The sequence below is a fragment of the Akebia trifoliata genome, chromosome 13 (genome assembly GCF_017979445.1).
Source record: "Akebia trifoliata isolate Shusen 1 chromosome 13, ASM1797944v1, whole genome shotgun sequence".
In the NCBI taxonomy this organism is placed as follows: Eukaryota; Viridiplantae; Streptophyta; class Magnoliopsida; order Ranunculales; family Lardizabalaceae; genus Akebia; species Akebia trifoliata.
In genome coordinates this window covers 25,138,540-25,210,628 of record NC_141387.1, presented here as the reverse complement: position 1 = coordinate 25,210,628, position 72,089 = coordinate 25,138,540, and the positions used below count along the sequence as shown (strand labels likewise).

Genomic DNA, 72,089 nt, shown 5'->3' with positions numbered 1-72,089 from the left:
GTTCTAGGATGTTTTAGAATCGATTTTTAATAAGGAATTCAATGGAAATATTAATTTGTGTCATTTATGATATTTTGTGTGTGAAATGGTCATGAACTTTATGAGGGGCATTTTCGTAATTTTGTTAAATTTTGTGAAAATTGGCGAAATGATTTATTTGGTTTTGATTTGTTATTTTATGTGTTTTAATGAGTTTTCCTAATCGTAACGTAGGTTCTAGGGTTGTTTTGATGTTAGGGGTGTTTTGGTAATTTGGTCAATTTTTAGTGATTTTTATCATGAAACTTCTTTTTGGTCTGCAAGATGATGATTTCTATGTTTCTGGGGTTGTATTTTCCTAACGTAGTGTGGTTTCTAAGGTTTTGTCAATTTGAGATACCTCATCCGGATTTCTGAAACATTTCTGGTAACGAAATAAAGTAATGGAATACACATCCATCATTGGGAATCATTGCAATCGGGTTGACGAGTTGATTAATCAGGCGAGTGCAAAAATGGGGTGTCTACAGATGCCCCTCTTTGGCAGAGGGTTGAAGCAAACTAGATAGCAAATCTATTTTGGTAGATAGTGCGATATCTGAATGCCAAAGCTAGTGACAGTTCATTTTGCAGCCTGATTTAGCAATTCGTCAAGGTGTTCGGATCCTTAAGGGTAAACTCTCCCCGAATTAAAAGATTGTCAGGTCCTTGAGCGCAAACTATCACTGATGGTGTCAGATCCTTGAATTTTAGAATTCTCCTTGACTAAAAGAACAAATGTGCAAGTGTGTGCACTGTGTGAAACTGAGTAAATTTTGAGTATAAACTGAGCATAATTGAGTAAAACTGAGCATAACTCTGAGAAAACCCTCGACGGTAACTGAGCAAAATCCAAGATAACCCTTGGCGGCATCTGAGCAAAATCCAAGATAATCCTTGGCGGCATCTGAGTATAATCCAAGATAACCCTTGGCGGATTCTGAGCAAAATCCAAGATAACCCTTGGCGGAAACTGAGAAAAATCCAAGTTAACCCTTGGAGGAAACTGAACAAAATCCAAGATAACCCTTGGCGGCAACTGAGCAAAATCCAAGATAACCCTTGGCAAAAATTGAGCAAAACCCAAGATAACCCTTGGCGGATTCTGAGCAAAATCCAAGATAACCCTTGGCGGAAATTGAGCAAAATCCAAGATAACCCTTGGCGGAAATTGAGCAAAATCCAAGATAACCCTTGGCGGAAACTGAGCAAAATCCAAGATAACCCTTGGCGGAACCTGAGCAAAATCCAAGATAACCCTTGGCAGAAACTGAGCAAAATCCAAGTTAACCCTTGGCGGAAACTGAGCAAAATCCAAGTTAACCCTTTGCGGCAACTGAGCAAAATCCAAGTTAACCCTTGGCGAAAACTGAGCAAAATCCAAGATAACCCTTGGCGGCAACTGAGCAAAATCCAAGTTAACCCTTGGCGGAAACTGAGCAAAATCCAAGTTAACCCTTGGCGGAAACTGAACAAAACTGGCAGAAGAATGAATGAATTTTGAAGAAAACTGATTAGAACGAACCGGAGAACGAAAAAATCTGGAAGATAATGAATCTGGAAGAGAAATGATTGATTCCAAGAATGATTGGATCTGAAAAAGAATCTGGAGAACGAAAGAATGCCATATCTCCTATGTGAGATCCAAAATGCTTTTATTTGAACCTCAAGAATATATCAAAAAGTTTTATGAATTTAAAACCTGAGTTTTTATTTCTCTTGAACCTCAAGAGTTTTTCGAAAAACTGTTATCAAGAGGGTAACCTTAAGTTTGGGGTTCTCATTATCTTTTAGGATTAACATTGCTCAAAAACAAATGCCCCTAGTTTGACAATGAACATGGCCTTGAAAATAATTGAACACATCATGCAAAAAAATGCCCCTAGTATAAGGGGGAAAAGTTACATTAAAAAAGAAAGAAAATGCCCCTTGTATGAAGGTTTGAAATAATTGATTACCACAAGCGCAATAAAGACTCAACTTTTAATTTTGATTAATTTTATTGAAGGTTTTGAGTCAGGCTCAAGAGTACAAAATTATTTCCTTTCGAGACTCATCATAGAATTCACCCTTATCTCCCTTGGTTCACTTGGGGAAGTAAAATTTTTCAGATCGATCGTAGACAAGATACTTGTGGCTTCTGAGTCTATGCCTGGTTTAAGCTAAGTATTGAACTTGGTTATTCGGACTTCTGATGTTTCAGCTCGGACCGCTCTCAGCTTGGGATTTTCTTCTATTTTGTCTTTGTTGCTCTAACTTTTGCCTAGATCGCCTTTTCAGGTTTTCAATCTATCAAGCTTGCTCTAACTTTTGCCTAGATCGCCTTTTCAGGTTTTCGATTTGGCTAGCTTTTTTTCTTCTTTTTTCTCAGCTCTGATTGTTGCCAAAGTTGTCCTTTCAGATTTTCAACCTTGCGAGCTTGCCTTAATTTTTGCCTAAGTCGCCCTTTTCGGGTTTTCAACTTAGCAGGCTTCATCATTTTTTTATCTTCTTTTTCTTTTCTTCCTATCTGAACTTCTGGAGTTGCTGTCTGATCATGCTTTGCTATCTTCCTTGACTTTTCGCACGGTACTTAGGAGGACTTTCATGGGTAGGCTTAGGACTGAGTATAAAAAGAAAGAAATTTTGAGGCTCAAAAACCCAAATGCCCCTTGTGTGGCATTTCCTTTTAAATTATTTTCTTTTTCCTTAAATCTTCTTCCCCATTTTGGATTTCTTTTTCTTTTGAAATTTTTTCTTGATTTTTTATTGTGTGGGGAAATAGATTTTTTTTTATTTTGATGTAGTCTGGTCTGAAGTAACTTCTCAGGTTGCCTACGTACCCCAGAATTTTGGGATCAGACCAAAACGTAGTTCGAATCTTCCCTCCCCTAGGTTAGGTGATCGGGCTGAGAAAGAAAAAGGCATAATTTTTCTTTTTGAAAAGGCTGCAAAGGGGATGAGAAAGGATATGTTGGACTGGGTAACTGGGTAATATGAGGATTGATTCGGCCAAAGATGGCCTCCTTAAATGTAGTACCGTTTGATTTGGTCAAGGTTGGTTGGTTTCGGTAATTCGATTACATCATGATCTTGAAGTCTGACAGCTTTTCCTGGTAATATTTCCTTGACAATGAACGGACCTCCCCAATTTGGTTTGAACTTCCCCCTAGGATCAAAAATAGGTGCCCTGTTCTCTTTGAGTACTAAATCCCCGACTTGTAAGTGACGGGCCTTGATTTTCTTGTCAAACGCACGGGCGACTCTTCTTTGATAAGCTTGCACGTGGTAAAATGCTCTTAGTCGTTTTTCTTCGATCAAATTCAATTCTTCATACCGTTGGCGAACCCAATCTGCTTCTGACAACTGATTTTCTAACAAAACCCTGAGAGATGGAATCTCCATTTCAATTGGCAAGACTGCTTCCATGCCATACACTAAGGAGTAGGAAGTAGCTCCAGTGGATGATCGAACTGAGATTCGATATGCCCATAATGCGAATGGCAGTCTTTCTGACCAATCTCGATGTGATTGACACATTTTCCTGAGGATAGTTTTAATATTTTTATTAGCTGCTTCAACTGCTCCGTTAGTCTGAGGGCGGTACGAAGATGATTTATGGTGTGAGATTTTGAACTTTGAACACAGGGTAATCCTTGACTTTGAATTATAACCCATCATCAGGGATCAATTCAAATGGTACCCCCATATTGACTGATAATATGTGATTTGCAACTCAATATGTAGTGAGGATAGTACTGATATATTTTATAACATCTCTATCGATATTTTCATCTCATCAAGTGAGCATCTATTCCATGTTGAACAGCACCCAAGCTTGCACCTAACATATCCTCATAGGCCCAAACGAACAAGTCTTTTGAAAATTCTGAGAAAATTCATTATCCCCTTGTGTTCCTCTAGGGATAGGATGGTTTCTATTTGAATCTCTTTAGGAATTTATTTCTGTTCCGAGGTCAATGACCTTTGCTTTCTTTAGTCCGACTCTTATCTTCTTGTTCAGGAGAAAAATATATCCTTAAAGCTAGATTATAAGTTAATTCGTCAATGCGCTCGAGGTATTCAAAAATTTTCTTTATCCAATCAAATTCAGAAGGGGCGACAGACACCTCTATAGACTTGACAAATTAACTTGACTCAGTAAAAAAAGAATAGACTCGATTTAAAGAAAATATGACATTGAAAAATTGGACTCGAGCTAACTCAAATAACTCATAAAAACTCAATACAACTACCCACAACAGGCTTGATTAGGACTGAGACATTGCTTACAACCGGTAGGATTGAAGCACTATGATCTTTAAAGAACAACTGGATGATGTTGAGAAATTTTGAGGTCATTTATGACTGTTGACTTGATATTAACGTTTACTCTAACTGACCGGATTTACAACCCTAGCTAAACGATGGACGATTGAGCTTAGATACAATGATAATCTTTAAACCTCTTTGAAGGTGAATTTAACCAATTTCAGTGTCACCCCCTTGATAACATTTTAAATGAACCCTGAGATTTTATTGAATTTTGTGCACCAATCCATAAAAAAAAATCATCCATCCAATGATTATTCAGAAGAAAAATAATTATGTTGCACTCTTAAAAATTATTGAAAATTTTTTATTTTTATTGAATAATAATTTTCACAAATCTAATTTCAATAATTTTTTATGCAAAAATAGATCTTTTGTAAATCAATTTTTTTTTGAAAAATATTTTTCTTCCTCTTCTTTTTTTAGAAAATATTTTATTTTAGAAAACTTTTTTTTTTTGGAAAACATTTCCTTTTGGAAAATCTTTCACTTCTGGAAAATACTTTCATTTTGTAAACCATTTTTCTTCTTTGAAGATGGGTTGGAATCCGAATTTAGAACATAATTTGATTTTCATTTGAATTTAAATGGCTCGACCCATCATAATTGTTGGATCGAAATGGACTGGGTCATTATTGTAAAATGATGGATTCTTTATTGGGTCGGTGCACCCATTTTAATTTCTAAAACAAAATTTTTGATCCTTGAGGACAACCATGCATTCCTGATCTCATCATTCACATACATCCATATATATATTCATCGATCCAAACGTTCCATTCAATAAACAACCCGGGAACACCCACGATAAGTTCGAGTCGTGACCTATAGGGAAGGTTTCTAGACTCTAAGCTTACTACGTGCAATGCATTTTTATTTGGCCACCCTTGCCCAAGCACACCTATATACCTTTCGATACGTGGTGACTTGGTTTGATATACCGTATAGGTGATAATCTAAAACCTCAACTCACTTCTCTGAAGCCAAAAACAGCCAGTTCGATCTCAAGTTGAGAGGTGGCGCACAATGCTGAGCAAGGGCCCACTTAAATACCTCTCGTCTAGAATAGATGTAGTCTATCCCCCTCGTACAGTAGGGTACAACGGAGCAAGATCTTGCTTAGGCACCGGTTTTGACCAAGAAGTGCAATTGATATACTTAGATTATCTTTTATACTTACGGGTACGAGTCAAGAGTTGTAGCTTTCATAAATGGTTTGGCATCCCACGAGGGGACCGACCACGTACTAGTACTACGTTGGCAATCGGGACATGTGACTATGTGGCTTACAATAGGTCAAAGGCTCAGGTCGCTCCAGCCTGGGTGCATCAATAAATCTTTCAGAATCACCTGATCAGACGGTATTAATGCCCCCAGTTTGATATACCCTAAGGTACGTGACTGGAGTTGTGGTTTTCATGAATGACGTCTCATCTCCGAGGAGACCGGGCCACGCACTAGTGCCACGTTGGCTATATGGGACGTGTAAGTGGGTAAAACAATAAACGTGCATGTGGTGTATGCAAAACAGGGTGGGGTGTGCCCGGGGTCTTTTCAAACAAATGGGGCCATAGGCTCAATCAATCCAATCATTATAACATGAGTTGCATGAATATTTAATCAAAATAAATACTATCCCAATCACATGAACACTTAATCAAGATCAAAACTATTCAAATCACATGATTAAAGATAAGCATATCAAGCATATATCCATGTTAGAAACAAGCATTTAATCCAACATTATTTCCTTATGTATTCCAATCAAGGGTTATTTCGGGTGGCCCAAAATAATTTGAAATTTCAATGTATCTTGAATCGAAAAATAGGATGATAGTTGTTGATGAGGAGTATTTTGAAATTTATTTTTTTTTTAATTGATTTTTATTTTACCAACAAACGTAACAAGACCTCTCTTTTTTTTTTTTTTTTAGAATGTTGCTGCCACGTGGAGAGGTCAAAGACCTTTAGCAAGATTTGAAATCTTACTGAGTTGGTGAGATATCTTTCCCTTTTGAATGCCATTAACTAACCAATGAGTGAGACTCACATTGTTACACCGGATTGAACAAATATTTAATCTCAAGAATGGGATTGCAAATTTGAATTTTATTTTTTTATTAAAAAAAAATGGGCTCCAATATAAGTTTGATGTGCAACAAAGTTGATAAAAAGATATACATTTTTTTTTCAAAAGTTGCAATTCGCATAGCAAAACTGACTTTGGTGTGGTGTGGGTCATGTTCCCATCTCAACAGTTTGTTGAGTTACAAACTTAATAAAAAGTATGGCAAATGTGAGCCTCAGCCATGGTTTGTTAATATACTTGATAGAGTAGAAAAGTTTTTGTAATTTAAAACTCAAGCAGACAGTAATCTCATTTTTTTTTATTATAAAAACATTGATATGTTCCTGTTAACCCCTTTTCTTTTCTTGTTTTTAACAAAACCCAAAAAACCCGATACAGTGTTGGTAAAAATTGGTGTGGCCATAGCCACTCTTAAATAATACAAAATTATTTTCTTTTCCTCTCTCCTATTTTCTGATACAGAAGCGTTAATTTAAGAAAGAGAGAGACGTAGATCGATCTGAGCTGGAAGTTGAACGCCATTACGATACTCTTATCGGCTTTTCCACTCCACTGCCATTATAAGAAAATGAATTTAACAACGTCCTATCTAGCTCGACTGCTGATGTGGTTGAGAATGAGAGCTATATTACGACCGATTCGATTTGGTTTGCTACTACACCCAAATCGGGTTCGAGTTCAAGAATTTCCCTAACATTTGAGCGAAAACTGAGTCTGAAATCAAGATTATTGGTTCGGAGTTTCGATTGGAAGGGATTCTGAAGACTCAAGGCAAATTGAAAAGATAGAAGGGAGATAGTAAGGAAGAAACCATCGCCCAACTCGAATCAGTCCGTAGTCATCCAATCCGATCGATTTAATTCTATATCAATTGAAATCGAATCGTTGATCAAAGTCATCTTTTCAAACGATCCACCCATCAGGCTCATAGCTTTCTACTCTGTTGTTCCAAGATTTTGAACTATAGATCCAAATCGAATACGCAGAGAAATTTTTTTTTTAATTTATGAAAAACTCTTTTCTTTGATGTCTCTTCTGTGTGAAAGAAATCAGAGAATGAAAAGAGGGTTTTTTTTTTGTTCTGCCCAGAAAACCAGCAGCAACATCACTCGAATTTATTACGAACAAACCCATTATTCCCCTCTCCAAAATTCCAAATTGGGTCGGTCTCTCTTCGATAATTCCCAACCGAATACATGTGATTCTTTGTTGGATTCCTTGCAAGCAAGATGAAGAGAGAGAGAGAGAGAGAGAAAAAAAACGTTCTCTGTTGTTTGCTGGTTTTTTTTCGTTTTTTAAACATGGAGAAGGAGATAAAAACAGCAAAAGCTGTTTTCTGCTAATGGCACACCACGTTTAAAAAAAAATTTTATAATTTTTTTTTCTGATTTTTTTTTCCCGAAATCCTCTCTTCATCACAAACAACATTAAAAAAGGCAATTTTTTCGTTTCTTACTGCATTACTCACAAATATGTTTTTCACAATTCACCGCTTATGCTTAGTAACGCACCAAAAATCATCCAAATTTTTTTTTTTTTTAAATAATCATAACTCTCATCACAACCACCATCATTCCATCCTCAATATATGTCAACTTGAATCTTTCATTATTTAGGGTCATCCCAAAATGACCCTAGATTGAATCATAAAAAATGATACTCCAAAATGACCTATCCAAAATCAATCCAAATAATGCCAAGAAAAAAAAATAATGCGATCAAAAAATATAAAATAAATCAAATAATGAGAATGGTTCAACAACCATTTTTTCACACTATTATCCTCTTGACATCCTGCATTATTTAGGGTCAGTCCGAATGATCATAGCTTGAACTATGAAACTGTGCTAAAATAAAGTATTCGAAATCCAAACAAATGATCCATAATTAGGCCAAAGAGAATGATAAAAAAACAAATAAACAAATAAAAAAATAACTAAAAATAAAAATAAAATAAAATAAAAAAGGTCCTACTAGCAATGTATCCCACACTTGGGTTTTTCAAGTTTGATCCTCAATGATCCCCAGTGGAGTCGCCACTGAAAGCGTCCTCGATCCGCAGGGTGTGCGGATCCGCTTTTGACCCTTAATGTTTGGGAGTCGCCACCTAGTTGTTAAGTTCTAGGAACTAAACTGACTCTATAAAAGGCAAACTAATCTACGAAAGAGAAAAAGAGTCCGGGGATCACGTTACGGGGTTGGAAGGTGTTAGGCACCAACCCCGCCCGGCCAAAGCTGGTCTCTACTAACTTCCCAAATAAATTACATTACTAAAAACCTAGATAATAATAATAAATAAATAATTATACCTTTCCGATAGCAAAGACTTTGTTCCCTCAGATCTGACAGAAATTGCTCCTTGTACTGTACTCTTTGCTTCGTTCTGTCTCCGGATTTGATTCCTGATCTCCGAGGCAAGGTATCTCTACTTTCTTGGATTTGAATTCTTCAAGTTTGTTGTGGATTTTGAAGTGTTTTTGGAAGGTTTTTATGTGTTTTTAAGGCTAAAATCGAAGAAGGGATGTTAGGTAAGGAGTTGGGACTCCAAAACTAGGGTTTATGGGGGGCTAGGAGAGCTTCTAGACCTACTTCTCTTAGGGTTTATGATTTGATACGAAAATAGGGTCTGAGCACCTCTATTTATAGATGTTTTTTAGGGGTTGATTTGGATAGAGTTAGTGTTTAATTAGAGCTTTTTTAATTAGAGTTGTGTTTTAGTTAGACTTGTTTTAGGTAGAATTGTGTTTTAATTAGAATTGTTTTAGGTAGAATTGTTTTTAAATTAGAACTCTATTAGATTGAGTTATTATTTAATTAGAACTCTATTATGACTTTTGGTCTTATTTGATTGACTTTTAATGTTTTGACTTTAGTCTTAATTGATTGACTTTTAATATCTTGACTTTAGTCTTGCTTAATTGACTTTAATTTTGACTTTAGTCTCACTTGATTGACTTTAATACCTTGACTTTAGTCTTGCTTGATTTACTTTTAATTTTGGAGACCCCTCCTCCATTATTTCTTTAATTCTTTGGACCCCCAAATGGAGGGGTCCTTAAAGAAATATCCCACGAACCCTCAACAATTTTACCTGAAAGTTCGATTGATCGATTTTTTTAGTTTTAATTTTTAAATTAATTTTATTAATATTTCACTTTAATTATTTAATGTTTTATTTATTAATTTCGAATATTTTAATTATGAAAATTGTGAAATTACCGTTTTACCCCCGGAGAGGACTTTTCACGTTTCAAGTCAGTTTTTAATGTTCTAGGATGTTTTAGAATCGATTTTTTGTAAGGAATTCAATGGAAATATTAGTTTGTTTCATTTATGATATTTTGTGTGTGAAATGGTCATGAACTTTATGAGGGGCATTTTCGTAATTTTGTTAAATTTTGTGAAAATTGGCGAAATGATTTATTTGGTTTTGATTTGTTATTTTATGTGTTTTAATGAGTTTTCCTAATCGTAACGTAGGTTCTAGGGTTGTTTTGATGTTAGGGGTGTTTTGGTAATTTGGTCAATTTTTAGTAATTTTTATCGTGAAACTTCTTTTTGATCTGCAAGATGATGATTTCTATGTTTCTGGGGTTGTATTTTCCTAACGTAGCGTGGTTTCTAAGGTTTTGTCAATTTGAGATACCTCATCCGGATTTCTGAAACATTTCTGGTAACGAAATAAAGCAATGGAATATACATCCATCATTGGGAATCATTGCAATCGGGTTGACGAGTTGATTAATCAGGCGAGTGCAAAAATGGGGTGTCTACAGTGATGTGGGTTAGATGGATTATTTAGAGAATGGTGATGGGGGTAGGTGATTAGATGAGGGAGGTGAAGGGTGGTGATGACATGTGTCATCTTTTGATGTTGAGAAGATGATTGGTTGATGTAGGTAATGGATAATGGGTTAGGGTTGTGGGTTGAATAATGAATTCGATATGGGTAGGATTTTATGGGCTTTGAGGTGTTGGGCTTGGGTTTTGGAAGTAGTTTTGGGCTTTAAGAATTGATTGGGGTTATTTTTAGGAATGATTTTGAGAGGTTAAGTTGGTCTAGATTTTAGATGATGTGGGATTGATTTTTAGGTTAGGAGTAAGGTGCGAAATTAATTTAGCAAAGGGTTGAGGGTTTGTGAGTTTTAGAGTGTTTAGGGTGTTTGCGGATTCGAAGGTGGAGCGGTGGGAGTAGAGGAGGGGTTGGCATTCCAAGTCTCACATTTTTTATTTTTTTATTTTTTTGAGATTTTTACGATCATTAATTTGATCAAAAATGCCACGTGTTGGCAAATTGGGCCTTTTTAGGCCCACTGAAAATTTTTATCAAGCATTCGGGTATTCTTAGATACAAAGGCGGAGTGGTGAGGTTTGAACAAGTGTAGGAGGGCTTAAACCCTTTTGATGGGTCCCTTAGACCATTGGGTGGTCTTAGGGGCCTCGATTTAATCAAAACTGTCATTTTTTAATGTTTTGGGCCTTAGAGGTCCGTTTGCCTAACTTGTTGGAAAATCGATATTTTGAATGGATCGGGGTAGATGGGAGCTTGCCGAATCCTTTTGGTGGACCTACTAACCTATTGAGAGGTGTTAAAGGCTTTGATTTGACAAAAATGTCAGATTTTAATGTTTCGGGCTTTCGAGGCCCGTTTGCCAATTTTATTGGAAAATTACTATTTTTGGGCCCTTTCGAGTGAGGGCCCCAAATTGGGGTGTCTACAATTAGGATATTCGATTGTGAGAAATGTGGGAGATGAGGTTTAGCAACTATTTAGAAAGAGAAAAGTTTACTAAATAGATTATTAAGAAACCACCCAAAACTTATGGATTATTAAGAAAAAAATCCCTTTGCCAAGATCGTTTGAGTAATTTTTTCATATTCTTAAGAACTTATAAAAGATCATGAGAGGGACGTATCCTATGAAAACTATTAAATTAGATTTTATGGAAAGAAACCTATAAATAGCTAATGAAGGACCATTAATTAGAAGCGGCCTACTTTTAATCAATCTCTAGAGAAGATCCATTTATCACAAACTAAAAATCAATTTTTATAAGAATAATGATTTTCTAATTAGAAAGTCTTGCCTCGGTCAATACTCAGATGATGTAGCTCAAACACAAATCATAGTTTTTTTTCTTTTTTCTCGAGATACAGAAGTAAAATTTTTAATGGGGATTGTAGTTATGTATCCCAAGGGGAAATATCTATGGTTCCATGTCTATGCCACATCAACCAAGTATTGACTGAGTGAAGGCTTTCTAGTTCGAAAATCAGCACTAAAGATGATATATCTTTATAAGTGCTTATACTTTTTTTTTAATTAAATAAATACGTATCAGTCCAACCAAATTGAGTGGTACGGTCAATTGGACAAATTATTTGGACCAATCATGGATTTTGGTCTAACTAATTGGACAATTTTTTTTTGTGTTCCAAAACAGTTTTCTAAAACATTATTTTATGAAAAATTGAGTACAAAACAATTGCCAATCTATCATTTTAAGTAATCATGAGTTAAAAACATAATTTAACTAGATAGCCTCTATTACCAAGCCAACTTTTACTAAGAGCACCATTTGACATATGAATTGGAGTGCTCTTAGCAAAAGTTAGTGTGACAATATAATTTTTCTTTAATTAATTAATGCCCGTATGTGAAACACGTGCAATAACGTGCCCTTCCCAATTAATATATATTTTTTAAAAGAATAATGCTGAAGTGACCATATGTTACGTACAAAAGTCTTTGTGACTTACAGAACCTCTATTAACAATGATGAAATTATTCAAAGCAGCCGCATCACCTAAGGACACGTGTATTCCACGTGGTTACCGTTTGTCTAATAATGACACTAACAAAGCTCAACAATCATTGATCGCACGGCTGTTATCAATGTGAAGCATAGAGTTTCCGTACGACAGTGTTCTACCTTAAACAATCCGTTATAATGAAACTGATTCTGTTTCACGTCATTGTTACTTGTCCTCTTCTCCGTAATTATAGTTTTCTCAGACTCTAAAGTACGAGATATGATTTCAAAATATCACGAGAAAATTAAAATACTTAAGCCGTTAATGGTATCTTATCTGCTTCATTATTCACTTAGATCCTATGTTCCAGGAGTTGAGTAACTTTATCCACGTGGCAGACGCAATGTTTTAAAAAACCAATGGATATCATATAAGACAGGAAGTTAGTTTGTCCAATTGGTTGGATTTGAGCGGGTCTTCGCTCAATTTGGTTGGATCCAATTATATATTTATTACAGAATTTTAGAATTACTTATACTTATTATTTAAATTATTTTTTTTTAATTTTTTTTTATTAATATAGTAATATGATATTAAATAAGGGAAGTGTTCGAAGACCCTAAAAAGAGCCAAACATTTTTCAAAATAAAGATTAGAAGCTTCGGAATTGGCTTATTTTTTGTAACGATGATCTCCATGGTGAGAAGATCATCCTCACCACATTCCGAAACTTCTAACATTAATTTACAATTTGAAGAATCGTGCACCGTCCGATTTTTGTAAATCACTTTTGATGGGATTAAAAGTTTTGAAATGGGCTGATTTTTGGTGCGGATGATCTCCTCATCATAGAGACCATCCTCACAAAAAATCAGCCCATTTCAAAACCTCTAACCCCTATATTTGAAAACTGTTTAGCACAATGTTTGGTTCTCTTTAGGACTTCCGAACGCCACTCATTAAATAAAGAGAGATTTACCGACATCCAACTGTTGCACTTTTATTACAAAAACTCCCTCTTTTATTACAAAAACTCCCTTTGGAGTGTTGACAACTCAAGGGGAACTTGACTTTATGAAGTTTGTTACCCACCAAACCTCACTTTATCAAGTTTGTTACCGAGCGATCCTTGAAGTCCGGATCCACATCATAAAATTCAAATTCATGGGATTATTTTGTGACTTAACATACTTTGGAGTAGATTCTAACTACATCAATTTGTGGCACTCAAAAATATGATCTAATGGCACACTAGATTATAAAGGAGATTTTTTTAAGAACTTTGAAAAAAAAAAAAGAGGTTAATTTTGATTTTTAATTTTAAAGTTGGGAGCTTGGTAAACATCCATTTTCAACACTTCCGACCAAGTTCAAAAAGTTTTTTTTTTCTTGAATGTTTTCTATTAAATTTGAGTTTTTCCATAAAATCTAGAAGTCTGTACTGTTTGATTATTAATTTGATAATCCATGTGTGCCCAACTACCCTTAGTAATATTTAAAATCTTACTAAGTTAGTCATGCTAGTCTAATTCTTAAAATAAGGTTCAGGTAACAAACTTGATACACTAAGAGAGTTTTTGTAATCAAATTTCAACAGTTGTAAATAAATATATGTAATGAAATTATACTCTCCTCAAAACTTTATGTATGATAAAAAAATCTAAAATGTTTTATATCTTATAATTTTTTATTTTATTTTTATGATAAGGGTGTCCAGATCTGTACGTCCAACTAGCAAGGGTGAGACAACTAACCTCTAGAAGCACCATATCTCGCTCAAATCACTTACATCCAATAATACCTTACAAAGCACGCATGCCAACTAAGTCATAATCCTTAAGAATGACCAATGAAGAGACTTGAATTGAAGACCTTATATATTTTAGAATTATTAAAAAAAAATCGATGGTTCAACGGTTATCCCAACTCAATTGTGTAAACTTGAAATCTAATTGTGAGAATTTAAACATATCACGGTGATGTATATCTCCTTAATACTCATTTAGAAAATAAATCTTGACTATTGAATTTTCTCTTCCATGATGTATTTGTTTAGGATTTGAAGTTCATTCATATTTTTTTTAATATCAAATTAAATTCTATCCCATCTAACCTCGATCAAATTATTATTAATCAGATTTGGACCCTAATATTGAGATCCAAAAATGAAATTCAATTCGATCTTAATCTAATTAGGAGTACTTGATCCATTGACAACCCTAATTCATAATCCACAAAAAGATTTATTTATCAAAAGTTATGTGATGGTTGATTTCTATCCATTTGATTTAAGCAATTTTTTTTTTTTCATATTTGATTATCTAATCCTGAAGCACATTATGGATTTTTTTTTTAATGCCACATGGCAAAGAGAAAGTGGGGTTATGTATCGTTAATAAACCGGTGGAATAAATGATAGAGTTTAGGGGTGCACATGGTTCGGATTTTGGCAAAATTGGAATCGAACCAAACATGATCGATTCTACAAATTTGGAACCGAACCAATCCAATTACCCTATAGAACCGAATCAATCCAAACCAACCTTGGTTCGGATCGAATCTCGGTTCTCATACTTATTATTTTTAGTAGTAAAATTAAAATTGCTAAAACTTAAAACTAAACAAAATAAATATTAAACAAAACATCACGCATAAACAATGTATCAACATAATTATTATTTGAACATAAAAAAGCATCACGTATAACACAAAAATAACAAATCCTTAATCCGATCTTACATCGATGCACAAAAAATTACTGGAATTTATTTAAAAAAAATGAAAATTTCATGGATATTTCAAGTGGGGGAGTGATCCAATAAAGAAATTCTTATAATTCAAAGATCCGTAATTAATAAAAAGGGGAAAAAAATATATTAGAATCATATTCAAATATGAGTGTGACACAAAACACTTATAAAATGAAATAGAAAGGAAGTTGAAATTTATTAGGAGAAAATTGTTATTTTTTTTAAATCTATTGTTAAAGCATATAAAAATTAGTACAATATATATACTTAGGATTAGTTCGGTTCTATTATATCCCTAATCTGGAATCGAACGAAATCAATCGGATTTTTTTTTTACAATCCGCACCTAAAGCAAGCCATGCTCAATCCGAACCAATATAATCCAAAAGACTTCGGATTGGTTCGATTATCAGATTTACCTAATCCAATGTGCACCCCCAGTAGAGTCGTACTGGAGTAACATTGAAATGCAGTCTTACTATGAGTATAAAATATGCCAAATTCTGGCCACTTGCGTTCGATAAAGTTTCTTTGTGATTTTGACATATAACTCCACCTTTTTTTGTCAGTATTTGAGATGTCTATCTATGATTTCACACTTATGACACGAGGCTTTAACTTTAGTCTTTTCTCATACATTAATATTAAATGACCTAAATGTCCTCATCAAACTATGAAATCCATCATTTTTTTGTTCAGACCACCAGTCATCTTCAAGCTCTCTCATCTATTCTCAGTCGATTTTTTAATTTTCTGAATCCATTTTCTTCGAACTTATTAAATTTGGGTCTCTTTAAATTAAATAGATTGAGAACAAAAATTGATAGGAATCGATAATCAAAATTGTTTAAAGAGAAATTTTTTATTATATTTCAATTGTGGTTGATCAATTTGAGAATCAAAATCAGAACAAAAAAATATTTGACGATTATAATTCTCATAAAAATCAAATCGAAATCCAATAGTTGACACCAATTATTTCACCCAAAATTCTTTCATATTATACTTTCTTAAAAATGTTATCTTACTTTGAAGTGTGTAGATTAACGTATATATAGTCTTAAGATTGAAGATGATAGGTTTTGAAGAGGTTAAAAACTAGAACTGAAAACAACTTAATTTAAGGGAAAAAAAGAGAGGTTTTTATAGCAACGGTTTGAATAAGAGGGCATTGAGATCATTGTTTATCGGTCTATCACAGAAGACCGAGTTCCAGGGGCATATCAATAATAATTTAAAAAAATTAGGGTATTTCAAATATTTTAAAAAAATGGATGGTAAGTCTAAATTAAAACAATCTACTCTCTGAAGTCTGAAATCTGTAGTCTTAAGAGTTTGAGAAATGGTAAAAATGAGAACCCGAAAAAAAGAAGTTTTGGCGCATGACCTCCATTTCCCTTTCCCTTCACTTGACACGTGTCCTTTAACTGCTTCTTCTCTCTAAAACAGAAATAAAACAGTGAGAGAGAAAGAGAGAGTGAGACTCAGAGAACCATTCTTTAAAACTCCTTACATTAATGTCCGTATCAATTACTTCCACATAATCAAAGTTTCTATTTTATTTTATATTTTTGATTTGTAAAAGACGAGATTTGATTACATAGAGTGTATATCAGAATAAATTTTCTGGGTTTTTTTTTTTTTTTTGACTTCCGAATCGGGAAATAAAAAGAAAAAAAAAGTTTGGATTCGATTCAAAAGTTGGAAAAAGTTTGGGTTAGGGTTTGGAGATAAATGGATCCGGAATCTGGTTGTTCGACTCGGGAATCTCGTTTTGTGAGTTTGAGTATTCTGTTTTTTTTTTTTACTAGTATTTTTTATTTGGTTATCAGACTTTGTTAGGTTTTTATTTTGGAATCGAGGGTAGAATTTGAGATTTGTAGGACATTTGTGCACAATGTTTTTGATGTAAACTTTGAAGTATGTATAACTCACGTTTTGGTGATCTTCGACTCTTTTTTTTTTCATTTTTACTGATTTGTGATCATGGACTGTTTCAATCGAAGAGATTCCTATTATTAAATCAATTAATCTTCTGTTTGAATGTCTCTTGCTTCAGTTACTGGATTTTTTAACGTATTTATGTGAATAATTTCACTTGTTAGTTCATGGGATTTCAGTTTCGGTGTTTTTTTTTTCTTTTCTAATGATCTAATTAGTTAGCTATGATTGCATTTTTCATATATAATATTTGAATTTGTTAATGATTTTGGTGTCTATCTTGTGGATTGTATTTAATTTGTGTCAAACTCATGGATTGCAATTTTTCTCTTCTATTCATGTCCGGGTATCATTCCCTTAAAGAGATGGGTTGTGATTCTTATTTTTGTTTAGATCACCATAATTGATTTCTTGTTTCCCTGTGTTATAAATTTCCTCTTTTATTATGTGTGGATTCATTCATGTTTCTCAATGTTTCCTTGACTTGGATTTTATTTTCTACAATTCTCCAACATATACCTATAAAAATTAATAATAATTTGCTACGCTTGATTTTTGAATATTTTATTGTACCTTGTTTATTGATGGGTAAGTTGTGCTTTGTTCTGATTGGATTGCCGTGTTCACTCTAATATTTTGGCATACCATTTGATTTTGTTTCTCATGGATTTTCAACAATTTGTTTTTTTTTTTTTTTAATACAGGATTTAATCGATTTAAGTTTGGCCTTACTTGTAGAATGCATACAAGACTACTCTGTTTTTGGCCTATCAGAGCTTTGGGGTTGTGTACGGTGACCTTAGTATTTCTCCTATCTATGTCTACACAAGCACATTCTCGGGGAGATTGAACTGTCTCGCGGAAGAAGAGGAGATTCTTGGGGTACTTTCTCTGATTTTCTGGACTTTGACTTTAATCCCTCTCTGCAAATACATAATATTTGTCTTAGGAGCTGATGACAATGGCGAAGGTGCTTCACTGACTCCTTAGTGATTTTGTTTATAGAAAAAATAGAAGAACATTGGTTGATTTTTTGAGGACCTAATAAAGCCTTACTTTTATAGGAGGAACCTTTGCTTTGTATTCGTTACTCTGCCAACACTCGAAGATGGGCCTTTTGAGCACTTCCCATGCTTCACAAGAGGACCTATCTATGTACAAGTCTGGAAATAGCCTTAAGGAAACAAGAACTAGTTCGCTTCTAAAACAGTTCTTTGAGAAGAATCACAGTTCTCGCATTGTTTTGCTGCTAGTTGTACTTTTGGGGACAAGTATGGTTATCGGTGATGGTGTCCTAACCCCTTCAATGTCTGGTATGCTTTCTATTGCCTAATAAAACCAAAATTGTGTTGGGTTTTACTGCCTTGAAAGCACGAATAAGATTTCCATGAGCTAATTTCTTTATGTTTGATTGTTTTTAATATGTAAAATTAATTTTCTGATTTTGGAATGTATCATGATCTACGATGGTGATCTTCCATTAGTGCATGCATTATAAATGATAAAGGGAAGAGATTATGGTTTAAACCCACCTCTTAGAAACTTCTTGAGGATTATAAGTTGTATCATACTTTGCAAGAACTTCCCTAAGATTTTAGGTACTATACTGATGTAGATAGGCTTGCCGACACTTATCTTAATGCCTATGATTGAGTTAAAATGCATCGAATAAAGAAATCAACAGCATTGACTAAGTCAACTCGGGTTGACTAAGTCAATTTGACCTAAGTTTTGACTAGTCCATGATACTTAGTCCAACTTCTCTTAGGACTCTTTCTTTTATTGAGTTTCTATTTTTTAAGTTATTGAAGTAGTTCTAGTTACTTTCTATTTCAATTTTAGAAAGTTTCTTTTCCTAGTTAGTTTCTAATTTGTTTTATGTTTAAAATTCGTTTTTATTCTTTAGATTATAATTAGAAGCTAGTTTTTTTAAGATTGATTAATAAAAGAAAAAAAGAAGAGAATTTTCTTCACTTCCTTTATTTTTTTTTCAACACAAGAGCCCGATCTTGGTTCTTAATTGTAGTGTTTGTGATTGATTTCCATCAATCTCAAACCTAGATTGAAGTTTCTAGTCTGTTTTGCTCGACATAGAGATTTTTCATTACTTTTAGTTCTTGGGATTTCACCTTAGAACTAGATTTTTAACATAAACTCTAAGATTGTGTTTCTACCCTACATCATATATCGTGTTGTGGAAACTTAGTAAAGAATTGGGGAACCTTCCTTGCTTCATAGGAACTTTGTTGGGGAATTAGTTGTTGTTCTCATGGAACTTTGGGCAATTTTAGGTACAACATTACTTCATAGAATCTTCATGTGGATTGGGGTTTTTTACCCTACTTGTAGGAACTATGCAAACATTTTGTGTGCAACCACACTTTATAGAAACTTTACGGGGTAGTCGTAGTACTAAGTTCTAACCAATTTTATGGGAACTTTGCATTGGGTTATGTTCTACTTCATGAGAGATCTTAGGGAACAAGCCTCAATCTCAGATGGTTGAGATTGGACTGCAATGATTGTTTAGTTGGCCATATTGCCTTAATCAAATACGTCAAGTGAATTGGCCAGTTAGATGCACTGGTATTCGGCCTTAGGCATTGTGGTTTGTTCCCAAAAGATTATTTTTTTTATTTATAAAATTTTTAAATCTATCAACAGAAAGGAGATCGAGGAAACCAACTCACACAGGGAGGGTTTTCATCAATGGAGTTGGGGTTTTTAATCTAAATTTTACAATGAAAATGAAGTGATCTATTTCATTTCCTAAAATATCTTTAATGAGCTATCTTTCAATGAGAAATTTTTTGATATTAGATTATATTCTTTCTGGTGCTCCATGTGGCTTTCATGGAATTGTACCACATGGAAGGCTTTAAGGTGAGAAACCCTGATGCCCAATTACTTACTACTTTCATTTCTTGGGTGTCGGATCAAGAAGCATGTATCTTGAGTTTACACATGTACAGTCCATTTTATGTGAAAATTCTTGCACCTATAGTATGTATTTATAAAATATTATGCAGTTATTGCTACCAATTCAACGATCAGCACTGTTCTTTGAGTGCTACTACTAATAATTTGTGGCATTTCCTCTGTTTTGTTTTCAGTACTTTCTGCAGTTTATGGCATCAAAATTAAGGTCCCAGATCTACACGAGAGTAAGTTAATCGAAATTCACATCTTATGAGATAAGGGGATACTGGTAATATGATCATAGATAGACTCCCCTACCTTGTAAGAATGTTTCACTACTGTGAGTTTTATCTGGCCTCTAGACATCGGTAGTAGCTCATTTTGTTTTACAATTCTTAATGAATTCTACTACTAAAAATGGATTGAGAAACATCTTCCTTACTAAGGGTTGTTTTGCTCAAATGGAATACCACATTAGCAATCCAACACCACAGCCCTCTAGTTTTCATTGAAAAAAAAAAAATTCAATACTTTTTTCTTGTGGTATTGATCCAAGGTTTTGAAAATGGACGGCTACCGAACTTCCACCTAACTCCAAAATTTAAAATTAAAATTGAACGGTGAAAAATAAATTTTTTTGTATTTGTTTTTTTTTCTCCAAAATTCATAGAATTTTGTCATCTGCAACCCTGAAGAACCAGATCATGTTTTTGGATGTCACAAGGTGAGCCCAAGGACCCTTAGTAAGGGTGAAATCCGTACTAACTTAGTAAGGCTAGTCGGATTCAAATGAATATTGGGGGAGGGATTTTTATTTTTTTGTTGGGGAGGGAGGGCACATGTGTTATGGAGAAGTGGTAGTTCGTATGTAGCCCTTGCAATTGACTTTCTTTATTGGCACTGACTTAATTTTCTCTCTCACAGATTATACTGTGGTTATTGCATGTGTTGTTTTAGTGGGGCTCTTTTCACTTCAACACTATGGAACACATAAAGTTGGTTTTCTTTTCGCTCCAATCTTGATATGTTGGCTACTCTGCATTAGTGGAGTAGGCATTTACAACATAATCCGTTGGGATCCTCAAATTTTCAGAGCTCTGTCACCATATTATGTATATTACTTTTTTAGAACAGCTGGAAAATATGGATGGAATTCACTTGGAGGTATTGTCCTTTGTATTACAGGTCTGTTGGTATTCTCCCCTATGAACTCAGATCCTTTGTTTACGCCATCCTCTCCGAGTGGATATAACAAAATCGGTTTTGTTTCCTTGATCAGGCGCAGAGGCTATGTTTGCTGATCTTGGGCATTTCTCCAAGCTTTCAATCAGGGTACGATTCTTTCTGTTTAACAGTTTAGAAAATATATGTATTCTGTTTGGAACAAATGTGGTTTCTCTGTCAAACATTATGATCTCTTCCAACTAAGACTCTTATCGTTCATGTAACTATTTTATTTATGTTTCTTGATTTTTGGTTGCGATACGTTTTTTGATGGCAGATGGCATTTACAGGACTTGTTTATCCTTGCTTAATTCTAGCATACATGGGTGAAGCTTCTTATCTTGCTAAGCACAAACAGGACCTTCAGAGTAGCTTCTTCAAAGCCATCCCAGGTTTGATTTCAATCTTTATATGTTCTGAAATTGTACATCAGCTGTCTACTAGTCCAGAAAAGTTATGAAGATGATCTCTATGGTGAGAAGATCATCCTCACAAAAAATCAGCCCATTCTGTCACTTATAACCCCAGTTTACAAGTTGAAGAATTGTGGACCGTCAATTTTTACCGTTAATTTGTAAACCACTTTAGATGGGGTTAGAAGTTTCAGAATGGGCTGATTGTTTGTGAGGATGATCTGTTTGGCGAGGACATCACCCTCACAAAAAATCAGCCAATTACGAAACTTCTAACCCATATAAGACAAAAATTTTGGCTGTGGAACTGGACCCTCATGTGATTGATGGTTAACACCAAATTTATATGTAATTTTATAGGTCCATACTTATGAATCCCTCTGTGGTGCACTTCAGATCTTTACCTAGAAGAAAGGGGAATATTCACAAATTTAACCTCAAATTTCAAGCCCAATTGGGCATTTTTATTTATTTCCTCGTGGAAACTTTTGGAAGGATTACACTTTTTGGGTTCTGATAAACTTTTATCTTTTCATGACCACAAAATCTTAAATAATGGAAGCTCTAATGGTAGAGATATCAAAATCCAAATTATCAGCTCTCCAACTTAGCGGTACTTGCATAATTTTATTCGAGGTTTAAAATATCAATTGAATGTTTCGTTTAATGAAAAAAACTATACTGTATTGGCCGATACATTCGATACTGATACATACCTGATACTTTCCCGAAACATTCAATGTTTCGTATTGGTCTTGGCTGGTACTGATACGTATCAACCGATACATTCTGATATTTTAAACTTTGATTTTAGTTACTCATGATATTCTTGTTTGTTGGGGTCATTATATTATCTACTTATGGTGATATCTGGTTCTGGTTTTAAAGGGTGAATCTATAGTCCCTTCTCACATTTTCCCATATTATTTGGTTATATTTTTTTGCAGCATTCTCTCATTTTTTTTAGTATTTTGCTCTATACAGAAGCTATCTTTTGGCCAGTATTTATTATTGCGACATTGGCAACAATTGTTGGAAGTCAGGCAATAATTTCAGCCACTTTCTCAATTATTAGCCAGTGTCGGGCACTGAGATGTTTCCCGCGTGTGAAAATAATACACACATCAAGCCAAATACATGGGCAGATTTACATACCTGAGGTGAACTGGATTTTGATGGTCTTGTGTCTTGCTGTTGTGATTGGGTTTAGAGATACGACTATGATTGGTAATGCATATGGTATGTTTTCTCTCTCTCATCTATCTATCCGTAATATATATGTGGGTAAGGATCCTTAGAAGTCAGGAAATTGACATCTACGTTCACAGATAGCCATTGGCCGCCATGGAGTTGGCTCAATGACTGATTTTTGGTGACGAGCTCATCTTCTAGACATCAATGTAGTTAACGGTGTAAATGGATGATTTGTGATTATTCAACTTGTTAGCTACTTAATGGATTGCATTTTTGTGGGGATGATCTGCATGGTGTGGAGATTGTCCTCACAAAAATCAGACATTGACTTATCTGCATGCATTGTCCATGTATTAGTATAGACTCCAGATGTCTTTGTGAACATATATAGTTAAGTTATATCTACATCCACTTTTTACTCCCAATACCCAATCATTTGTGCATAGAAATCTACGGTTTTGGAAACTTTCGTACCAAAGCTCAATTTAGTTCAAGTCATCTTGAGTTGAACTAATAGCCTTTGCAAATATCAAAGTCGCCCATTTGATGTACTGAATGGATTCTGGTGCAATACTTCCTGATTTTTTTTCCAATTTATTTATTCTCATTTTCAAGACATAAATTTTAAGGTTAATGTTAGATAATTGTGTTTAACCTTTGAACTCCTCCCTGATAATCTAGTTTAGTGTCAAAATAAGTTAAGAACATTTTCTGATAAATATTAAAAAAATATGGATTAATTTCTGTTAACTTTTTTATGGCATGCTGTTTATTCTCCAGGCCTTGCTGTGATCACTGTAATGTTCGTTACCACGTGCTTAATGTTTCTTGTCATTGTTACTGTTTGGAAGAGAGCGTTCCTTTTGGCGACCTGTTTTGTGGTTGTCTTTGGATCTATAGAGCTGCTTTACATCTCTGCTTGCCTCACGAAAATCAACAAAGGCGGCTGGCTCCCTCTTATGCTCTCTTTGATAATATTGTCTATAATGTCTATCTGGCACTATGGGACTTCGAAAAAACAAGCATTTGAGTTGGAGAACAAGGTCTGCTTGGACAAGCTACTAAGCCTTGGACCAAGCCTAGGAATAGTTCGTATCCCTGGAATCGGTTTTATCTACTCCAACATTGTATCTGGAGTTCCACCAATGTTTGCTCACTTTGTCACCAACTTCCCCGCCTTCCACCGAATCCTCATCTTTGTCTCTCTACACATCATGACAGTTCCAAAAGTACCAGCTAGTGAGAGGTTTCTTGTCAGCCGCATTGGCCCACCCGAGTTCCGTCTCTTTAGATGTGTAATTCGGTACGGGTATAAGGATGCAAGGAGAGACATCTATGAATTCGAGAACCAATTGATTGCAAAGGTGGAAGAGTTCTTGCAGCATGAATTTGATGAGGGTAGTGGATGTGGGGTCAAAGGAGGAGAGATGGCCGTGATTGGAACTCCATTGGGTCAGATGGTTGATGGGGCATTGGCTGTGAATCAGCATAAGAATGTTGGATTCCATGGTGTGGGAGTGTGTGAGGAGGCGAATGAACTAGTTGAGTCGAGGGAAGTTGGAGTGGCTTACATGATGGGCCATACTTGTGTAGTTGCGAAAGATACATCATCATTGGTCAAGAAGTTTGCAATTGACATTGTGTATGGGTTCTTGAGGCAGAATAGCCGGCGTCCAGCAGTAGCTCTTGGGGTTCCACACACCTCGCTCATTGAAGTGGGTATGGTTTACCATGTTTGATTACATGCTGAGAGGAGACGTGGGTTAGGAATGAACTGACCGAAATAAGTTACGGGGATCATAATAGACAGAAAAAAGACATTATTTGGAATATTAGGGAAACATTCTGACATTGTCATCTGGTTTGGAGGTTTGAAGAGTTACTGAAAGATACAAAGAAGCCCAGTAGCAGCTCCTGTAGGAAGGATGTACTTACCTTAGTTTCCTCTTCTTGTTTAATTTTGTTTTTTTTGGTTGTTGTTGTTGTCTTGAGACTAGATTTTAACCAAAGGTTTCTTTATGTATATATTTCGTTGGAAATCAATATTCATTTCCAGAAATATTTTGATGAATAGTGAATACTTTGCTATTCACTCAACGAGATGGCAAGCTAACCCCTCGAAATTTTGAAATAATCTCTTTTCCCAAAACAATTTGATAGAGGCATGGTAGACCTTTGTCCTTCACGAGTTGAGCTATTGTTAACTCGGACTGTCAGCTCAGCTTGAGAAGATTTTAACTCATTGTGATTTGATCTTGAAGAATTTAGGAATTTCTACAAGATTCAATTTTTATCAAAACGTAGCAAGACCAATTGTACAATAAAGTTAACTTATCATGCCTTGAGATATTTAGAGAGTAAAAGCTGTAACGCATTTGAACCCTACACGTGTTTAGATGTGAGCAGAATAAACAGACTAAGCCGAGCAGTTCTACTCTGCTCAAAGTGGTACCTAAGACAGCCCAACCAAAATGTAGGGCAGGGTAGACTTACATAGCAAACACCAAATCTCCCAGACCTTCAGCTTTGGCGGGACATCCCAAGAATCTCAAAGGGGGATGATGCGGTCCGTATTGACTCCTTACAAAAGGGTAACTTCCTTGAAAAGCAAGGGATTCCAGTATGAAGATACTTGAGGATCAGGGATCATGAAAAGACTTCTATTATGAAAAGATCCCTAAGGAACGCAATAAATAGAGGAGGAGGTCCATGAGGTAAATGATCGACTATTTTTGGAGAGATTGAAAGTTCATTATTGTTTTCGGATAGCTAATTTGATCGTCGGAGGATTTTGGTAGGTACCACACTGGTGCCACCATTCAGTCGGAGGAACAAGAAGCTTTCAACGAAACGATGAAATTGAGTTGTCAAAGGTAACTAGAAATCACCTCTACATCTTTGGCGCTGTCCGTAGGAAACACAATAAACTTTGATTCGATTTCGTCTTCTTGTCAGAAAGAGAAAGATAGGATGGGGAGATCAACTTGTTCCGACAACAATCAACCGCAAACCCTTCCTATCGTTCCCATTGCTAAAGACCAATTGGTAACTCAGATGAGGAAATGACAGGAGGAGATGCAACAGAAGATAGATACTTTGGCCAAAGAGAATCTAACACTTACCCAATGATTGGAGGCTCAGTAGAATGCCAATCGTGATGAAAACCAGCATCAAACTGTAGATGGTGATGACTGTGTCTCCCTGGGCAGTAGTGGTTCAAGGCCTGGCCATGAACAAGGTGATGCAGAAGATATGGCTCCGATAATAATTCTAGCAGGAGCCCCAACGAGACAATCAGGAATCCTAGCACCCTTAACAAGAGGAGATGTGAAGGATTTGATTAGGAGAGAGAAAGAAGTCATCAAGAACGATAAAATCGGCCTAGTTGTTGCACAGGCCATTAGAGGAATTCAAGGATCACCGTTCATTGTAGAGATCTTAGTTGCCGAACTGCCAAAAAAGTTCGTGACGCCAAAGTTCACATCATTCACTAGCATGAAAGACCTAGTAAAACAATTGTACTACTTCCAGCAGCTCTTGACTTTGTGGGAAAACAATGAAGCCCTGCCTTACAGGGTAATGCCTTGACGTGGTTCACAGGCTGCTTTGTATGACCATAACTTCCTTCGAAGAGTTCTGCTTGGCATTCATCAAGCAATATATGTGAAAATAAGCTAAATTCGACGGCCCAAAACCGTCGAATTTTGAAAAATTCGACAGTCTCAACCGTCGAATTGGGTCATGTCGAAAAAAAATCGACGGCCTTAAGCCATAGAAATTATTTTCAATGGCCTAAAAATCGTCGAAAAAACTAGATTCGACGGCTGAAAACCGTCGAAAAAATAAATTCGACAGCTTTGAGCCGTCGAATCTAGTATTATAATCATAAAATTCGACAACTTTGAGCCGTCGAATTATAGGCTATTTCTTTCCTCAACCTATACCTGTTAAAAAAATCACATATCCACATCCATTCCACATCCACATCCACATTCACATTCACATTCACATCCCATCCACACCAATTAGTATTCAATCAATAGTATCAAAGAATAGTAACACCTTAAAAAAGAAAAAAAAAAACAAATAAACTATAACAACAACAAAACCTCTATTCATAATTTCATATATGCTCTACTAAGTGAGTCCACAAAATATATCTCACCACATGAAGATGGTAATGCTATGTCAGATACTTCAGACACCGATTAAATATTCCAACCCCTTAAAAAAAAAAAAAAAAACATTAAGTAGTCCAATTCTAAGAGAGACGAGAAACTATTGATCCAGGACCACAAAGAGAACCCACCCTTTCCATTGGATTTAAGGGGGACTTTCATGGTATCTTTGGCAGCAAAGCTTCAACCATCATCAATCCATGATACCCATTCTTAGCGCCTCCAATAGTGAACGTGAGGTTATAGATTTTGTTAGGAACTATTCTTAGAACTTGAGCAATGGCACTCTCCCTCCATGCAACAAGTTCAACTGCATCGTGTCCAAAGGGGACAGCAAAGTGCTTCGAGTCAATGTACTTCACTGCTTTTAGTGATTCGATGATCCAACCAGGAAGAGGGGATGTAAAATCTTCTTGTTTTGGAGGGAGAAGGACACCATTCGAGGAGTTCTTAAGTAGATGGGGACCCTTTTCGAAATCACCATTTTTAGCCAGATTAACTGCAAAAAAAGAAAAGAACATGACATTAAATATAGAGATTACATGGATTTTATGATGCAGAGCCGAAAACCCTGATCAAATTGTGGAGAATTAATAAAATCAGAAGGAGAACAAATGGAATTAAACATAGCTAATTCAGAACATCATATAATTGCAAAAAAGCAGATACAATGCATAAGAAACGAGTATTATAAGAGGTAATTGCATTGGGCATTAATTGAGTTCGGACAAGATACAACTAAATCTTTCTTAATCTGGACACAAACTCATAATTTCTCAATTCAGGTAAAATAAGATACACAAAACATCTGGCTCATCATTCTTCTTTTCACAATATTAATACCCTTTTGCAATACTAAGAAAACCAGTAAAACTTGAATGAGATCGGGGGCTGAGAGGGCTAATACATCTGGGTTTCAAGACCCCACCTTCACATTTAAGCCTACATAATAAAAATAAATTAAATTAAAAAAAAAAACAAATCCTTTCCATGTTTCCGAGTCCAGTCAGAAGCTTGAGTTGGGTTGTGGTTTTGGTCTTGTTTTCACCATATCCAGCTAAGGTTTAAAGTTTAGATTGTTTTTGTTTGCGAAGATCGTTTGGTATTTTGATTAAGTTATGTTTATTTGTGACAGCAAGTGAAATAATGGGGCTGACCATATAATCGAGATAATAGTTATGATGATCATGATATGTGGTCAACCCAGCTAGATTGATGAGATGTCAGTTAAGAACATGGTTTAAATCAGAATGAAGAAAAATGAGAAGGTGAGCTATGACATCAAGCTATGAGATGAACGTACATCAAGTATTCCTTTTACTCGCGCTTCCTCCAAGGCTTCACGACATGCGGTTTGGCCAACAGTCTCATCATTTTCCCATCCACCCTGACAACCGAATCACGAAAATAATATCACATTCAATACTCACCAACAAAGTAACAAGAAGATTTGAATATTACTGAATAAAATTATTAGAAAGGAAGCGGAATGAAACTTCCCTTTGGGAAGACAAGATCTTTACGATCCGGGGAAGAAATCATGAGGACTTCTAACCTATTCTTCAATTCAATAGTCTGATCATCAACATCTTTTATAAACCTGTAAGGAATACACCTGTGTATTGAATGAATAAATGGGTAAGGTACAATTCACTTGTATGCAAGCAAAAAGTTCTAAGGAACATGATTGAATGGAGTGCTTATGCATAGAAGCAACTCCATACATCCTCAAACAAGTTAGTGACTTGATCAAAACAACCCAAATTTTTTTGCAGGGGAAAGTTACAGCAAACATAACTATAAAAAACAAGTTGGCATAATAAATGCAAACCAAATTGCATTAGAAAGCATCAACTATATCTTCCCAATATAAACAAATGACAAATAAATATTGTCAATTACAAGCTACTACTATGAAAACATACTGTGACTTATCGAATTAGCATTCCTAAGGAAAAGCTCAATTGGGGACTCTTCATTAGTGGATGGACCTACAACCTTTGACCAACATTCTTCCCTACATCTAGAGCTACAGAATTGAGATTTATGGAAATTACCTCATTCCCTACATCAGCACAAATTACCTCATATTGTCAATTACGCTCGCATGCACGTGGTTTAAGAGGGATCACAATGTGGACCAAAACCATCCCTTGTAGACAACACATGGTAAATTTACCTATACAAATCCATCTTATAGACCAAGAATATCCTGAACTTGTGCGCACATGTTTTAAGAGAGGTCATGTGGCTCATTTACAAAGTTGTCATTTATCAAATCCATTAACATTCCTAGTTGGATTTAGAATGCAACTTGGAGTGAGTGAGTTGGAATGTTGTATTGATTCAGTCCAAACCAACCTAGGTTTATGTTATTCAATCTTGAGCATTTGACACTCTTTACATAAGTATTGAGGTCACTTCAACATTATTCAACAATCAGTTCTACTTTCAACCATACTTCTGCATATATATATATATATATATATAATTACAAAAGAAGAAAAGGGCAAAAAAAGCCCACTTATCCCTTACAGATACATAAGTATTGATTGATTCAACAGCAAGCTCAACTAACACCGGAACTAAAATAAGGATAACGGGTTCCTAATCTATTAGAGTATGACTTAATTTGTACCCATTGTTACTGCTAATTATCATTAAGTCCATAGAAGAGGTGGTAATGGAAGGCTGAAGCCACATGTAAATGAGCTACATATATAACTCTTCACTTGACTAATTAAGGCAAAAATAGAAAAGAAGAGCAAGAAAAGAGGTAAAAAAAAGAAAAAACGAAACAAAGATTGTGAAAAATCTGAATGTTGCTCAAATGCAAGTGCATAGTTGTTCACTACATAGCGAACAATTGTTCTCTATAAGGTGAACATGATAACTAAGTGGTATAGCAAATGTGAATTCTCTATATAGTGAAGAAACGTTCTCTATAACACTTAAGAAAATTTCAGAAACTTCCCTCCATTTGCCATGTGCAAAGCACATAGCAAATAGAGCCTAACAGAATTCTGTTAGTTTCAATTTTAGTCCTCCTTAGTCTTTAATTCACCCAATCCATCTTATCATATTAGTGTGGTGACCCCACACTAATTGGTTTAATTAGAACATAGTAGGGTTCAGAACAATGGTTTTATGGGGTGTTTGGCAATGGATGAAAGCTCAACCCAGATTAGAATAAAATCGAAATAGCTTAGAACTTGACTCCATAGTTCAGCTGAAGGTGCCAACTTGCTAAGTTGGTTAAATTCTGTGTGTGGCTACCACGACAAAGGTTCAAAACCCACCTTTCACCCACTACTTACTAACTTGTATCTCACTTGCCAAGCAAAGGAAAGAAAATTATGCAAGGATCCAAACATACTCATATGGTGGCCTTGCGAGATCCAATCCGATGTCACATGTCACTATGACATAATCCTATAGCTCCTTGTCTTAGAAAGCCATTTTCCTTTGCCCCAATGTGCCATGTGTTACCCTAGGCTAAATTCTTGTTTGGAGGCATCGTATGCCCTTACCAGGGGACCCCATAGTTGTGCCATTAGCATTATGGTGTCATGTGACTGCAGGTAAAAGGTCACATGCCTTGGAGATCAAAGGAATATATTATTTTTACCACATGAACGAATATTTCAGAATGAGTTTGGAGTCTGCAAGGCGAGTTTTTGCTCTCAAAGATGACCAATACACCTCAAGAGGAAGGTGCCCTCCCATGGATTGCCTTAAAAGCAAGTATTGACATGATGTCAAAGTCATATGGAGGCCGTAATGCTAATCAAATAACCAATAATCTTTGACAAATGTTTGTTCTAGTCTTCTAGAATGTCAATGAGGTGAGCTAACTAAAATGCTTATATGGGTTAAATTGTTCTGACTTTTGGATGATGTTGTTAAGTTCTGCATCTCAATTTCTGTTTCCATAATTGAGTGCTATATGTGAAGTATCTATAAGAATTTCTAAATGTAGTTTTATCTCTTTTTTATTTTTTTATTTTTATAATTAGAGCATTGATGCCTGCATAAGGAATAACAAGGAGAAACCTTCCACTAGATCTGTGAGAAAGTTTTTTCTTTTTTCCTTAAAAAGAAAATTATACTTGTAATTTGCAAGTCACTAAAGTAGTAAAAATTTATATTTGGAATTTATAAGCATTACAAAAAAATTGTCAAATAGGAACAAACGTCTAAAACGGTATTAAGCCGTTTTTATTTTAAAACGGTATTAAACCGTTTTACTTTATAAAACCATTTTATTAGTAGTTTAAACGCCCCAATCACCGTTTCATTTTATTGGAACGAACATCTCTCACAGTCTCACTCTCTCTCTCTCTGTTATGTACCCACTTAAATCAGATCACAAAAATAATAAAAAAGAAGAAAAAGAATGAGATTGATCTCGTTCGAGGGAGATCGGACCTCCTAGGCCACCAATTCGAGACGGTGAATCTCTAAAATCCAATAGGATCTTAATAATAATTTCTCTGCATATTCTTCATTAATCTAATAATGAATTTAAATACAAAGAATTACTACATTAACTACCCACTTATCCAAACTACCCACTCTTCTATTCATTCAAGTAACTACCCCCATAACCATAACTCCATAACTCCATAATTCCTACACAATTCGTAACTACCCTTACCCATTACCTAAGACTCCTTAACTAATTGAAACAATTAAAATAAAATACATCAAGATGCATCAAATCTTGGTACAAGATAATAAATTTCTAGCCACATAACACTCTCACACCCGCTCCCTCGATCGAGCGCTCATCTCTCTCTCTCTCTCGATCTCCCAGTCGCTCTGTCAGATCTCATCTCTCTCTCTCTCTCAGTCGCTCCCTCGAACGACCTCTCAATCTCTTCCCTCTTTAATTCGTTGGCTTCATATCTCTCTCTCTCTCACACACACACACAGTCGGAGAACTCGAAAACCCCCAAAATCTGAAACTTCTCTCTCTCTCTATCAGTCGGAGAAGAACTCCCCCAAAATCTGAAACATCTCTTTCGATCTCTCTTTAACAACATTTGGGATTATTCAAATTGAAAGGTATGTAATTCTATTATTCGATCTGAATTTTAATTTAATTTTAAAGTCAGGTATATTTATTTTAATTCAGATTCTTCTTGGATCTGAATTTTATTTTAATTTTTGAAGAATTTCTTTATGTGTGGTTGGTACAATTCTATAGAGGACTTAGTATAGATCATAATCCATGATCCAACATTTTGGAGACAACTTAGACGAGTGATCTCTGACTTTTGAGGCATCCGAGCGAGATTTCTATTATGAATCAGCCATCCTAATGACTGGTCCAAAACACGAGTCATCATTTGTTTATAGGTTAGATGTCCTGTTAGTATGACTTGTAAATTCAATCATTTACTTCCTCATATTTATTTGGAGTACCTCGACTTAATTTCAATTTGTTTCAGAATGTGAACAACATTTCAATGCTATAAATGTTGGATTTGTTATAAGCTTGTATTATGAGTAGATACACGCATATCCAAATGATACCTCTTTGGCTCTTTCAGATCTCCCCTACCTCGAACATGAGTTTCCCATTTCGATTTCTCTCCTATAACACCGACAAATATATAAATCCAAAACCTGATATATGAAAATTGCCCTAGTTTGATTTTCTATCATAACAAGTATTTTTCAGGCTAATTTCAATCTTGGTTCTCTTGTCTAGGAAGGGGAACTATTTTTGATATTTGGCCGAATATAAACCAGGGAATGAACGTAAAGAAGTGGCAGATCAGTCACTCAAGGCCTATGAGGTCTCTTATATATATATATATATATATTTTACGTTCTTTGTAATTTTTCGAACTTTACAAGTGGAAATGAGAGTGGTTATGGAGTTGTTTGTGGTGATGTAGGCTGCCACTAGCACTGCTTCAACAGATCTCCCACCAACTCACCCAATTAGACTTGGTTTAGCCCTCAACTTCTCTGTTTTTTACTATGAGATATTGAACTCATCCAAAAGGTTTGCAAGTTTCTCTATGTTTTCCTTTGTGTATTTAATTTGGATTTCTATTTTTAAAACTTTTGCTTTTGCCTTCATTTCTATTTTTTAGTTCAAATTTAAAATAATAATAATAGTAATAATAATAATAATAATAATAATAATTGAACTCTATTAAATTTCTTACTTTTAATCAATAATGATTACCCGTTAGATCATCTTATCACTTCAAGGTTTCTTATAATGCAGGGCATGCCACCTTGCCAAACAAGCATTTATCGAGGCTATTGCAGAACTCGATGCCCTCAACGAAGAATCTTACAAGGACAACACCATTATAATGCAGCTTCTTAGGGACAATCTCACACTTTGGACTTCAGATTTGCCCGATGAGGGAGGTAAAGAAGAACAAGTCTTCTTTGTTCTTCATTTTTTTGGCAACCATCTTACATCGTCTTTTATGATCAATAAGTTACATTTTTTTTTTCTCGTTTCAAGTCATCTCACATGAGCTTCTTTTTCTTCTTTTGCGACCTTAATTTTGTTTATGAGCTTTTCTTATGCTTTGAAGAATAAAATTGACTTCTACGATGTTTATAATGGTTGGTTTTACTACTTATAGAGTGAATATCTCTAAGATCTTTTTCACCACATCTGAATGATTAGAATATCATATACATATACCAGTAATTAAGATGGCAGATTCATTATAATTGTGGAGATTGAAAATAGAATGTTTACTATTGCCTATGAATTTAGATCCAATTGTTGCTCCAATGATTCTCTGAATCTGACTCAGGTTCAGATTGAGGTAGAAGACCAAAAATGTTGAAGGTTCCAAAAAGAGTGAGTAGAAGACCAAAAAGGACAAGAATTGAGATAGTGAGAGGCGATATGAATGCACTTGAAATAACAAAAGACATGGCTTTAAACATAATTAAATGGGGAAGCAGGACTTGTTCAGCCGACTCCAAATTTGGGGATTAGGCTATGATGATGATGAAATTTATTATGGTAAGAAGTCTTCTTTAAAATCCCATCGTAATAAATGCTCCACTCTTACATCCTCCACGTCTCATCTATTGTCCTTTTGGTATTACATCCAATTTTTTAGGAAGCTTGGTAACGCTACCCTACTCCAAATCTACTTTGCATGCCATGTGGCACACTATTTTGATAATCACATGAGAAAAAACTATTCATTTGAAACGAGTGTCAATCTGTTGAAAATTCTATCGAAACCTCATCCATCTGAAGTAATAGCATTCCTGTGGAAATGACTAGTTAGGCACATTTACATGGAATATTTCGAGTTTTGTTCACATGCAAAGCACCTGCCTCTATGCCAGTTATTAGGTAAGCTTTGGTAAAAGCTGAAATATATTAGGATTCTGATGTCAGTTTGATTAGGATTGGGAAATTTATAAACCAGTTATTTTTTAGAGTTGAATTTGATGAAACATAATTTGATTATTTTTCTTTAAAGTGATGTCCAAAACTGAAAACTGAAGCAATATTAACTTCAATACTTGGGACTTCGTGGGTAAGTTCATTTCAACTATTCTATGGTGTCTGGAAATGACGTAACTGTAGTGGGGGCTTGATCTCTGAATGCTTAAAAAATAGAAATAAGCATGTTAGGAACTTTAGCATGAAAAATAAAAAAAGGCATTGTTGTTAAATTTTTCTCATACATCAAAGAAATATGGTTTCTCCATAATGAAAATAATGTCACTTGAACTGGCAGGAGAACAATCCAAAGTTGATAATCTTGAAGCATAGGAAAGGAATCACCACAATTGAGAGGGTTGGTTCATGGATGGAGGGTATGTGAGGAGAACTTACTACTGGTACATAGATTTGTGTGATTGTTGCTTGTATTTATTAGTGTTGGGAGAATCTTAAAACTCTTTTATGTCCATATTTACTGTTTGAGGGTCATCACCATATTGTGATACTAGTAGTGTGACATTATAGAGAGCTTATAATGAATTTGTTTCTTGACATACATGATATATTTTCATAATTTAGATGACTAATGAACCAAGTTGGGATACATTGTGAGGCTAGCCCTGCCAGGGCCAGAGGAAAAAGGTATTGTGAGTTAAACCACTCCCATCGCAACCAACGATGTCAGCAAGGTACTAATCTACTCTGATATTTTTTCAGCAATGCCAACCTATGCATAATCAATATTTCTGAATTTTAAATTTGTTTCACTAAATGGTACCCTTTCTCACCGGTTAGTTGCCAACCTACTAACCACTCTTCTTGTATGTACATGATTTCTTATAGTTCAAGATCATCAATCCATATTTCTAATGTCTGCAATGTGATAAAGTTGCATTAGTATAAACATCTTAATAGTTCATGATTTTTTTTTTTTTTTTTGAAATTCTGCTACTCATTTTAGACTCACAAAGTGTAGAATTCAAATGAAATTTGGTATTTGTGCAGGTAAAGTCTCCATGGAAAGCAGTTAATGTACCGGTTGTTACGCAGAGATCCCAAAAATAGATTGGGCTAACGTGAAGGAGCAAATGAAGTTAAGCAGCACCCATTCTTCCGTGGTATCAATTGGGCTCTAGTCCGTTGCGTGGTTAGAATCATAAACCTTATCACATTGAGTTGAAACAACTGTCAATATAAGCATATTAATTTGCATTATTGATTTTTTTTATGAACCAATATGATTTGGCTTAAAGAAAACAATATCAAAAGGGATTCAAGAGAAGTCTTTTTTTCATGTTGATGCATGCTGCATTATTCTCCTCTTACTTTTGTTTTTTTGTGTGTATTATTGTATTAGATTTTAGGTGCTGATATTTGCATATTTATCCAGAACCCACCTCAACTTGAGGTTCCTAGCTTTGCTGATGCTAAAAATGAAGCTAAAGTTGTAAATCCTGAACTTTTGGATTTACAAACAAATGTGTTCTAAGGGGTCTCTCTCTCTCTCTCTCTCTATATATATATATATATATGTAGAGAATAATGATGAATGCATGCGTTCTTAGTACGCGGCTGACGTGGCAAGGGCACAAAACTGCACATTTTTTCATGTATATCCCAATGAAAATGATCTATGGTTTTGTGCGCTTGTCACGTAAGCCATGTACCTAACTGCGTAGATTTCCTCGGGATACACAATTGTACATCTTCATAAGTACTTACATTTGTGTATCCCGAGTTTATTTAAAAATTGTACAAACTAAAAATTGTAAAAGTAGTTTATTTAAAAATTATATATAGGATAATGATGAATTGCTTGTACAAACTAAAAATTGTACTTGTGGTAATAATCGAGTGAGTGGTGTAGAAGTATCACAGTTGTGCTCTGCAATGCTAAACCATAAACAGTTCTTGTAGTTGATGACTTGTAAATCAATCTATATTCTAGAATACCCACGCACACACATATGCAACATCATTATACGTTGCAGTCATTTATGAAGTGCAATTTTTTGAACTAGAAGATTTCTTAGGTTTGACATATCTAATGATTGTCTGCTCCTGCAAGAATGTGTCCTCACTTGGTAATGTCGAAAAAATGATCACATCAATTAAAATTTGATTTTTTGTTGTCAACATGGACTCTGGATTCTTTATCTTAGGTACTTTTATTTGTATTCAATTTATTTATGTTTCTAATTGGACTGTCTTTGGAGCTAAATAGTGAACATGAAGATTTCTCACCTTATAGTCCTTGGTTCTTTGGTTAATCAGGAGCACTTGCTTCAAACACTCTTTTGAAGGTGCGGAAGCTCATCGTAAGAGTATGCAATGTGGTCCTAAAGAAGATAGGGAGTGATGGCATTGCTTCCTTGTAAGCACTTGTGCTTGTGTAACGATTATGAATGGTTTATCGATGCATTGTAATTTTGGATTTTTAAATTATGATTCATTGGAACTATTTTTTTGTATAAATTAATGTGATAGAAAACCTCGATGTTTTCTATTTGGGTCTATTTTGACCGTGGGTAATAAGTAAGTAGAAAAAAAATTAATAATAATAATTTAATTTTAGATATCGGTTTATAACTGATGTTTAAAGTCTCAGACGTAGGACATCAGTTCTATAAAATCCGATGGCTCAAATCTTTTTGGGTTACTGTGTGCTGTTTCATAAGAAACGCAGATTTGGAACGGTTTTGAACCGTTCCAGATTCAGATATCTGGAACCGTTTTTAACCGTTCCAAATCCTGAAATATAGAACGCTTCCAGCCGTTTTAACTCATTAACAACTCCTCGATTAAAGACGTTCTGCAGACCGTTTCAGACTGACTTAGGAACGGTTATAAACTGTTCCTAATTGCCATATTTGTTGTAGTGAATGCATTTAAGCAGTTTTACAAATTATGATACAAATTAATATACAACACTCAATTATGGAAAGAATTTAACAATTTCTTTTACAGTAATGCTGCTGGTAGAGTACCTTTGAGGCTAGCCAACGATACCTTAAAATATAAATACAAAGAGAAGTAAACTCCACAAGAAAGAAAAGCCTTAGAATGAAGGGGCAGGCATAAGGTAATTAATAGCTACAGAAACCTCATAAGTTACTGTTCCACCAGACATTGCTGCTTGACGGAGTGTTACATTGGATATAGCACCATTTGCCGAAAGAATGCAAACAACCCATGGACCATGATGAGAAAATGACATTATTTTGAGGATACATTCTGAAATGTAAACACCCAAAAATAAAAAAAACAAGTTAGTGACTTAATCAAAATCAACCCAATTTTTTTTTTGTAGGGAAAAGCTACAGCATACATAACTATAAAAAACAAGTTGGCATGATAAATGCAAACCAAATTGCATTAGAAAGCATAAAAAAAATGACAAATACAAGGAGCTAGGGAAAGCAACATCACAAAACTAATTTTATTATAGTTTTAGGCTCCAATTGGATTGTTCACATAATTATCAAAAATCAAGAAATTAAAAAAAAATGCAGCATTTTGATCATCATGAGATCACTACAATCTTAATGAGAGAGAGAGAGGATAAACCTTGGAATAGGAACCAAGGTCGTACATCTTGCTCAATTAGAAGCCACAGATGTTTTGTACAAGGTAAATCTGAGATTGCAACAAAACAAGTTAAAATATACCAAGTTATGCACATTTTATATCAAAGGTAAGGAAACCATAGAGCGCAAAAAGAATGTCAAAGCTAATAAAAAGTGAGAAATAATCATATCATGTAGCAGTAGAGGGTGTTTTTTTAGTAAGTATTTTATATAAATTTAAATATGAAAAAAGAAAGGTAAAGCTAAAAATTAATTCTCAAAAAATACATATTTAGTCAATAGCTTAGTGGTATAGCATTTGACTACAGAACAAGGGATCACCTGTTTGAATCCAACTGAACCAAAATATATTGCAATTGACCTATAAGAACAATACTGAGTGGTTTTTAACTGAATGTTACATAACTCTATTTCCAAACAGTAACAAAGTGAATGTCTAAAAGAGGAAAGCCACATTATCCTTTAAGTAAATCTGTAAACGAATAGATTAGTCACATTAGAGGATAGACAAATCTTATAAAATGGAGAGAATTTAATAATTTCTACAGCAAATGTTGAAAAAAAAATTAAACAAAATCAATTGAACTGTTAAAAAAAAACCCTAAAAACAAGGGAAGATCAGTTGAACATGAAACAATACTTACTGGAACTAAACCAATCAAATGGCTATCTCAATTTGAGCTTCGAAAATAGTTGGCAGAGAAGAGAAGTTCTTCGATTTGAGCTTCAGTTCTTGGAAGGCGCAGATGACGACCAGGTCGAGAGGATTTGAGCTTGAGTTGAAGAAGACAATCAGCAATTTTATTAATTGATCGATCGAATAGGTGAATGAGAGATCAAATACAGAGAGAAGAGAGATCGAGAGGATTTGGACTTAAGATTTTTGATTTGAGCTTAAGTCGAAGAAGACGATCAACAATTTTGATCGAATAGGTGAGAGAGAGAGAGAGAGAGATCAAACACAGAGAGAGGAGAGATCGAGAGAGACTTACAGAGTGATCGAGAGAGACTTACGACAGAGTGATCGAGAGATTGAGAGAGCTTACAGATTGATCGAGAGAGAGAGTTACAGAGATCGAACGATCGAGAAAGCTTCTAGATTGATCGAGAAATCAAAATAGATTTACAGATAGTGGAGAGAGGAGAGACTTACAGAGAGAGAGTAGATGAAAAATAGAATAAGAGAGGGAGTCCGTTAACACGATGGGTCCGGCAAAACAGTGGACAAAATTCGGTGGGCTAAGCCTGTCGAATTGCTTTATGGGCTTAAAGATGGACTTTGGACCGATGAAATATAAATGACAGGTTCGGGCAGCCGAATTTAACGCTACAATGATGCCGGATTATTACTATTTTGATGCAGTGATATTGGCAACAAGAAGTTGGGTGAAGATGTTGACACTTCACTCAGCATGAGAATGAAACTGGGGGAAAGTCTCAGAGATTTCACTAAGAGGTTCAGACAGGAGGTTATGTTAGTGGAGAATTGTAAGAAAAAACCTTTGACTTTGACAGAGCTGGCAAAGAAGGCTAAAAAATACATCAGAATAAAAGACGACCCTTACAAGGTAGCTAGCAAGAATAAGGTCGTCTATATGATAACAAAAATCGAGAGGCAACAACAATTGAAGAAGAAGAAAACATAAGAGCAACCGAGCATAAAATAAGACTAAAAGAGGAAGAACACGTACTTCTCGATCCCTCCAAGTGAGATCTTACCACCATCCAAAATGAACCATACTTTTAGTAGCCGAGAGCATTACCCAGAGCGTGGATTAAGGCTGATGAGGAGTAATGCGAATATCAAGGTTCGGGCTTGCAAGACGAAAAAATGCCAAACACTTAGAGGTTTCTTTCAAAGGTTGGCTAATCAAGGCCTCCTTGGAGATTTTAGAGGAAAAAAAACCTGATCAAAGACTTGAGAAACCGTTTAGGGAAGAGCAGCGTTGAGAATCATAACAAGAAGGCGAGCAGGATAGAAGGACATCAGTTGTCCACGTCATGGTCATGCAATACGAGAAGAAGAAGAATACTGTTGACAGAAGGGTAAAGACGCCCGTGACAGAACATATGGAGCATGTCTGCTCTACTCGGAGTGGATTAACAGACATAAATTATGTGGAAAGTGAACTGACAATGACTTTTACTAAAAATGATCTATAAGGGTTAGTCTACCCATACAATGATGCACTCATAGTTACTCTCCAAGTCGACACATTTACATTGAAGAAAATACTGATTGATAGTGGGAGCTCAATGGACATTTTGTACTCATTTGCCTTTAAAAAGACAGGTCTAACTGAGAGTATGCTCAACCCTACTAGGGCACCTCTGGTAAAATTAGATGGGACATCAAAATATCCTTGGGGGCAAATAGTTTGCCAATTCAGGTGGGATTAGTGACATTGATTGTAAGGCTCAAAGTGGTGAATGCACCCTCTCCTTACAATGAAATCCTGGGAAGGTCGTGGACTCATGAGATTCCCAACCCTTCAAGGCATGTGGCACATCTAAGGTAACCAGATGCTTAAGAAGATTTGTATCGTATAGGAGGAGGATCTACCCTACCTGGAGGATACCCAATAATAATTACAATGGGGGTTTTCTGAAGACAGTAGCCTATAGCTTAGACAATGTCCAGATGGTGAATATTGGGAATGAGAGGTAGATAGAAATTGGACCCAAGCTGGGACCACAAGAGAAATAAGAGTTGTTGGCATGCTTAAGGAGGAATAAAGATGTCTTTGCATGGTCATTAAAAGACATGTTTGGGATCAGCCTAGATGTGATCAACCATCAATTGAATGTGTCAAACTAGATGAAACTAGTCAAGCCGAAGCTGAGGAGACTAATACCATAGCTCAAAGGAGTAGTGGTTGATCAAAACAAGGTTCATCACGGAAGTTCTACTCCCTGATTGGATAACAAATATTATAACAGTTTTGAAGAAAAACGAAAAGGTTAAGGTCTGTATAGATTTTACAAATCTAAACAAAGGCTGCCAGAAAATAACTTATCAGTAGAGCACGAGAGGCTATCCTTTACTAATGGCTACTCAAGTTGTAGACACCCAAATTTGACCGGGCCCTCGACGCAAAATGCCCAAAAAGATAATAAAAAACGAATTGAACCCTCAAAGCCCATACTTCCAAAAGCCCTCTATTTCTTTCAATTAATGGCCTAAGGCTTCCCACGTGGCCCATGGACCCCAATTCCTCACTACCCTTCTAAATTCTTCAACTCAATCCAACATAAGTCCAAACCCATTTTTATTCTACCCATTACCTAAGCCCATTCAACTCAACCCAAACCTATTCTTATTCAACCCCTCACCTAAGTCCACTCAACATAAGTCCAAAGCCATTCTTATTCTACTCATTCCCAAGCCCATTCAACTCAAATCCATTCATATTCAACTCACAACCTAAGCCCAATCCAAACTTATACCTACCCAACACTCTACTCAAGCCCAATTCTCAACCTAACCGGACATCACAACCAATCACCACAATCATCAAGGTGGGACACATGTCACCACCCCAACTCACCTCCCTCATCCCCAATCTATCCCATCACCTTTTCTCTAAACATCATCTACCCACACTCCTAACCTATACCTACCTCTAATCTACCCACATCAACCCATCACCTTTTCTCTAAAAAAATCTAATCTACCCACACCCCTAACCTATACCTCCCCCTAATCTACCCTCATCATTCCTTAAAAAACCCACATCTACAATCTAAACCTACACCCCTCCTCTCAAATCAAATACTCATACTTTCCCATCAATTCATCCCAACCCTTCATTTCTACCCATTTTAACATATGACATCATCTCCCACACCCTCCCAAAATATCATCAACCACCCTCTTACACCCCCCATTCTCTCAAATCCAAACACTACTCCCTGTAGACACCCTATTTTTGCACTCGCCTGATTAATCAACTCGTCAACTCGATCGCAACGGTTACCAATGATGGATGTTTATTCCAATGCTTTATTTTGTTACCAGATATGTTTCAGAAATCCGGATGAGGTATTTCGGACTGACAAAACTTTAGAAACCACGCTACGTTAGAAAAATACGATCCCAGAAACATAGAAATCATTATCTTGCAAACCAGAAAGAAGCTTCACGATAAAAATCACTAAAAATGATCAAATTACCAAAATACCCCAAACATCAACACAACCCTAGAACCTACGTTACACTTAGGAAAACTCATTCAAACACATAAAATAACAAATCGAAATCAAATAAACTACTTCGTCAATTTTTACAAAATTTGATAAAATTACGAAAATGCCCCTCATAAAGTTCACGACCATTTCATACAAAAACTTCATAAATGAAAAAAACCAACATTCCCATTGAATTCCTTATGAAAAACTAATTCCAAAACATCCTGGAACATTGAAAAATGACTTAAAACGTAAAAAATCCTCTCCGAGGGTACAACGATAATTTCATAATTTTAATAATTAAAATTTTTGAAATTAATAAATAAACCATTAAATAATGTAAGGTGAAACATTAATAAAGTTAATTTAAAAATTTTAATCAAAAAATTGACCAATCAGACTTTCAGGCAAAATTATTGATGGTTGCCAAGATATTTATTCAAGGACCCCTCCATCTGGAGGCTCAAAGAATTAAAGATATAATAAAAGGGGGGTTCCCCAAAAATTAAAGTCAATCAAGTAAGACTAAAGTCAATCTTAAAGTCAATTAAGTAAGACTAAAGTCAAGATATTAAAAGCCAACCAAGAAAGACTAAAGTCAAAGTATTAAAGTCAATCTCATAAGACTAAAGTCAAAATCCTAAATCAAAACCCTAACTAATCAAGTCAATCTCATAAGACTAAGGTCAAAATCCTAAATCAAAACCCTAATCTAAACTAATCAAGTCAATCTCATAAGACTAAAGTCAAAACCCTAAATTAAAACCCTAAAGACTAAGGTGCTGTTTGTTAAACTGAAAAAAATAAGTGCTGAATAGCATTAAGCGCTGAAACTTATAAGCGCTGAATTTAAGTGCTAAAAAAGTTGTTTGTTTAGATGCTGAATCATGTTTGTTACACATTGCTGAAACTGATAAATTGTCTTTGTTACCCTTACAATCATATTATACATTGTTTGCATGTTTTAAATGCTTATTTATTATCAAACACAATAAAATATATTATTTCTTATAAAATTAAAATACAATTTATTTTTAAATAATAAATAATACTCAAATCTTCAATTTATAAATAATAATTTCTATTTATAAAAGCCCACAAATTTCAAATTAAAAATAATAATGTCATACAAGTCACCAAAATTTGAAATCAACTTTAAAAAGAACTTAATTTTTTATGAATAATTTTCGATGGAAATGAAGGATGTGTAATTATAAAAGCACCCTATGAATTAATAAGGGCAACCCACACTATAGCCATTTTTTATTTTGTTTTATATGGATTAAAATTTTTGGAATGACCAAATTTTTAGTGAGGATAATTTATATGGTCTAGAGATCATCCTCACCAAAAATCAGTTTATTTTGAAACTTCTAACTCGTTAAAAATAGTTTTCAAAAAAAAAAATGGACAATTTACGGTTCTTGAACTTGTTTTGATAGGGTTAAAAGTTTCAAGATGTGCTATTTTTTGTGAGAATGATCTCCTCATTGTAGAGATCATCGTCACCAAAAATCAACTCATTCCAAAATTTTTAACCCATATAAGACAAAATAATTTAGCTATGGTGTGGGTTTATTAATTTGTGGGGTGTCTATATACTTATCCATGGGATATAAGAGGTAATATCCTTTTAAGAATAAGGGCATAGTTGTCCATGCTCAAAAAAACAAAGGGCATACTTGTCCGTGTTGAAAAAGCGAAGTGCTTACCGTTTCAGCACTTTTTTTCAGCATCAAAATAGTGCTGAATTTTTTTCACTTATTTTCAGCAATAAGCACGAGTAAACAAACGCGTTATTTTGACAAAAGTGCTGAATTTAATTTTTTTCAGCAATAAGCACTGAAAAATAGCGCAAACAAACACCACCTAAGTTAATCTCATAAGACCAAAGTCTAAACCATAATTGAAAACCTAAAAGAAACCCTAATTCTCCTAAAAAACTTTATAAATAGGAGCCTCCACACCCTATTTTCGTATCAAAGAAAAAACCCTAGAAAAAGTAGGTGAAGAAGCCTCCACAACCTTTCCAAAACCCTAATTTTGGAGTCCTATCTCCTTACCTAACACCCCTACTTCGATTTTAGCTTGAAAAATACCTAGAAACCTTTTAAAAACACCCCAAAATCCACAAAAAATTCGAAGCACCCAGATCCAAGAAGGAGATACCTTGCCTCGGAGATCAGAAATCAAATCCGGAGACAGAACGAAGTAAGGAGTACGGTACAAGAAGCATTTTCAACAGATCTGAGGGAATAGAACCTTTGCAGATCGAAGATAAGATTTTCGTTATTTTTATATCTAGGTTTTTTCATTAGCGATGTAATCTTATTTGGGATAAGTAGAGGCCAGCATTGTCCGGGCGAGGTTGGTGCTTAACACCTTCCAACCCCGTAATATGATCCCCGGATTCAATTTTTTTTTATAGTAGATTAGTTTTTTTATTTGTTTTAGAGTCAGTTTGGTTCCTAGACCATAATAACTAGGTGGCAACTCCCAAAAGTCAAGGGTCAAAAGCGGATCCGTGCAACCCGCTGATCGAGAGCGCTTTCAGTGGCGACTCCACTGGGGACATTGAGGATCAAACTTGAAAAACCCCAAGTATGAGAGCGTTGCGAAGATGACCTAGTTTATTTTATTTTATTTTTTCGATTTATTCTACTTCTTTGGTGGATTATTTATTTTGGTGCAATTGTGGATTATGTGTTTGAATTTTGAGTATTTTTCTTTAGCATGTTAGTTTCTATGGCTCAATCGAGGGTTATTCAGAATGACCCTAAGTAATTAAAGAGATCAAGAGGTTTAATTGAGGACGGAGTATTGATTAATGAATCATGAAATTCTATTTATTTTTTATTTATGTTTTTTTTTTGTTTTAAGGTGCTATCTTTAAATGTTTTTTCAAATATATATATATATATATATATATATATATATATATATATATATATATAAATTTTTGTTTAAGGGCGTGCGTTACACCCTTCGACAACACTTTAGTTTTTTTTTTTTAAAAGAGAATTTTTTTAAGCATGCTGTCCATTGACAGCAAGGAAAAATAGTGAAGTAATAAAATTTTTTATTTCTCTTTTCTATTAACAGCAAAACGTGCTGGAAGGTTGGTGTGCCATGAATAATATGTTTTTTTTTTCGATTTGCACACCACCATAAGAACAAAAAGGTGTTGGTGGGTTTGGTGTGCTACAAATAAAATCGCTATATTTATTTTATACATCATCTTCTACATTGTTTTTATACCCAATTCTTTAATTTTTTCAACAGAGACCGATTCTGTCTCTTTGCCATCTCGATACGAAATCAGCCCAATCAGTTTAGAGCCGTTAAATGAATCGATTTGTTTTTAAGAGAGAAACAATTGTTGCTGTTTTAATTTTCAAATCTGATCCATTGTCCTCAACAGTAGAAACCGTTTCTGTCTCTCTATTCTTTGTTCAAAACCAGTCCAATCGATTTAGAACGATGGACAGATTCTTTGATCTCTTGGTGTAAATTTGGAGATCGATGGTTGCTATTTTTTTTAAAATCGCTGTAACGATGGGTATGTTCATTGATTTTTTCAAAGAAAAGGCTTAAGTTTGGTGTCTTGATTGATGGTGGGATCTCAAGTTAGAATAAAAATGGATTTTTTTTAAAAAAAAGAAAACGTTTTCAAGTTGTTTTTTGGCTGAAAATCTGCCTTTGAGTTTAATTTGTCACCATGAACCCAGATTTAATTCATCGTTTGTTGGGAATAATTGACCGATCAGACTCAATAGTGTTGGGGCTGTTGCTGTAGCGTTTAATGGTGAAGTTAACATGACTGTAGAAAGGCTTATTCGATCGGATTTCGGACCTCATTTTCTTTGTGAAAGCCGTGGATTGGAAAGGTTTTCGCCCATTCGAATTCTATGTCTTCGATACTTTTCCAGCCATATATTTTATAAAAAAAGAGAAAAAAACAATTCTTTTCTATGGGTTACATCCATGTTTCATCTGAGGCCGTTGGATGAAGTCCGATCTGAAAGTTTGAAAATGATAACACAATTCATGAGTGTTAGATGTGCGAGTTGGAAACATTAATTCATGGGTCAATATTTGGTGCACCACCAGTATTGTTTGTTGAAAACAAAGTTGGTATTTTTTCTTTTCCTCAGTTTTTTGAAAAAAGAGTTGTCTTTTAAAATATATATATATATATATATATATATATATATATATATATATATATATATATATATATATATATATATATATATATTTCTTAACTCATCAATCACTGTTCCATCCTTAATATCCCTTGAAATTTTGGATTATTTCGGTTCATCAAAAATGACCCTCGATTAGACCATTAATTTTTTTATTTTTTTTTGGAAAATCTCAAAAGTTAAACTTGTGGTTTATCATGTGATATTTGATTTTTTTGGAGCGTTATTTTGTTGTGATATGTAGGTAATTGCGACTTAACTAAGCGATTAATTGATCTTGATGGGTATATACCTTGATTATTATTGACCTTGGACCATATTTTGATGCCAAAGATATATCCATCCTTCTTGAATACCCTGATCACATGCTATTGATTGATAATCAATTTATTTATTGATTTAATAGTAAATTTTGCCGTGATATCTCATATACATGCCATAATCTTGTTTGGGATACATGTTTGATGGTGATCATAATGTTGATGTGCTAGAATGTGATTGGATTGGTATTTAATATTCATGTGATATCAATGTTGTAGTGATATGATTAGGCCCATGGGCCCATATGTTTGAAAAAGGTCCCGGGCACACCCCACTCCGTTTTGCACACACCACATGCACGTTTACTGTTTTGTGCACTTACACGTCCCATATAGCCAACGTGGCACTAGTGCGTGGCCCGGTCTCTTCGGAGATGCGACGTCATTCATGAAAACCACAACTCCAGTCACGTACCTTAGGGTATATCAAATTGGGGCATCAATACTGTTTGATCAGGTGATTCTGAGAGGTATATTGATGTACCTAGGTTGGAGCGACCTGAGCCTTTGACCTATTGTGAGCCACACAGTCACATGTCTCGATTACCAACGTAATACTAGTACGTGGTCGGTCCCCTCGTTGGATGCCAAACCATTTATGAAAGCTACAACCCTTGACTCGTACCCGTAGGTATAAAAGATAATCTAAGTATATCAATTGTACTTCTTGGTCAAAACCGGTGCCTAAGCAAGATCACTGTACCCTACTGTACGAGGGGGATAGACTATGTCTATTCTAGATGAGAGGTATTTAAGTGGGCCCTTGCTCAGTATTGTGCGCTACCTCTAAACTGGAGATTAAACTGGTTGTTTTTGGCTTCAGAGAAGTGAGTTGAGGTTTTAGATTACCACCTATACGGTATATTAAACCAAGTCACCATGTATCGAGAGGTATATAGGTGTGCTTGGGCAAGGGTGGCCAGATAAAAATGCATTGCACGTAGTAAGCTTAGAGTCTAGAAACCTTCCCTGTAGGTCACGACTCGAACTTATCGTAGATGTTCCCGGGTTGTTCATTGAATGGAATCTTATGAGACTTTGTGATTGTTGTGAATGATGTGGATGATGAGATCAAAATGTATGGCTACCCTCAAGGATTTTTTTACTGATTAAAATGAGTGCACCAACCCAATAAAGAATCCATTCTTTTATAATAATGACCCAGTCCATCCCGATCCAACAATCATGATGGACCAGGCCATTTAAATCCAAATGGAAATCAAGTTTTCAAAGAAAAAATAGTTTATAGAAAGAAAATATTTTCCAGAAAAGAATGTTTTCTAAAAGAAGTGTTCTATAGAAAAAATATTTTCCAAAAAGTGTTTTCGATAATAACAAGATTTTCTGAAAGGAAAATATTTTCTAAATAAGAAGAAAATTGATATTTTACATGGACTTTGGAAGAATACTAAAATACCCTTTTGTGTCAAACCAGGATGCTAGTCGCAGGCGATAACCCAATCGATCAGTTAGTCAAAACAACCGTCGTAGGGATGCACCCTGTAGAGAAGATCAATTTTGGGAGATTCATGTTGAGGAATGCTCTCTGCTTCCATGAGTTTGAGATAGACTGGAACCTCTTATGCGCTATGGCTAAGCGATGGAACCCCATCTTCATATATTCCATATGGGGTATATGCATTTGTGTTCCACTCACGAGGATTATTGTGGCATCATGGGGATATCTACTTCAGGACCTCTAGTCAGGCCCTCATTGTAGACCGGATATTCTGGCGACCTTACCACATGACTAAACATTTCCAAGGAAGAAGCCAAGGCCTTAGTTCATAACGGGAGATTGGACTTAGTACCTTTACTGGGCCCGTATCGTTCTCGCAATCACCCTATTAATTTAAAACCCGAAGCTTGGCGAGCTACTAGAGATTATCGATTGTGCCTAGGAATCCTAGCCCAATACATACTGACCTCCAATAGTGATGGCCAAACTATCCCTGAGTCATTCATAGATATAGCCTCTCAACTGTCAAGGAAAGCCAACCCGGTACCTCTAATCCTAGTTGAAACTTTCTCAGGTTTAGATCCCATAAAAAAAGGTGAGCTGGAAAGCTTCAAAGAAAGCCCCTACTTACTCTATATGAGGCTTTGTGATCGTCTCAAAATTATAGATGTTCCCTCAAACCTCGAATATGGGCCAGAACACTTTTCCAAGAGAAACCTGTTAGTGCGTCACAACTCAGTCAAAGCTTGGAGCAAATGGTTAGACTCTCGCCTTGCCTGTCGTATCGATTTTAGGTGCCCTTGGTGGATGGTTGATCCCCCTATTCTAGGAACCAAAGGATCCTACTATGTCCGTCTGATCGGTTTAGAAGAAACATCTTTTTACCAACCTAATCTGATCCCAGAACAGTACGATGTACCTATAAAGTTATCTTTACCTCAGCACAAAGCTTTCTTTCCCCCCGAGCCTTTGACTGAAAAGTTAGTACACCTCATTGAGAAAGTTTGGAACAAGCGCACCTTAGGGTATCCAAACGGACCAGCAGAATTCAAAGAGCTAGTTGTTAGAGCTAAGAGGGTCAAGCCTGACAGCAATCCTAATGACCATCAAGACAAAGCCAAGTGTCCATGTAAAAATAGTTCAAGTCAAATTTGTTGAAATATGTTTTTAATAAGAACATTTATTTGTCAATCGTTTTCAATAAAGCTATTTTTTCTTTCAAATAAATATTGATTTCTTCTTTGAATGTTCATTATGTGAATGGATTAATTAATGGATTGGTGCACAAACCTCAATGAAATGATTCCTTAAAATGTTATTAAGAGGGTAATACTGAAACTGACTAAATTTATCTTTGATGGAGTCATATAGGATTATCATTGCGCCCAAACTCAAGCGTCCACCTCCTAGTTGGAGTCGTAAGTCTAGTCGGTTATAACGAGCTACAGTACCAAGTCAACAAGCAGAGATGGCTTCAGAATCTGAACTTACAGAGATCCGTAAGATCTTGGCAGTCTTTGCCAATGATATCAACTGTATAAAAGGCAAAGTGGAAGTGTTAGAACAGACTTCGGAATCAACGGGCAATCCCCTAAATGATCTAAAAGGAAAGAAGGTAGAAGAGAGACGTCCACGTGAAGTCTTCGAACTCGACGGAGACGAAGAATATGTTGATGAAAACCCGGTGTTAGCTAACAGAATGTCTTAGTTAGAATCGGCTATGAAGAGTATAAAGGGTATCGATGAAATTGTAGCAGGCATTGAAGCTCTGAACCGTATCCCCAGAATCCATTTGCCAAAGAAGTTTGTAATGCCGGAAATGGACAAGTTTAGTGGTATAGGCTGTGCAAAAATACACCTTAGGGTCTCTGTTACTAACATGCGCACTATGGGGCTCAGCGACGAACATATGACGTTGTTTCAGAGAACTTTATTAGGATCAGCATTACGTTGGTTGATGTCTCAAGATCCAGTTATTGTGGGCACATGGGAGAATATGTCAAAGGTTTTCTGGCATCAGTATAAGTACAGTACCGAGATCGAGACTTCAAGAAGAGATTTGGAGGCAACTAAGCAGAAGAATGGGGAGACATTCACTGATTTCATTGGTCGCTGGAGGGCCAAGGCTGCCCAAATATGGGATAGACCTTCAAAGAAGGAACAAATAACAATTATCCTAAAGAACCTCTCACAAGGATATGCTTAACATCTAGTGGCCCAATATCTCCCTACTTTCGAGTCTTTGTTACAAGCTGGAAGTCAACTCGATGAAGCTTTTGCCTCTGGGGTTCTCTCTAACCCCTGAGATAACAAGCCTAAGAAACCCTATGTTTCTAAACCTAGCACCAACCATGTTTACGTAGCCAACATGTCAGCTATCCCAGCTCAACCCCCAGTCCGAACTAATAACCAGGCTCACCCAAGTCAACCTCGAACTCCGTATCAATTTACCAATCTAGGGATGAGTCTCACTATAGCTTTTCACAAATTGGCGAAAAAAGGACTTCTTACCCCTATCCAACCCCGACCTTTACCTAATCCTTTGCCAGCTGGACACAATTCTAACTTGTTCTGTGAGTTCCATCAAAACCCTGACCATCACACAAATCGATGTATTATCTTACGCTATGCCATTCAAAACCTGATTGACAACAAAAAGGTCACAATCCCTAGCCTACCGAATGTCACCACTAATCCACTACCTACCAATCAACCTCTACCAACCCTGAACATGGTTTCTCACACACCATTGCCATTCGATCCTGTCTTTCTTATCCATCCCATCCAAGTCAAACCGCCTAGTTACCCCCTTGCCGGGATAGCCTTCACTGATGAGGTGTTCACCACGAACTATGAACCATTTGATTTAACCTCGGATGATACGTATTGTTTATCCCCACCTCGCTATAGCAGTCCCGCATTTACTAGTTACCTATTGGCTCAGATGAACCCAAAAAGTCCAGTATCTTTGACAAATGAAGATCCATACTTGTTAACTGAAGAAGATGAGCCTTACACCATCTCCTGTGATGAAGTTAGATATATGACTCGAGAGGAAAGAGTTTTAAGCCACAAGAACTCTGTGTTGATAATCCTGTAATCCTGGCAAGAAAAGAAAGAGAAGATCCTATCGAAGAAAATAATGAAGAAGATAACTTCGTGATCAAACAATTGAAGAAATCATGAGCTAATATCTCGGTTTGGGGTTTACTTATGGCTTTCACTGCCCATAGGAAGGCTGTTCTCAAAGCATTAAGTATAGCCCAAGTCTCCCTTGATACTTCTCCAGATCAGCTGGCCAACATAGTAGGGGCGACTTATGTGGAAAATATCTTATCCTTCTCAGACTCTGATCTCCCAAAGGAAGGAGTAAGCCACACTAAGCCATTGCACATCACAGTTGACTGTAACGGGATGAGGGTACCTCTGATATTGATCGATAATGGGAGTGCATTGAATGTTTGCCCTTTGAAGACCGTCACCTGCCTTGGTTTTAAAATTGAAGATCTCAAGCCCACTAATCAAGGGGTTAGGGCCTGTGATAACACCAAAAGGGATGTACTGGGGATTTTGCATCTTCGATTGTCCACGGGCATAGCTGAATTTCTTGTAGAATTTCAGGTCACAGACATCCAGTCTTCTTTTAATCTATTATTAGGAAAACCGTGGCTACACCAAATCAAAGCCATACCTTCTACGTTGCACCAGAAGGTCAAGTTTATTAAAGATGGGCTAGTAATTACACTTCATGGAGATGTTGAAATTGTGGGAATTGTAAACAATACTGAAGCTAAAAGTGAGTCGTTGCTTGAGATTCAACCAGAACAACAGGGAGTAAAGCTCAATGGGTTTGAGTTTGAAAAGATATGCTCAGTCCAATGGGATCAAGCCATGAAAGAATATTTTCCAATGGAAAATACCTCTAACTGCTACATGGCCAATATATTTAAGAAAATGAGATTTTTCCCTGGCATGGGCTTAGGTCGCAAGCAGCAAGGCATTAAAGAGGCACCAGTGATTAAAAAGGTCATCGACACATTCGGACTAGGATATAAGCCTACTAATGAAGATTAGGCCCAATACTGGAAAACAAAGCGGGACAATGCGATTGCGAAAAGGCAAAGACGCACCATGAATCTCATGAAAATGAAGCCCTATCGTAAGACCCTTAATGGTTATTTCATAAAGGAAGGAGAAGATTTCCGTTATTGTGGGTTCCCAGAGCCATTCATTGACCACATCACAGGTACTCGTTTGCCAGGATTTGTAATCTTCTTTGGTATGGATTGGCCTGAAAAGGAAGCAAGCACAGAAGCCGAAGAGAAGAAAATTTAATACTGGCAGCTCGATCTGGACTCCCTCAACATTGATCAACTATTCATTGAAGATCACAGTGTCCTGGTGTTGTCAACTAAGAAGGGGATCCCAAATCCTCAGTCTGCAATCAAACCCGCTGTAGGGTGTCTCTCTAGCTATCATGTAATTAGTCCTGTGTTGCATGTCAAGACTGGGTCTGTCAATCTCCTTGGTCCTGTTCAGTCTGACATGCTAGATGAGTCATTTGTTTCTGCTGAGTCGAGTAAGTCCATTATTTTTACTAAGTTAAGTGAGTCTGTCAAGTCGGCAATGAGACTTGTTATCCCATCTCCTTTTAATGAAATGAAAGAAATTTTTGATTATCCCGAGCGCAATAATAATTTAACTAATAATCTGACTTCGGAGGGAGAATCTTCTGATGAAGAACCTCCCCCTGAAATAATCAAATTACTTGAACAAGAAAATGAACGTCAGGCTCAACCTCCAATGGAGGAAGTAGAGGTTATCAATCTCAGAATAAAAGAAAATCCTCAAGAGATTCGGATTGGGATCACATTATCCCCCGATGAACGCAAAGGGATAGTAGACTTGCTCAGAAAGTTCAAAGACGTGTTCGCGTGGTCTTACGAGGATATGCCAGGAATAAGCACAGACATTGTTCAACATCGGATTCCGTTATATCCGGATGCTCGACCCATTAAACAGAAACTTCGACGTATGAAGTCGAAATGGACTCTGAAAATTAAAGAAGAAGTTACGAAGCAGATTAACGCTGAATTTTTGAAAGTAGTAGAATACCCTGAGTGGATTGCCAATGTCGTCCCGGTACCAAAAAAGGATGAAAAAGTTAGAATTTGTGTAGACTTTAGAGACCTAAACAAAGCAAGCCCAAAAGACAGTTTTCCTTTACCACACATAGATGTTCTAGTAGATAGTACAGCGGGGCACGCTTTATTATCCTTCATGGACAGCTTTTCGGGGTACAATCAGATAAAAATGGATCATCGGGATATGCAAAAGACATCGTTCATCACACAGTGGGGAATCTTTTGCTACAAGGTTATGCCTTTTGGTTTGAAGAATGTCGGAGCCACCTATCAAAGAGCAGCTACGACTCTACTACATGACATGATACGCAAGGAAGTCGAAGTCTATGTAGATGATATGATAGTCAAATCCAAAGAACGATTGGGGTACGTTGCTGCGTTAGAAAAATTTCTCACAAGGATTCAAAAGTACAAACTTCGCCTCAACCTGGAGAAATGTGTGTTTGGAGTGACTTCTGGAAAATTGTTAGGATTTGTGATCAGTCAAAGAGGGATCGAAGTAGACCTTGTGAAGATTAAAGCTATCCAAGAGATGCCACCACCTGAAACTGAAAATCAAATTCGAGGTTTTTTAAGCAGAATCCAGTATGTCAGCAAATTCATCTCTCAACTCACCAACGTCTCCGAACCTATTTTCAAGCTTCTCAAGAAAAATGAACCAATAATTTGGAATGAGCAATGCCAAAAGGCCTTCGATCAAGTCAAGGAGTATCTCTTGAACCCGTTTATTTTGGTTCCACCCACACCGGGTGAACTACTTCTTCTTTATCTGTCAGTCACAGAAGAAGTTATGGGATGCATGCTTGCACAGTATGACAAAGATACTCGCAAAAAAAGGGCTATTTATTACATCAGTAAGAAGATGTTAGAGTATGAACGAAAGTATTCAACCCTGGAAAAAACTTGCTTGGCACTAGTATGGGCTACTCAGAGATTTCGACACTATATGCTATCTCATTCAATTGTCTTGTTATCTCGGATGGATCCTCTCAAGTATCTTTTCGAGAAACTGACATTGAAAGGGAGAACCGCACGATGGTTATTGTTGTTATCAGAGTTTGACATCACGCACGTTACACAGAAATCCATCAAGGGGAAAGCTATGGTAGAATACTTAGCAGATCACCCGGTAGTAGTAGGAATAAGGCCTATTGATCAGTTCCCAGATAAGAACATCTTGCATGTTGAAGAAGAGCTTCAGAACCAAACATGGCAGTTGTTTTTTATGGAGCTGCCAATCAGAATGGGTATGGAATAGGGGCAGTCCTTTTTTCTCCGGAAGGATATCACGTTTTGATTGCTATTAAGTTAGCTTTCTCTAACACCAATAACATAGTCGAATATGAGGCATGCATTGCTGGACTTGAAGTTGCATTGAATCTGGACATTATAGAAATCGAAGTTTTTGGGGATTCAGCCTTGGTCATACACTAGTCATTGGAAGAATGGAAGACTAGGGATGAAAAGTTGAAGTCTTATCATGAGTATTTGTTAAATCTAGTGAGTACGTTTAAAGCTATTTTTGTTCCAACACGTTTCAAGGGAAGATAATAGATTTACCAACTCGTTAGCCACTCTATCTTCAATGATCCATTTGCCCCCTGGCATGGAATTGAGGCCAATCACTGTCGAAGTCAAAGACAAACCTGCATATTGTTACCAGATCAACATTGTTACTCGACTACCTGATGGAAAGCCGTGGTACACAGACATTAAAAAGGTGTTGGAAAAACAAGAATTCCCAGAAGATGCATCGAGAAAGGAACGACAAGCCTTACTAAGATTAACATCTCAATTCATCCTGTGCGCAGGAAGTTTATACAAAAGGTCTTATGATGGGATTCATTTGTCATGCGTCGATGAAGATCAAACTGAACAAATAATGGTTGAACTACATTCAGGAGAATGCGGCCCTCACATGAGTGGAAAAATGTTAGCTAAGAAAATTATGAGACAAGGGTATTACTGGCCTACGATGGAAACAGATTGTCATCACATGGTCAAGACCTACCACAAATGCCAAATACATGTAAATCTCATACATGTGCCACCTTCTCGATTAGTTGGTCTGACTTCACCATGGCCATTCTCAGTTTGGGGAATTGACATTATTGGTAAAATATCGTCAAAACATCAAACGGGCATGAATACATTTTAGTTGCTATCGATTATTTTACTAAGTGGGTTGAAGCTGCCTCTTATGCTGTCCTCACTGCGTCTCGAGTTGCAAAGTTTATCCAAACGAACATCATCAGCCGGTACAGGGTACTGAAAGCGCCCTCAATCCGCGGGGTGCGCGGATCCACTTTTGACCCTTGAGGTTTGGGAGTCGCCACCTAGTTATTACGGTCTAGGAACCGATCAATGACTCTAAACGGATAAAAAAACTAATCTAGAACAAAAAAAGCTGAATTCGGGGATCATGTTACGGGGTTGGAAGGTGTTAGGCACCAACCCCGCCCGACCAAAGTCGATCTCTACTAACTTCCCAAATAAATTACATTGCTAAAAAACCTAGATAATGATTAAAAAAAAAAAAGATATACCTTTCCGATAGCAAATACTTTGTTCCCTCAGATCCGACAAAAATTGCTCCTTGTACCGTACTCCTTGCTTCGTTCTGTCTCCGGATTTGATTCCTGATCTCCGAGGCAAGGTATCTCTACTTTCTTGGATCTGAATTCTTCAAGTTTGTTGTGGATTTTGGGATGTTTTTGGAAGGCTTTTAGGTGTTTCTTAAGCTAAAATCGAAGGAGGGATGTTAGGTAAGGAGTTGGGGTTCCAAAACTAGGGTTTATGGGAGGCTAGGGGGGCTTTTAGACCTACTTCTCTTAGGATTTATGATTTGATACGAAAATAGGGTGTGAGCACCTCTATTTATAGATTTTTTTAGGATTTGATTTTGATAGAGTTAGTGTTTAATTAGAGTTCTTTTAATTAAAGTTGTGTTTTAGTTAGAATTGTTTTAGGTAGAATTGTATTTTAATTAGAATTGTTTTAGGTAGAATTATTTTTTAGTTAGAACTCTATTAGATAGAGTTATTATTTAATTAGAACTCTATTATGATTTTGACTTTTGGTCTTATTTGATTGACTTTTAATATTTTGACTTTAGTCTTGCTTAATTGACTTTAATTTTGACTTTAGTCTCACTTGATTGATTTTAATACCTTGACCTTAGTCTTGCTTGATTGACTTTAAATTTTTGGAGAACCCCCCTCTAAAATATCTTTAATTCTTTGGACCCCCAAATGGAGGGGTCCTTAAAGAAATATCTCATGAACCCTCAACAATTTTACTTGAAAGTCCGATTGATCAATTTTTTTAATTCAAAATTTTAAATTAATTTTATTAATGTTTCACTTTAATTATTTAATGTTTTATTTATTAATTTCGAAATTTTTAATTATGAAAATTGTGAAATTATCGTTTTACCCCCGGAGAGGACTTTTCACGTTTTAAGTCGGTTTTTAATGTTCTAGGATGTTTTAGAATCGATTTTTCGTAAGGAATTCAATGGGAATATTGGTTTATGTCATTTATAAAATTTTTATGTGAAATGGTCATGAACTTTATGAGGGGCATGTTCGTAATTTTGTCGAATTCTGTTAAAATTGGCGAAGTGATTTATTTGATTTCGATTTGTTGTTTTATGTGTTTGAGAGAGTTTTCCTAAGCGTAACGTAGGCTCTAGGGTCGTTTTGATGTTAGGGGTATTTTCGTAATTTTATCATTTTTAGTGATTTTTATCGTGAAGCTTCTTTTTGGGTCTGCAAGATGATGATTTCTATGTTTCTAGAGTCGTATTTTCCTAGCGTAGCGTGGTTTCTAAGGTTTTGTCAGTTTGAGATACCTCATCCGGATTTCTGAAACACATCCGGTAACAAAATAAAGCAACGGAATACACATCCATCATTGGGAATCATTGCGATCGGGTTGACGAGTTGATTAATCAGGGGGATGCAAAAATGGGGTGTCTACAGGAACCTTCGAAACTGATTTCTGATAACGGGTCACATTTCAAGGCTGAGGTTATTACTTTGTGTTCAAAATTCAAAATCTCACACCACAAATCATCTCTTTTCCGTCCTCAGACTAATAGAGCAGTCGAAGCAGCTAATAAGAATCTTAAGACTATCATCAGGAAAATGTCTCAATCACATCGAGATTGGTCTGAAAAACTACCATTTGCACTATGGGCATATCGAACTTCAATTTGATCCTCTATTGGAGCTACTTCCTACTCCTTAGTGTTTGGCATGGAAGCGGTCTTGCCAGTTGAAATGGAAATTCCATCTCTCAGGATCTTGTTGGAAAGTCAGTTGTCAGAAATAGATTGGGTTTGCCAACGGTGTGAAAAATTGAATTTGATCGAAGAAAAATGACTGAGAGCTTTGTATCACATGCAAGCTTATCAAAGAAGGGTCGCCCGTGCATTTGACAAAAAGATCAAGGCCCGTCACTTACAAGTCGGGGATTTAGTACTCAAAGAGAATCGGGCACCTATCTTTGACCCTAGAGGGAAGTTCAAACCAAATTGGGGAGGTCCGTACATCATCAAGGAGATATTACTAGGAAAAGCTGTCAGGCTTCAAGATCATGATGGAATCGAGTTACCAGAACCAACCAACCTTGACCAAATCAAACGGTACTACATTTAAGGAAGCTGTTTTTGGCCGAATCAATTTTCCTACTACCCAGTTCATTATCTCCTTTCTCAACCCCTTTGCAGCCTATTCAAAAAGAGAAAAAAATATGCCTTTTACTTCTTAGCCTGATTACCTAACCTAGGGGAGGGAAAAATCCGAACTACGTTTTGGTCTTATCCCAAAAATTTGGGGTACGTAGGCAACCTAAGAAGTTACTTCAAGCCTGACCACATCAAAATAAAAAAATAGATTCTCCGACTAAGAAAAAATCTAAAAAGAAAAAGAATTCAAAAGAAAAAGAAATATCATCATGGGAAAGAAAATTCAAGATGAAATGCCACACAAGGGGCATTCGGGTTTTTAAGCCTCAAAATTGTTTTCTTTTTATGCCTAGTCCCAAGCCTACCTATAAAAGTCCTCCTAAGTACTGTGTGAAAAAGTCAAGGAGGGTAGCAAAGCATGACTAGACAATAATTCTAGAAGTTCAGAGGAGAAGAAAAAGATAAATAATAATAAAGCCTGCTGAGTTGAAAACCCGAAAATGATGACTTAGGCAAAAATTAAGGCAAGCTCACAAGGTTGAAAATCTGAAAGGACAACTTTGGCAACAATTAGAGCCAAGAAAAAAGAAAGAGCTCGCTAGATTGAAAATCTGAAAAGGCGATCTAGGCAAAAGCTAGAGCAAGCTCGCTATATTGAAAATCTGAAAAGGCGATCTAAGCAAAAGTTAGAGCAACAAAGAAAAACAAAAGAAAATCCCAAGCTGAGAGCGGTCCGAGCTGAAACATCATAAATCCGAATAATCAAGTTCAATACTTAGCTTAAACCAGGCATAGACTCAGAAGTCACAAGTATCTTGTCTACGATTGATCTAAAAATTCTTACTTCCCCAAGTGAACCAAGGGAGAGAAGAATGAATTCTATAATGAGCCTCAAAAGGGAAATAATTTTGTTCTCTTGGGCCCGACTCAAAACCTTCAATAAAATTAATCAAAATTAAAAGTTGGATATTCATTGCGCTTGTGGTAATCAAATTTTTTAAACTTTCATACAAGGGGCATTTTTCTTTTTCCTCTAATATGTAGTTTCCCCTTATACTAGGGGCTTTTTTTAATTTTTGCATGATGTATTCAATTATTTTCAATGCCATGTTTATTGTCAAACTAGGGGCATCTTATTTTTTAGCAATGTAAATCCTAAAAGATAATGAGAACCCCAAACTTAATGTTACCCTCTTGATAACAGTTTTTCGAAAAACTCGTGAGGTTCAAACTCAGGTTTTAAATTCATAAAACTTTTGGATAAAACCTTGAGGTTCAAACAAATGCATTTTGGATCCCACCTAGGAGATAGGGCATTCATTCTGTCCCAGATCTATTCATTCCCAGATTCAAGCCCTCTTTTCCAGATTTCATTGTCATTCTTTCCTAGATTTATTCCTTCATTCTCAGTTTTACTCAGCCAGATGCCATCAAGGGTTTTCTTGGAATTATGCTCAGATGCCGCCGAGGGTTTTCTCGGAACTATGCTCAGATGCCACCAAGGGTTTTCTTGGAATTATGCTCAGATGCCGCCGAAGGTTTTCTCGAAACTATGCTCAGATGCCGCCAAGGTTTTTTTTTGGAATTATGCTCAGATGCCGCCGAGGGTTTTCTCCGAACTATGTTCAGATGCCGCCAAAGGTTTTCTTGGAATTATGCTCAGATGCCGCCGAGGGTTTTCTCGGAACTATGCTCAGATACCGCCAAGGATTTTCTTGGAATTATGCTCAGATGCCGTCGAGGGTTTTCTCGGAACTATGCTCAGTTACCGCCGAGGGTTTTCTCGGAACTATGCTCAGATGCTGCCGAGGGTTTTCTCGGAACTATGCTCAGATGCCGCCAAGGGTTTTCTTGGAATTATGGTCAGATGCCGTCGAGGGTTTTCTCGGAACTATGCTCAGATACTGCCAAGGGTTTTCTTGGAATTATGCTCAGATGCCGCCAATGGTTTTCTTGGAATTATACTCAGATGCCGCTGAGAGTTTTCTCGGAACTATGCTCAATTACCGCCGAGGGTTTTCTAGGAATTATGCTCAGATGCCGCCAAGGTTTTCTTGGAATTATGCTCAGTTACCGCCGAGGGTTTTCTCGGAACTATGCTTAGATGCTGCCGAGGGTTTTCTCGGAATTATGCTCAGATGCCGCCAAGGGTTTTCTTTGAATTATGCTCAGTTTATATTCACTTTATGCTCAGTTTTGACTCATTTCCAGCTTAAACTCTTTGAAATTTATCTTAGATTTTAAGTCCGCATACTTGCACAGTTATTACATCAGTCAAGGAGAATTTTTTAAAATTCAAGGATCTGACACTGCCAGTGAGAGCTCGCGCTCAAGGACCTGACAACCTTCTAGTTCGAGGAGAGTTTTACCCTCAAGGATCCGAACACCCCGACGAATTGCTAAATCAGGCTGTAAAATGAACTATCACTAGCTTTGGTATTCGGATATCGCACTATCTGTAGACACCCATTTTTGCACTCTCCTGATTAATCAACTCGTCAACCCGATCGCAAAGGTTCCCAATGATGGATGTTTATTCCAATACTTCATTTTGTTACCAGATATGTTTCAGAAATCCGGATGAGGTATCTCGAACTGACAAAACTTAGAAACCACGCTACGCTAGGTAAATACGACCCCAGAAAAATAGAAATCATCATCTTGCAAACCAAAAAGAAGCTTCACGATAAAAATCACTAAAAATGACCAAATTACCAAAATACCCCTAACATCAAAACAACCCTAGAGCTTACATTATGCTTAGGAAAACCCATTCAAACACATAAAACAACAAATTCAAACCAAATAAATCATTTCACCAATTTTCACAAAATTCGACAAAATTACGAAAATACCCCTCATAAAATTCACGATCATTTCACACAAAAAATTTCATAAATGATAAAAATCAACTTTTTCATTGAATTCCTTACGAGAAACTGATTCCAAAACATCCTGGAACATTGAAAAACGACTTAAAACGTAAAAAATCCTCTCCGAGGGCAAAACGGTAATTTCACAATTTTAATAATTAAAAATTTTAAAATTAATAAATAAATCATTAAATAATGTAAAGTGAAACATTAATAAAATTAATTATAAAATTTAAACAAAAAAATTGATCAATCAGGCTTTCAAGAAAAATTGTTGATGGTTCGCAAGATATTTCTTTAAGGACCCCTCCATTTGGGGGTCCAAAGAATCAAAGATATAATAGAGGGGGGTTCTCCAAAAATTTAAAGTCAATCAAGCAAGACTAAAGTCAAGATATTAAAGTCAATCAAATAAGGCTAAAGTCAAAATTAAAGTCAATTAAGTAATACTAGAGTCAAGTATTAAAGTCAATCTCATAAGACTAAGGTCAAAACCCTAAATCAAAACCCTAATCTAAACTAATCAAGTCAATCTCATAAGACTAAGGTCAAAACCCTAAATCAAAACCCTAATCTAAACTAATCAAGTCAATCTCATAAGACTAAAGTCAAAACCCTAAAACCCTAAAGACTAAGTCAAAACCCTAATTGAAACCCTAAAAGAAATCCTAATCAAACCCTAATACTTTTAAAAACTTTATAAATAGGAGCCTCCACACCCTATTTTCGTATCAAAGAAAAAACCCTAGAAAAAGTAGCTGAAGAAACCTCCACAACCTCCCCAAAACCCTAATTTTGGAGTCCCAACTCCTTCCTTAACACCCATACTCCGATTTTAGTCTAAAAAACACCTAGAAACCTTTCAAAAACACCCCAAAAATCCACAACAAATTCAAAGCATCCAGATCCAAGAAGGAGATACCTTGCCTCGGAGATCAGAAATTAGATTCGGAGACAGAACAAAGTAAGGAGTACGGCACAAGGAGCTGTTTTCACCAGATCTAAGGGAATAGTACTTTTGCAGATCGAAGGTAAGGTTTTTCATTATTTTTTAATCTAGGTTTTGTCATTAGCGATGTAGTTATATTTGGAATAAGTAGAGACCGGCATTGGCCGGGCGGGGTTGGTGCCTAACACCTTCCAACCCCGTAACATGATCCTCGGATTCAGATTTTCTGTGGTAGATTAGTGTTTATCCATTTTAGAGTCAATTTGGTTCCTAGACCACAATAACTAGGTGGCGACTCCTAAACCTCAAGGGTCAAAAGCGGATCCGTGCACCCCGCAGATCGAGGGCGCTTTTAGTGGCGACTCCGCTGGGGACATTGAGGATCAAACTTGAAAAACCCCAAGTATGGGAGTATCACTAAAATAACCTAGATTTTTTTTTAAAATTTATTTGTTCTTTATTTATTTATTTTATTCATTATTTGTATCTTTGTTTTTGTTATTCTTTTATTCTATTTTATTTTATTTCCTTTCGATTATTTAGCATGTGTTTGGGCTTTAAATATGTGGTTCCGATATATTATTCTTGTGGGTTAATCAAGGGTCATCTAATGTGATCCTGAATAATGAAGGGTTGCGGAATGGTTGATTTTATTGAAGATAATATGATGATTGGTGGACCATTGACATTAAATTTTTACGTGTGAAATTTTTTTTTTTATTTTTTTACGGATACGTGCCATTGATCATTGGACAATGTTTTGTTTTTTGGTTTTTTTTTTTAAAAAAATTTTCAAAAAAAAAAGAGAGTGTGTAATTAGTTTCTTCAAATAAAATTATTTTTTATTTTTTTGTGGGTTAGGAAAATAGTGCTGTCCATTGACAGCAAGAGGGAAATTAAAAAAAAGAAAAATTTGACAAAAAAAAAGGAAAAAAAAAACTGTTTTCGTTTTGAGGTTCTGTCAGCAACATATGTGGGTTGGTGTGTCATTAACAATAATGATTTGTTTTCGGTTTACACACCCACTTAATGACAGCGTCTAAGAATATGGGGTGGTGTGTAATAAGTAAAATGTAATTTTTCCTATGCCCACATCGTCTTCTCCAAGAGAAGACGCTGATTCATATAGAGACCAGCAAGAATCTCTCTGTTCAACCGTTTGAAACCAACAAAAATCATCAAAACAATCGATTGTTTTAACCTACATCATCTTCTTAAATGACTGGGGTTCATCGAACCAAATCAAAAACCAATCTAAACCAGCCGTTTAAGAAGAAAACTGACCAAATCAGAGAACGAAGTCTCATCTTTTTCAATCGAACCAAATCAGAGACCGATCGGTTTTGGTCTCTTAATCCAGTCGATAACTGGTCAATTTGATCGGCTTCCTCCAATGGAGAGGTATAGAGCTTCAAATCGATGGCCCTCCACAGATTCATTCAATCAGAAATCGTTTGATTTAGCCTCTCAAGCCCGGTCGAAAGTTTTATTCCAATCGATTTACAAAAGAATTTTCGATTTAAAAAAAAATGATGAAGAACAGTTGAAGATTTTCGTAGGAAATTTCCATGGATTCAACCGCTCAACTTCGCCTCAAAGCCATTTAAGGCCATCTTTTCTCCACCACCTTTAATTCAATTGCAAATTCGAATGAGGCTGCTGGAGAGCTTGTTTCTGGGTAGGGCTACAGTGTAGTTCTTCCAGAAAAATTGCATACTGAGAAGTGGAATGTTTAGATCGGCTCACTCACCTCTGAAGCTTGTGATTAGATTTGTTGATCATCCTGACTTTGGAACTTTGCATGAAAACTTTGTGCATGCGGTTGAAACTTTTCGAGATTACAAGTATTTGGTTAAACGAATCGGAGTGGATGGAAACATGAGAGTTACACACAGAGGTTGAGGAGTTGTGGTGTTGGTAACAAAAATATTTAAAAGTTTTGAAAATCTGTGTGCTGGCAACAACGAAACAAGTTTTTGCTTTATAAATGTTTTATTTAACAAATTATGGATGGGGCTAGCCTAACTAACTTAGTAAGGTTTCTTTGTTAGTAAGAGTCATTGGACTCATCATGTGTCGCTTGAAATCATTATCCAATGTCATAGGCTTATGGAAACCGAAATTTTAAGAACTTTTAAAAGAAAATCTTCAAGAAAATCACTAATTTTTATTTTTGATTTGAGATTTTGTAATCACTCATTTTCAAAATATCGGATCAAAGAAAAAATGTGAATTTCACTTTTAAATTCTAACTTTTCTGTTTAAGCTAGAAATTTGTGACATTGGATGAAACATGTTGGTTTAGTGACCCTTAGCTAAATTTGGAACCTCGAGTTCTTTAAGTTAACCTATGTTCTCCAAAGGTTTGCCACATATATTTTTCAAAAAAAAAAAAAACAACAAAATGTGTTCATCGCACCTTATCTCGACAATGATCATGCTATCTTCAATCTAATACTCATTGGGACCCGAATTATTTCGGGTCGCCAAAGGTGATCCCGATTGAACCATAAAAAAATCCTTTGTGGTTTGGATTAAAAATTGGGTGTTTGTTTATGATTATTAGTCTCTATGTGATCCCCATTGATTGTATACCTAACATGCCATGATTAACACATGTGATTTTATTGCTTTAATCCTAATTTCGATGTGATTTATTTTCGCATTATCTTGATTAATATTTCTATGAAATCCATGTTGATATTATATGATCAGGCCCATGGGCCTATGTTGTTTGGAAAAGGCCCCGGGCACACCCTACCCTGTTTTGCACACACCACATGCACGTTTACTGTTTTGTGTACTTACACGTCCCATATAGCCAACGTGGCACTAGTGCGTGGCCCGGTCTCTTCGGAGATGCGACGTCATTCATGAAAACCACAATTCCAGTCACGTACCTCAGGGTATATCAAACTGGGGGCATCAATACCGTCTGATCAGGTGATTCTGAGAAGTATATTGATGCACCCAGGTTGGAGCAACCTGAGCCTTTGACCTATTGTAAGCCACACAGTCACATGTCCCGATTGCCAACGAAGTACTAGTACGTGGTCGGTCCCCTCGTGGGATGCCAAACCATTTATGAAAGCTACAACCCTTGACTCGTACCCGTAGGTATAAAAGATAATCTAAGTATATCAGCTGCACTTCTTGGTCAAAACCGATGCCTAAGCAGATCTTGCCCCGCTGTACCCTACTGTATGAGGGGGATAGACTACGTCTATTCTAGACGAGAGGTATTTAAGTGGGCCCTTGCTCAGCATTGTGCGCCACCTCTCAACTGGAGATCAAACTGGCTGTTTTTGGCTTCAGAGAAGTGAATTGAGGTTTTAGATTATCACCTATACGGTATATCAAACCAAGTCACCATGTATTGAAAGGTATATAGGTGTGCTTGGGCACGGGTGGCCAGATAAAAATGCATTGCACGTAGTAAGCTTAGAGTATAGAAACCTTCCCAGTAGGTCACAACTTGAACTTATTGAATGAATGCATGTGATTGATGCATGTATGTGAGTGATGTGAATAATAAGATCAAAGTGTATGATTGTCCTCAAGGATAAAAAAAAAAATTTTGAAAATTAAAATGGGTGCACCGACCCAATAAAGAATCCATTCTTTTACAATAATGACCGAGTCCATCCCGATCCAACAATCATGATGGACCGGGCCAGTTAAATCAAAATGGGAATCGAATTTTCGAAGAAGAAAAAGAAAATATTTTTCAGAAAAGATTATTTTCCAAAAGAAGTATTCTTTAGAATAAACGTTTTTTAGAAAAAATATTTTCCAAAAAATATTTTCCATAAGAATAAGATTTTTCAAAAGAAAAGAAAAATATTGATCTTTTACATGGACCATTGGAGGAGTACTAAAATACCCTTTTGTGTCAAACCAGGATGCTAGTCGCAGGCGATAACCCAATCGATCAGTTAGTCAAAACGACCGTTGTAGGATGCACCCTGTAGAGAAGATCAATTTTGGGAGATTCATGTTGAGGAGTGCTCTTTACTTCCATGAGTTTGAGATAGACTGGAACCTCCTGCATGCTATGGCTAAGCGTTGGAACCCCTATCTTCACATATTCCATATGGGGAATATGCATTTGTGCCCCACTCACGAAGATTATTGCGGCATCATGAGGATATCCACTTCAGGACCTCTAGTCAGGCCCTCATTGAAGACCGGATATTCTGGTGAACTCTCCACAGGACTAAACATTTCCAAGGAAGAAGCCAAGGCCTTAGTTCATAATGGGAGATTGAACTTAGTACCTTTACTGGGCCCGTATCGCTCCCGCAGTCACCCTATCAATGTAAAACCCGAAGCCTGGCGAGCTACTAGAGATTATCGATTGTGCCTAGGAATCCTAGCCCAATACATATTGACCTCCAATAGTGATGGCCAAACTATCCCTGAGTCCTTCATAGATATAGCCTCTCAGCTCTCAAGGAAAGCCAACCCGTACCTCTCATCCTAGTCGAAACTTTCTCAGGTTTAGATGCCATAAAAAATGGTGAGCGGAAAGCTTCAAAGGAAGCCCCTACTTACTCTATATGTGGCTTTGTGACCGTCTCAAAATCGTAGAGTTCCTCCAAACCTCGAATATGGGCCAAAACACTTTTCCAAAAGAAACCTGTTAGTACGTCACAACTCAGTCAAAGCTTGGAGCAAATGGTTAGACTCTCGCCTTGCCTGTCATATTGGTTTTAGGTGCCCTTGGTGGATGACTGATCCCCCTGTTCTAGGAACCAAATGATCATACTATGTCTGTTTGATTGGTTTAGAAGAAACATCTTTTTACCATCCTAATCTGATCCTAGAACAATACGACGTACCTACAAAGTTATCTTTACCTCAGCACAAAGCCTTCTTTTCCCCCGAGCCACTGATTGAAAAGTTAGTACACCTCATTGAGAAAACTTGGAACAAACGCACCTTAGGGTATCCAGAAGGACCGGCAGAATTCAAAGAGCCAGTTGTTAGAGCCAAGAGGGTCAAGCCTAACAGCAATCCTGATGACCGTCAAGACAAAGCCAAACGTCCATGTAAAAATAGTTCAAGTCAAATTTGTTGAAAGATGTTTTTAATGAGAACATTTATTTGTCAATCGTTTTCAATAAAGCTATTTTTTTTTTCAAATAAATATTGATTTCTTCTTTGAATGTTCATTATGTGAATGGATTAATTAATGGATTGCTGCACAAACCTCAATGAAATGATTCCTTAAAATGTTATCAAGAGGGTAATACTGAAATTGACTAAATTTACCTTTGATGGGGTCATATAGGATTATCATTGCGCCCAAACTCAAGCGTCCACCTCCTAGTTGGAGTCGTAAGTCCAGTCGGTTAGATCGAGCTACGGTACCAAGTCAACAAGCAGAGATGGCTTTAGAATCTGAACTTACAGAGATCCGTAAGATTTGGCAGCCTTTGCCAATGATATCACCAGTATAAAAGGCAAGTGGAAGTGCTAGAACAGACCTCGGAATCAACAGGCAATCCCTTAAATGATCCAAAAGGAAAGAAAGTAGAAGAGAGACGTCCACATGAAGTCTTCGAACTCGACGGAGATGAAGAATATGTCATGAAAATCCGATGTTAGCTAACAGAATGTCTCAGTTAGAGTCGGTTATGAAAGTATAAAAGGCATCGATGAAATTGCAGCAGGTATTGAAGCTCTGAACCGCATCCCTAGAATCCATCTGCCCGAGAAGTTCGTGATGCCAGAAATGGACAAGTTTAGTGGTATAGGGTGTGCAAAAATACATCTTAAGGTATATGTTACTAACATGCGCACTATGGGGCTCAGTGACGAACATATGACGTTGTTGTTTCAGAGGACTTTATCAGGGTCAGCACTACGTTGGCTAATGTCTCAGGATCCAGTTACTGTGGGCACCTAGGAGAGCATGTCAAAGGCCTTCTGGCATCAATATAAGTACAGTACCGAGATTGAGACTTCAAGAAGAGATTTGGAAGCAACTAAGCAGAAGAATGGGGGGACATTCACTGATTTTATTGGTCGCTGGAGGGCCAAGGCTGCCCAAATGTGGGATAGACCTTCAGAGAAGGAACAAGTAGCAATTATCTTAAAAAACCTCTCACAAGGATATGCTCAACACCTAGTGGCCCAATATCACCCTACTTTTGAGTCTTTGTTACAAGCCGGGAGCCAACTTGAGGACGCTTTTGCCTCTGGGGTTCTTTCTAACCCCTCAGATAACAAGCTTAAGAAACCCTATATTTCTAAACCTAGTACCAACCATGTCTACATAGCCAACACATCATCTACCCCAGCTCAACCCCCAGCCCGACTAATAACTAGGCTCACCCAAGTCAACCTCGAACTCCACGTCAATTTACCAATTTAGGGATGACCCTTACCGTAACTTTGCAAAAACTATTGAAAAAAGGGTTGCTTACCCCGATTCAACCCCGGCCTTTACCAAATCCCTTGCCAGCCGGACACAATCCCAACTTATTCTGTGAATTTCATCAAAATCCTAGCCATCACACAGATCGATGTATCACCTTGCGCCATGCCATTCAAAACCTGATTGATAACAAAAAGGTCACAATCCCTAGCCCACCAAATGTCACCACTAATCCACTACCTACTTATCAACCTCCACCAACCCTGAACATGGTTTCTCACACACCATTGCCATTCGATCCCGTCTCTCTTATCCATCCCATCCAAGTCAAACCACCTAGTTACCCCCTTGCCGGGATAGCCTTCACTGATGAGGTTTTCACCACAAACTATGAACCATTTGATTTAACCTCAGATGATACGTATTATTTATCCCCCGCCTCGATACAGTAGCCCCGCATTCCCCAGTTACTTGTTGGCTCAGATGAACTTGAAAAGTCCTGTACCTTCAACGGATGAAGATCCATACTTGTTGACTGAAGATGATGAGCCTTTCTCCCTCTCTTGTAATGAAGTTAGACATCTGACTCGAGGGGGAAGAGTCTTTAAGCCACAAGAACTCTGTGTTGATAATTCGGCAACCCTGGCAAGAAGAGAAAGAGAAGATCCTATCAAATAAAATATCGAAGAAGATAACTCTATGATAAAGCAGTTGAAGAAATCAGGGGCCAATATCTCAGTATGGGGTTTACTCATGGCTTCCACTGCCCATAGGGAGGCTGTTCTCATAGCATTAAGTACGGCCCAAGTCTCCTTTGACACTTTTCCAGATCAACTGGCCAACATAGTAGGGGCAACTTATGTAGAGAACATCTTATCCTTCTCAGACTCCGATCTCCCAAAGGAAGGAGCAAATCACACTAAGCCACTGCACATCACAGTTGACTGTAACGGGATGAGGGTACCTCTAATATTGATCGATAATGGGAGTGCATTGAATGTTTGCCCTTTGAAGACCGCCACTTGCCTTGGGTTTAAAACTGAAGATCTCAAGCCCACTAATCAAGGGGTTAGGGCCTATGATAACACTAAAAGGGACGTACTGGGAATTCTGCACCTTCGATTGTCCACGGGCATAGCTGAATTTCTGGCAGAATTTCAGGTCATAGACATCCAGTCCTCATTTAATCTGTTATTAGGAAGACCGTGGCTACACCAAATCAAAGCCATACCTTTCACACGCTGCACCAGAAGGTCAAGTTTATCAGAGATGGGCTAGTGATCACTTCTATGGAGATGCTGAAATTGTAGGGATCATAAATAGTACTGAAGCTAAGGATGAGCCGCTGCTTGAGATTCAGCCAGAACAACAGGGAGTAGAGCTCAGTGGGTTCGAGTTTGAGAAAATATGCTCAGTCCAATGGGATCAAGCCATGAAAGAATATTTTCCAATGGAAAATACTTCTAACTGCAATATGGCCAATATATTCAAGAAAATGAGATTTTTCCCCTGGTATGGGCTTAGGCCGCAAGCAACAAGGTATTAAAGAGGCACCAGTGATTAAAGAGGTCATTGGCACATTTGGGCTAGGATATAAGCCTACTAATGAAGATTGGGCCCAATACTGGAAACAAAGCGGGACAAGGCAATTGCAAAAGGCAAAAGCACCACACGGATCTCATCAAAATGAAGCCCTATCGTAAGACCCTTAATGGTATTTGTGAAAGAAAGAGAAGATTTCCGTTACTGTGGGTTCCCCGAGCCATTCATTGACCACATCACAGGTACTCGTCTGCCGGGGTTTGAGATATTCTTTGGTATGGATTGGCCTGAAGCGGAAGCAAGCACAGAAGCCGAAGAGAAGAAAATTGAAGACTGGCAGTTCATCTAGACTCCCTCAACATCGACCAGTTATTCATTGAAGATCACAGTGTCTCGGTGTGTCAACTGAGAAAGGGATCCCAATCCTCAGTCTGCAATCAAACCCGCCGTAGGGTGTCTCTCTAGCTATCATGTAATTAGTCCTGTATTGCATGTCAAGACTGGGTCTGTCAGTCCCCTTAGTCCTGTTCAGTCTGACATGCCAGATGAGTCATTTGTTTCTGTTGAGTCAAGTAAGTCCACTATCGCTGCTAAGTTAAGTGAGTCTGCCAAGTTGGCAATGAGTCCTGTTACCCCATCTTCTTTTAATGAAATGAAAGAAATTCTTGATTATCCCGAGCGCAATAATAATTTAACTAATAATCTGACTTCGGAGGGAGAATCTTCTGATGAAGAACCTCCCCCTGAAATAATTAAATTTCTTGAACAAGAAAATGAACGTCGGGCTCAACCTCCAATGGAGGAAATAGAGGTTATCAATCTCGGAACAAAAGAAAGTCCTTAAGAGATTCGAATTGGGATCACATTATCCCCTGATGAACGCAAAGGGATAGTAGACTTGCTCAGAAAGTTCAAAGACGTGTTCGCGTGGTCTTACGAGGATATGCCGGGAATAAGCACAGACATTGTGCAACATCGGATTCCATTATATCCAGATGCTCGACCCATTAAACAGAAACTTCGACGTATGAAGCCGGCATGGACTCTGAAAATAAAAGAAGAAGTTACGAAGCAGATTAACGCTGGATTCTTAGAAGTAGTAGAATACCCTGAGTGGATTGCCAATGTCGTCCCAGTACTGAAGAAGGATGGAAAAGTCAGGATGTGTGTGGACTTTAGAGATCTAAACAAAGCAAGCCCAAAGGATAGTTTTCCTTTACCACACATAAATGTTCTATTAGATAGTACAGCAGGGCACGCTTTATTGTCCTTTATGGATGCTTTTTTCGGGGTACAATCAGATAAAAATGGATCCTCGGGATATGCAAAAGACGTCGTTTATCACACAGTGGGGAACCTTTTGCTACAAGGTTATGCCTTTTGGTTTGAAGAATGCCGGAGCCACCTATCAAAGAGCAGCCACGACGTTACTACATGACATGATACATAAAGAAGTCGAAGTCTATGTAGATGATATGATAGTTAAATCCAAAGAACGACTGGGGCACGTTGCCGCGTTAGAAAAATTTCTCACAAGAATTCAAAAGTACAAAACTCCGCCTCAACCCGCAGAAATGTGTGTTTGGAGTAACTTCTGGAAAATTGTTGGGATTTGTGGTCAGTCAAAGAGGGATCGAAGTAGACCCTGTGAAGATTAAAGCTATCCAAGATATGCCACCGCCGAAAACTGAAAAGCAAATTCGAGGTTTTTAGGTAGAATCCAGTGTGTCAGCAGATTCATCGCTCAACTCACCAACGTCTGCGAACCTATTTTCAAGCTTCTCAAGAAGAATGAACCAACAGTTTGGAATGAGCAATGTCAAAAGGCCTTCGACCAAGTCAAGGAGTATCTCTTGAACCCGCCTATTTTGGTCCCACCCACACCACGGGTGAACCACTTCTTCTTTTTATCTGTCAGTCACAGAAGAAGCTATGGGATGCATGCTTGTACAGTATGACAAAGATACTCGCAAAGAAAGGGCTATCTACTACATCAGTAAGAAGATGTTAGAGTATGAACGAAAGTATTCAGCCTTGGAAAAAACTTGCTTGGCACTATTATGGGCTACTCAGAGACTTCGACACTATATGCTATCCCATTCAATTATCTTGTTATCTCGGATGGATCCTCTCAAGTATCTTTTCGAGAAACCGGCACTGACAGGAAGAACCGCACGATGGTTATTGTTATTATCAGAATTTGACATCACGCACGTTACACAGAAATCCATCAAGGGGAGAGCTGTAGCAGAATACTTGGCAGATCACCCAATAGCAGAAGGATTAAGGCCTATTGATCAGTTCCCAGATGAGAACATCTTACATGTTGAAGAAGAGCCTCAAAATCAAACATGGCAGTTGTATTTCGATGGAGCCGCCAATCAGAATGGGTATGGAATAGGGGCAGTCCTGTTTTCTCCGGAAGGATGCCACATTTCGATCGCTATTAAGTTAACCTTCTCTAATACCAATAACACAGCCGAATATGAGGCATGCATCACTGGACTTGAAG

General features: G+C 36.6%; 1 protein-coding gene, 1 long non-coding RNA gene and 1 pseudogene across 5 annotated transcripts; 2 read left to right on the top strand and 1 right to left on the bottom strand.

Annotated features, from left to right (window-relative positions):
• The first annotated feature begins 16,292 nt into the window (after positions 1–16,292).
• LOC147388118 (putative potassium transporter 13) lies at positions 16,293–24,705 on the top strand. Of its 3 annotated transcripts, none has more exons than XM_086420862.1 (9): positions 16,293–16,441; positions 17,602–17,833; positions 17,928–18,176; positions 19,977–20,027; positions 20,707–20,967; positions 21,062–21,114; positions 21,284–21,398; positions 22,404–22,658; positions 23,394–24,705. In XM_086420862.1, the coding sequence occupies exons 3-9, from the start codon at positions 17,972–17,974 to the stop codon at positions 24,350–24,352; spliced, it is 1,899 nt and encodes a 632-aa protein (XP_086276988.1). In that variant the 5' UTR covers positions 16,293–16,441; positions 17,602–17,833; positions 17,928–17,971; the 3' UTR covers positions 24,353–24,705. The 3 variants fall into 3 exon arrangements, with proteins under 3 accessions (XP_086276988.1, XP_086276986.1, XP_086276987.1); XM_086420860.1 differs by having other exon boundaries at positions 16,319–16,698; XM_086420861.1 differs by having other exon boundaries at positions 16,327–16,698; positions 17,568–17,833.
• A 2,012-nt stretch (positions 24,706–26,717) lies between these two features.
• On the bottom strand, positions 26,718–38,833 carry LOC147388116 (uncharacterized). Its single transcript, XR_015171575.1, has 3 exons — positions 38,470–38,833; positions 37,342–37,472; positions 26,718–28,406 (listed from the first exon to the last, which is right to left on the bottom strand). It is a non-coding gene; the product is annotated as an uncharacterized LOC147388116 (long non-coding RNA).
• On the top strand, positions 30,441–36,752 carry LOC147388117 (14-3-3-like protein D; annotated as a pseudogene). The gene is made up of 7 exons (XR_015171440.1): positions 30,441–30,535; positions 32,508–32,595; positions 32,698–32,807; positions 33,036–33,184; positions 34,534–34,927; positions 35,244–35,730; positions 36,513–36,752. The product of XR_015171440.1 is annotated as a 14-3-3-like protein D (transcript).
• Positions 38,834–72,089: the final 33,256 nt, after the last annotated feature.

Bases quoted from the DNA above. Each gene is read 5' to 3' on its own strand.
- LOC147388118 (XM_086420860.1), top strand. From the start codon at position 16,657: ATGGATCCGGAATCTGGTTGTTCGACTCGGGAATCTCGTTTT. The intron at 16,699-17,601 runs GTGAGTTTGAGT...CCTTACTTGTAG, and splicing joins CGACTCGGGAATCTCGTTTT to AATGCATACAAGACTACTCT. The intron at 22,659-23,393 runs GTATGTTTTCTC...TTTATTCTCCAG, and splicing joins TATGATTGGTAATGCATATG to GCCTTGCTGTGATCACTGTA.